The 72,089-nt window shown below is 42.9% G+C and overlaps 1 pseudogene; it reads right to left on the reverse strand.

Moving 5' to 3' along the window:
• Positions 1–38,565: 38,565 nt before the first annotated feature.
• On the reverse strand, positions 38,566–42,904 carry LOC147460723 (uncharacterized; annotated as a pseudogene).
• Between the last annotated feature and the right edge of the window lie 29,185 nt (positions 42,905–72,089).

Below are 72,089 nucleotides of genomic sequence, written 5' to 3' on the forward strand. Positions count from 1 at the left end.
CAATCAAGAAGATCAATTGGACCTCTTGTCTCTTTCATAGCAAAGCCCCTTATTGCCATAACCCTTCCTATGTACCATGTACCTTTTGTCACACCCCCATTGTTGTGCCGTTTTGGAAGAATGATGAGAAAAATAGAAATTGGATGTCAATTTTGCAATTGATTTGATTCCAAGATCGAGACAAATTTTATCGAACTCTAATGGTGTCAAGGAAGGTGTTCAATGTGGCCAAAATAGCTCAACTTATAGGGATTTTATGGTTTTGGGGATACTTGAATTTGTGCCAGATTGGTGAGATGGCTGGAGTTTTTTTGTTGTCTTGCAATCCAAAACAAAACTTTGGAATGAATACATAAGGTTTGGGGACTCGGGTTTTCAACCCCTTCCTTAGAGTCACGTGGTACCATATAGAACTATATAGTGAATCTTTGAGGATATGCAAAGTTAGAGTTGAGTATGTCTTTGCAATCTTTTTTTCATTTGTTTTAATAGGAATTTGTGGAGATGCTGGTATGCCTTAAGAGGAAGAAAAATGGTGCATATGGCACGTTGGTGCAGCCAAATCTTGTCGGCCCATGGACAAGCACCAAGCACATGCATAAATGCTAGTAGGGTCATGGCACAATGCTTGGGCAGGTACTAGATGCAAAGAACCGCATATCAATGTGTGCGGCTCCTGATGCTTCTGGTAGCATGTTTTTTATACCTCTACATTTGAAACAATCGGGGACAAGGCTATTATACCAGAGATCAAAAGCGACCTGTTGCAGATGGGCGACCTTGATGTAATCACAGACGTGCTTCATTATTGCGGAGTTTTTTATGAGTTGCGCTCGAGGTGGATATCGATGCAAGGGGCTTCAAAGGAAGCGAAGCAGATGGTTTTAAATAAAGTGGAGAATTTTGGGAGTTGAAGAGTGTGCAGGCAGTGTGGTCAAAGGGAAGAAAAAATGTTTTTCCGAACTTTGGCAAGCAAGGGTGGTGGGAAAGCGGCCCAAGTCAAAGTTTGTGCTAAAAAAAGAAATACTGTAAGTTGGTGGGTATGCAAAGGAGCAGCGCCATCTGCATGGGGAAGGGCGCCACTTGCTGCTCCATGAGGGATTGCCAGAAAGGGCTGAAGGAGGGCAGCCAGGTGATGGTGAGAGGAAGAGAAAGGGATAATGAGGGCTGCAGGTTGGAGGGGTTACAGAGGCCGGCTCCAGAAAGGTTGAGGCTGCGGCAAGAGGAGGAGGGCCGCCAATCAAATACAGAGGAGGGGTTGGGTCTGCAGGAGAGGGCTGTGAGCAGGGATAGGTCTCGAAGAAGGCCACCAAGGCACGGCAAGGGGTTGCCAGTGAGGTGGCGGGGGCTGTAGGCCAGCAAGGGCCTGTGTATGGTCAGCTGGTTGCACAGGGGGAGAAGCGCTGCAGAGCAGGGCAGGCCAGTGGAAGAAAACAGGGGGCTAGTGACCCTCGAGCATAGGGGAACGGAGCCGCAAGGCCGGCTACAAGGAGCGGAGGACCGCCATATCGTAGGAGGAGAGAGGTCGTCGAGGTCAGCTACACAGAGAGAGAGAGAGAGAGAGAGAGAGAGAGAGAGAGACGAGGAAAGAAGACTGAGCTATCAAAGCAAGTGCATGAGATGTGGTCATCGAGGGGGGCATCACGAGAAATCCTGAGAGCAAGAGATGCGAGAAGGAATAGGCCGCCAATGAGAAAACACTGGCTGCAAGCCAAGGCAAGGGAAAGCTTGGAGTTAGCTGGAACCGGCTGAGGAACGCCATAGCAAAGCAAAGCAGGGCTACAAGCAGAAGGAGGAAGAGGCGTGAGCTGAGGAGCCACCTGCACTAATTAAAGGGAGAAAATCAAGATGATGTAGTTCGCCAAGGAACCAAGGATCGGACGCTATTGCAGAGAGACAAGACACTATGGGTAATTGAAGTAGTCAGGAGCCGCCAAGGATTGGCCTTGGAGTAGAGTGACCACCTGCAGATCATAAGGAGAAGTGTAGTAGAAGAAGCCGCCAGGTGGGAACAGGGAAGAAAGGTTGGAGGCTGGTCGTGTTCGTAGAGGATCATCGAGGAGAAGGAAAGCAATTATGCTCCGAAACACTTGTATTATGGACTCCATCATTGCCCAAATTTTGGACGGGATACTGCCGTCCATTCCACTCGCAAACCATGATTTTTTTCGCTCGTCCTCATGTCTCGTTATGTATGAACCCTATGTGCTTTTTCAGGGTGTGTCGAGTGCATGAGTTTACTTTATGGGGAAACATAATTATAGGCCGCCAAGCAGGTTCTTTTTTTGCATAGGAATTTGAGAATGTAAAAAGTTTTATAAGTGATGAAGTGTGTGAAATCAGGGTGTCGATGTTGTGTTACTTGGTATAAGGTGCTTTGGAAGAGGTAGAAGCTTGAGCTAAGATTGCTTGCGTTGTGGTGGGTATTAGGGATGGTTGGGAACAGGTCTGGAAAATAGTCATTTGCAGATTGGGAGCCTGGGTATGTGATTTCTAGGGGATAGGGGTGCTGTGAAGTCACTGGGCTATATAGGCATTCATATTGTGTGCTGGTGGTTTTTTCATTTCTCCCTTTCCATCTTGTGGTGCCCCCACGGAGGATCCAGTGATTGCTTCCTAACAAAGTGGTCGTGAGTCAAGATGAAGCAAGATTTGGTACTCCAATGTTCAAAGGAGATGATGCTGATGATTGGATTGCCGATTTTCAGTTATTTATGCTGACAGTATTGTGGATGCCAGGTGATGAAGCAAAGCTCCAGACTCTACCTTTGGTGCTGCGAGGTAAAGCAAAAGTTTGGTTCGATGGCTTAGAAGATCTACACAAGTAGACCTGGATCAGATTTCGAGAGCACTTTCTACAAAGGTATCGAAAGGTGGTATCGGCTTCGGAAGCAGCTGCAAAGATCAAAGGCTTCCAGCAGGATGTAAGTACAAATTTTGATTCTTTTGTTGATAAATTTGAAGCTTATTGGGGGGATTTTGCGGCTGCTACCGAAGCAACCCATGTGGGATACTTTAAGCACCAAGCAGATGCATAAAAGCTAGTAGGGTCAAAAGCTAGTAGGGTCATGGCACAATGCTTGGGCAGGTACTAGATGCAAAGAACAAAGGATGTTTTTAATAAATGTATGCCGAATGTGTTTTTAGCAGGTCAAGCATGGTTTTTTTTTACTCAGCTACTCGGTGCCCAAAGGGCATCGCCTATCAATGTGTGCGGCTCCTGATGCTTTTTGTAGCATGTTTTTTATACCTCTACATTTGAAACAATCGGGGACAAGGCTATTATACCAAAGAGAAGCAACCTGTTGTTGCAGATGCTTCTCTCTGTTGTTGCAGATGGACGACCTTGATGTAATCACAGACATGCTTCATTATTGCGGAGTTTTTTACGAGTTGCACTCGAGGTGGATATCGATGCAAGGGGCTTCAAAAGAAGCGAAGTAGATGTTTTTTAAAAAAGTGGAGAATCTTGGGAGTTGAAGGGTGTGCAGGCAATGTGGTCAAAGGGAAGAAAAAATGTTTTTCCGAACTTCGGCAAGTAAGGGTGGTGGGAAAGCAGCCCAAGTCAAAGTTTGTGCTAAAAAAAGAAATAATGTAAGGTGGTGTAAGGTTAAAGGTGGTGTAAGGTGGTGGGTATGCAAAGGAGCAGCGCCATTTGCATGGCGAAAGGGCGCCACTTGCTGCTGCATGAGGGATTGCCAGAAAGGGGTGAAGGAGGGCAGCCACGTGATGGCGAGAGGAAGAGAAAGGGACAATGAGGGACGCCAGTGGTGATGGGGGACCTCAGGGGAGCGTTGGAGGTTGGAGGGGTTACAGAGGCCGGCTCCAGAGAGGTTGAGGTTGCGGCAAAAGGAGGAGGGCCGCCAATCAAATACACAGGAGGGGTTGGGTGTGCAAGAGAGGGTTGTGAGCAGGGATAGGTCGCGAAGAAGGCCGCCAAGGCATGGCCAAGGGTTGCCAGTGAGGTTGCGGGGGCTGTAGGCCAGCAAGGGCCTGTGTATGGGCAGTTGGTTGCATAGGAGGAGAAGAGCTGCACAGCAGGGCATGCCAGTGGAAGAAAACAGGGGGCTGGTGATCCTGGGGCATAGGGGAACAGAGCCGCGAGGTCCGCTACAAGGAGCGGAGGAACGCCATATCGTAGGAGGAGAGAGGTCGTCTAGGTCAGCTACAGAGACAGAGACGAGGAAAGAAGGCTGAGCTATCAAAGCAAGTGCATGAGTTGTGTGTGAAGAAAACAGGAACTGATGCTAGTCGATAAACAACAACTAATCAAGCCAAAGTAAACAATGAGAGAGAGAGACACTGCAGTGTAGCAAGGAAGTGAAGCTAACTTGTATTGATAAGATGAAATGAGAACTTTCACGCTTTTGAACACAACAGAGGTGCCTTTATATACATTAGGCAAGGGGAGCCTTATCAGGTAAGTGCTAGGATGAAGGGACGTTACCTAAATTAGGGGGAGTTGATTTAGGGGGTGGGTGAGATGATTGAGGCAGTGAGTGAGCACTGTTATAGTGGTATGATATTTCACATCCCCCCGTAACGGTGAACACCTCATTACATGGGAGAATACCCCCCTTAAGGAGGTGTGCAAGCAGTAGGCACAAAGTAACAAATTTCGACATGCTGTAGTTTGGGTGGTAGCAGGTACTGAGTTGGTGAGGAAATCTGCCCAATTGTGTGCAGTGGGCACATATTGCAACTTTAAAAAACCATTGGGGACCAATTCCTTGATGAAGTGATAACTGATTTTGATGTGCTTTAGTTTGTTGGAGAAACTTGGGGAAGCAGCCAGAGCAATTGCAGATTGGTTGTCGTAATAGAGGGTTTTGGATTCTTCCGAGATAGGGTATGGAAGTTGAAATTTGTGAATGAGCTCAAAAATCCAGAGATCTTCCCTGGAAGCAAGAGCGGAAGCAACATATTCGGCTTCAATCGATGAAGAGGAAATTGAAGATTGCCGCTTTGTTTGCCAAGATATTGGTGCACCTGAAAGAGAGAATATATAGCCACCTGTGGAGAAGCAGCGGGGATCATCCCCTGCCCAATTGGCGGTGGCATAGCCACTGAGAGAGATAGGTGTAGTGGGATCATAAGCATAAGTGAGAGCATAGTGCTTAGTGGTTAGAAGATAGCGAAGTGTGTGTTTTGCAGCTTGCTTGTGTGCTTTGCATGGCTGTGACATAGTGCGAGATAAGATATGTCCGGTGTAGCAGAGATCAAAGCGAGTGCAGGATATTAGATAACGAAGCTGACCACAAAACTTGGGATAATGAAGAGAAGGCCAATAGAGCTCATCAGCGGGAGAGTAGGCATGAAATTCAGGTGCTAAGTTGTGTTTGAGAGGAAGGGGGCTGAATTCAGGAGAACAAGTACTCATGCCATAATAAGTGAGAAGCTCTTCAATGTATTTTACCTGGGTGAGTTTGATCCACTTGCCATAGGGGTCGTGAAGCACTTGAATGCCGAGAAAATACGTCATTGGTCCCTTGTCATTGACAGGGAATTCTTGTTGGAGACAGTCGATGGCGCGCAATACCATGATTTCGGTGGTGCTGATGAGTGGGATATCATACACAAATAATCCTAGAATGGTGAGGCCATCATTTGTACGCCAGATGAAGATATTGAAGTCGACAGTGAGTCGCTCCCAACCACATGCAATGAGATAATTGTGCATGCATGTATACCATTCACGTGCAGACTGTTTGAGGCCGTATATAGGCTTATTTAGCTTGCAAACATAGTCAGGATAATATGGATTTGCAAAGTGCGGGGGTTGGGTCATGTAAAAAAGCTCGTAGAGCAAGCCGTGCAAAAATACTATTTTAATGTCAAGGTGATGTAGGGACAAATTATACTTTGCAGCTATAGCGACTAAAAGTCTAAATGCAGTTAGGCCTAGAATAGGGGAGTATGTATCAAAATAGTCTACACCATACCTCTGTCTATAGCCGCGAGCGACAAGTCTGGCTTTGTAACGCTCAATTCTGCCATCCGGAAAGTATTTCAATAGCCATTTGCATGTGACTATATTGTGATGCTCTGGTGGTGGAACAAGATCCCAAGTATGGGCTTCTTCGAGTGCCTAAAGCTCAACTTGAATTGCTTCGTGCCATAAATCTCCCTCACTGGAGGAGAGGGCATCGACGACCGAGATTGGCAGAATATCTTCGACTGGAGCAGGTGGGGTGTTCGATTGAAGTTCTTCTTGAAGAACAACCGAGAAGCTTGTAGCAGCGTAAATATCTACTAATGACCATGTGCGGACGCGACTGCTAGAAGCTGACTGATCAAGATGTTGTGCTGATGGTGATGAATCTGACGAGGTGCATGTGGCAAGAGATGTCGCCAAGGTTGACGTAAGTGGTTCAACCTCGTCGATCCCCGATGGAATAGGTTGAGTTGAGAGGGTGGCATGAGAATCCTCCACTGGCGAGGGAACCGATGTCGAGGTGGTAGGTGTGTGATAGGAGGAGGCAAAGCGAGATGGGTCTCAGGTATGGGCTGCCAGCAAGGAGGGAGCAGGGAGTGGCATTAAACTCTTGTGGGTGGTTTGGTAGGTCCGAACCATAATGGGTGAGGATGGGGTTTGCAAGGCGGGTGGCCGATGGTAGGAAACGCTGCCAAGGGTGGTATTTTTTACCTTGTGGCGAGGTGGAAAATTAATGGAAAATGGCACAACAGGGGCGGGATAATGCCGTGTGTAGCGGGGAGGGGATGGGGAAAGTTGATAGGTCCCCAAGGGACGCTTGTGGTGGAGCATTCCACGCTGTGGCGAGCTGCTACTATTGGGGGTGGCGAGGAGGCCTGGCGAGGGTGCAGCCGGATGTGGCGCAGGTGGGAGGTACGGAGATATCAGAAGAAAGAAAACCTCAGTCATTGAAAACTTTACCTTCATTAATTTATTGGCAACCATGAAACCAGATCATCGGTAAAGAAAGTACCATCTCAATGGAAGGCTAATCCTAAGATCATGGATACCAAAACTCTTCATGAGCTGATATCATCTCCAATTCATTGTACGCTAACTCTATTAGATTTATTGCATATAAGACCTCATCTTTGGATAGAGGTGGGAAAAAATTTAAAGAAAATAGGACTGGTAATTCCGCCACCAAATGCTTTTCCAAAAACACTGAATACCCAAACCTTAACACTAGAATGGTAACCTAACAGGACATAAAAGTGTCCTTTCAGGGTTTTGGGAAAAAATTCCAAAACCATAGTAGATCCACTCATTTTGAAAAATCCTTTCATGAGATAATAGTTCAATAACTACTACATATGGAAAAAATGAGAAACTTGTAATTTTTCTCATCCCTTGGTCACTACAAGCCTCCAAAGTTGATGGACCAGTGCATTTTGCCCAAAACAGCAATTTCTTACGGTTGATTGCATATAAATAAGAGTGGGGATTTTTGTAGGATATGAGATAAAATGCCCCGTTAACTTCAATGGGTTGGTGACCAAAACATATGGTTGCTTTTACCTCACTAATGTTTTTTTGGGCAAAAAAAACAGGTACAAAAAAGTGGTATTTTTGCCATTCTACGGATCTATCATCAAAGTTTCTATAGTCACGCTCAATACAGATACTATATACATGTTTTCTTAGTTTCCTTTGGGCCTTTGGATTCGAAAGGAGCCATGGATCATGTCAAAAGGATAATGGATCTCTTACAATTGGAACCTTGGGGGCAATGATAAAGTGCTAAATACAGCAAACATGAAAAAACTGGGTTTAGCATTATGACCTCTAGAAACCCATAGAAACTACTCAATATCTAGCCAAGTTTGTAGTCTATGATTAGATATGGTTACTACCTACAAAATACACACAATTGGCCTAAGAAACTAGCAATATTGAGAAAGTTTTACTTGCTACTCTAAAATGTATCGTATTCTTCAGCAATCAAAAAACTCAACCATCATCATATACTATGCTATATAGCATATTAGGTCTTCCAAAACTCAAAGAAGAATAGCTTTATGTTATACATTACACTTACACAATCAAAATTGAATTTGGATATCAAGAAAGCCACCCAAAAAAACAGGATTATGCAATTCTTGTAAATTGGTTATAACTTTCAATTTTAACACTTAGCTCTCCCTACAAGCATTAAAACATGTTGATAACTATGAAGGCCTAACCTCTAGCCATCTAAACGTCACAAACATGAAGTTTAGAGTGGTATAGTTGCCAAAATTTGAAAAAAAGCCAAAAACAGGACCCGTTTTTTCACACAGTTTAGGTTCAAAAATGTTGTGCAAGAGTAAGGTTAATGGTGAGATCAATACTCCAAAAACAATGCTAAGTTTTTTTCAGCTCATAAGGCAACTTTGTGGATATATAGCACCTAGAAAATCATTTTCATACTCTTCAAATAATTCAAGAAAAATGGTCACTTAACAGGACACAAAAGTGTCCAAGGACATAAAAGTGTCTTGCTACCATTCTAGTGTTAAAACAGGCTAAACATGAGCCCATATGAGTGAACAAGGTGGATGATTATTGTGAAGGGAAAGAAGGAAATACTACCCTGCCTATGGAGTACAAAGATGTAAAGTCAATAGCAACATTGGATAATGGAGCCGAAATAGCCATAGCCACCAAAGCAACGTGGGAAATATTGTGAAAACCTGCTTTCCGGAAAACTTAAATGAAACTTCAATTATCAAGAGAGACCTAATGGCATTTTGGAGTAAATTGTAGTAACCTCCTGCGGGGCTGCATATAAACACATGTTTGCCACTATGAATTTCAATGAGAGCAAAAATTTCGATATCATATTGGGCAGACCATTTATGCGTCCGCTCAAATGGTACAAGATTGGGGTTATGACTACATCTACCTAAGGAACAAGGATGTCACTACAAAGATCAGTGTCACATACCATAGCTATAGAGATGTGGAACGAGCCCCAGGAGAGGAACTAAACTCCACAACTGACCAAGAAGGAGAAATACCGACTTGGCTACAAAATAAAGCTCACAATTGGAGAGGTGAAGCTTCTGAAGGTGGTAGTTGAAAAAAAGAGGATTGCATTCATAATAGGTCAACACAAGATGAGGCATATGTACCAGAGCCATTTCCAGAAGAGATGTTCAAAACTTTTGGATGGCAGCAAATACTAGCCACTCTTGATGTATGCATGAATTAGATGACCCTCATCAAATTATGTGATGAGGAAGGATTTGATATCATTCCATTCCAGATGATGAGTGTTAGCCTAAATTTAAAATCAGAATTGGAAATCCCTGACAGGGAAGAATTTGTAGATTGTCGACACATAGTGGATAAGATCTCAGTAAGGGACCTTGACCAAACGAATGAAGAAGCATTCTAGGACCCCACGGATAAGCTGTTAGAGGACAACACAAACAACGAGTTTTCTAGTAGCTCAGATCAGAACATCAAACGGAAGGATCAACAAGTGATCTACTATGATTTTTCAAATCAAAATCCTCGAAGACAACGTAGATATCGAAATAAACGCATGAACAAACAAAACAAGATGAGAGAATATTCAGTACCTCTGTTAACCGACAAAACATAGTACTTAAGGTTGGTTGAAGCAACCAATTGCCTTAAAGGTGGGATATCCAAGAGGTAAATGAAACCAGACTCAAACAAAACAAAAATTAAAAAGAAGAACAAACAAAAACCACTAGCAGAGAGTATTCTCGAAAAAACAACGAAGTTGTCCAAAACCGACCACAAAAACAAGTACAATGAATTGAAACGATCTTTAAAGGAAGTTTGGACAACAAAATTGGAAATCAATGAGGAACCGAACGATGATAAATTTGATGCACCTTTCCACTTCAAGAAGTACACTATTCAAGATAGAAAAATTGTGGTGCAGAAACCCAAACAAGACCCAAAAGAGCGTGGAACTTCATATGATGGGCCTGAAAAATCCAAATTCATAAACTTAGAAGAACCAAGCGAGGAACTAAACTGGCATACATTGCCACGGACCTTATTGAAGAAGAAGAGCGACTTCTGGTAGCTCAGATAGTATAAAGATGTGTCTGAAAATTAAGGAAGAGATAGAAAAACTGAAGGATGTGCAGTTTATCTACGAGATTGAACACACCAATTGGGTATCTCTGATTATGGTAGTGCCCAAAAAGAATGGCAAATTGTGTGTGTGTGTAAACCTCAAATAGGTAAATGCTACCACCATCAAGGACAAGTATCCACTACCAATAATGGATCATGTTATTGAGAGAGTAGCGGGGAAAGAGGCCTATAGTTTGTTAGATAGCTTCTCCGGCTACAATTAGCTAACCATCGAAGTAAAAAATCAGTATAAGACAGCTTTTGAAACATAGTGGAATATATTTGTATACAGGGTAATGCCTTTTGGCCTAATCAATGCACTCCCACTTTTTCAGAGACTAATGAGTCATGCATTCAAGGAATATCTCATACAATTTTAAGAGATAGACATGTATGATCTTTGTGATCATTTTCACCGGAGGAGTGATCACATAACGCATCTAGGGAAAGTCTTCAAAAAGTGTAGAACTTATTGTATTTTCTCAAACCCTGAAAAATGTGTCTTCATGGTAAGACAAGGTAAATTTTGGGCCACATTGTGTCCAAAAATGGAATTTCCACTGATCAAGAAAAGATACAAATAATTGTTACACTACCGAGACTAACAGGAATGAAAGAAGTGCAGGCATTTATGGGACATTGGTGGTACTACAGGTGCTTCATATACATGTATGTTGTAATAGCTAAGCTATTGTATGCCCTCATTGCTAAGTTTGAATGGACAGAAGAATGCGAGCAGGCTTTTCACAAATTGAAGCAGTAACCAATTTTTGCTCCAATTTTGCAAGCCCTTGACTGGAGCAAGATCTTTCACATTCATGTTGATGCATCAGCCTATGCCATAGGATGCATAGTAGCCCAGCCAGAAGAGAACAAAATTTATTTTCCCATTTGTTACTCTAGTCGACAGCTGAACAACGCGGAGAAAAATTATACCACTACGGAAAGAGAAGGTCTAGGAATGATATGTGTTGTAAAATAATTTAGACATTACCTTCTTGCAAACAAGTTCGTTTTCTTCATAGATCACCAAGCACTGTTATATCTGGAAAACAAACCTTGCAACACTGGAAGGATTGTTTGCTGGTTTATACTATTGCTTGAGTTTGATTGTGACAGTAGTCATAAAAAAGGAGACTACACACACACACACGAGTAGATCATCTTTCGAGATTGTTCCATGGGGAAGCACCTGAAGGTATTGATGATGATCTTCAAAATTTGTATGTGTTTAACATTGAAATGGTTCCAAGGTGGAGGGAAGAGGTCATCCCTCTACTCAAAGTCGAATCATTACAGGTGAAAAGACAACCATCAATAATACATCGAACAAGAAATCTCCAGCTTTTAGCAAGACGACTATACAAGCATAATAAGCATGGGATTTTGAGACTATGTGTATAGCCAAAAGAATACGAATACTACCTCAAAGAGGCTCATATACAACATACGGGGTTTCAGAATGAGAAAATGCAAACATACCAAAGGCTAAAGAGACTAGCAGTCTACTGGAAAAACATGGAACACCGCGTCCATACTTATGTAAAATCATGTGATAGTTGTACAAAACAACCTCCAGTGGAACATGCCACCCTGTTTCAAGTAGCACAAGCACCCAAATGGAGTAATCACATAACTGAGTACTTAAGAAACAAGACCTTCCCAAAGGGATGGGACAAGGCAAGAATGAGAACTGTATAAGAAGAAACAAAACATTATCTGCTAATTGAAAACCAACTGTATAGGCAGGGAAAGGACGAACAAATACGATTGTGTGCTACGAGAAGAAAATATTGTGTGCTATGGTTGTGAGCTATGAGAAGCAAATATTACGTTATCCTAGAACAAGCACACTCGGGCCAGCCAGGGGGACATTTCTCTGCTGATAAAATGGCAAAGCTAGTACTTCACTCAGGCATATGGTGGCCAACTTTGTTTAGGGATGCAGAGACCTATGTCAAACGCTGTGATGAATGTCAATGCATAAAACTACCCCTACAAAAAGATGAAATGCCCTTACGGCCTATGATGGGTGCGCTTTTGCCAAATGGGGCACCAACTTTATTGGCCCCATCATACCTCCTGCATATAGGTCGCACACACAATACATCATAGTAGCAATAGATTACATGTCGAAATAAATAAAAGCAAAGGCAACATAGAAAAACAATGCACGGACTATGGCTCAGTTCCACCACCCTACGGAAAGATGAAATGCCATTATGGCCAATGATGGGTGCGCTTTTGCCAAATGGGGCATCGACTTTATTGGCCCCATCATACCTCCTGCATATAGGTCACACGCACAATACATCATAGTAGCAACAAATTACATGACTAAATAAATGGAAGAAAAGGCAACACAGGAAAACGATGCATGGACTACGGTTCAGTCCCGTTTTGAACATATCTTTACCATATATGGTCTACCCATTGAAATAGTGAGCGATAGGGGAACACACTTTCCGAAAAATGTCATTGAAATCTTACTTGAGGAGTTCATGGTGATCCATCACAAACTAGCACCCTACCACCCACAAGCTAACGGACAAGCCGAGAGCACCGACAAAATCTTATGCACGGTGCTCACCAAAATAGTTAGTGATTCAAGAAATGACTGGGACCAAAAGCTATACACTGTATTATGGGCTTACAAAGTAGCTTTTAAAACTTCCATCGGGACGACTCCTTTCAGGCAAGATGACCAATTTTTCACCACACCCTTTGTACCAACATACTATGTATGGGAACCTCTCCAATCAACATCTGGTCCAATCAAGCGATGTTCTCCAATGGTGGTCAACAAAATGTGGGTTAAAATATCCATTATGAAAACCAATCCAAATAAATTATGGATACCCAAAAGACATGGCAATACAAGCCCACCCACGGTGCATCAACAGAAACCCAACCTCAACAAACCGCCCAAGGTGTTTGTTAAGCAACCTAGGCCAATCCAATCTCAACATGGACAACCAAACGAAGTCAAGTGGGTATGGAGACTAAAATTGCCTCGCTCATAGGATGCCTCGATCATGAAGACCACATCCAAGAAAATTTAGTGGCGACGAAAATAGATCCCTCAATCACAAGACAAGGCATGGACACAACTTCTAGAGGCCACTGTCAAACAATCGTCTTCTACAAGTACTTCTATTCGGACCATGCAGTTTCAACATAACCTCACCATCGAAAACCATTGAACTTATTGTTCAGAACCCATATCTTGCACAGCATTTTGTTACCACGTGCATATCCTCGATTCGCATCATACAGCCACAATATACGTCTATGCATATCCTCGTCCCATGCACTCTGGCACATGTTTGTTTAGGACAAATTACTCTAGAAGGGGGGGAAATGCAGCAAGATCATCATTTGATCATCATTTTGTATATATAATCATCATTTCTTTCTCTTTTCTTTTCTTTTTCTTTAACAGTTTTTTAGAGCCTTATAACTCTTAACATGCATAATCATGAGCCATATTGACACCATCCAAATGTCAGGTTAAGAATATGTATGTATGAGAGATTAAACTAATTTTGGAAAAATTTTGGCCAACTAATAATAATTATAATGAATTTTTCTTTACTAAAAAGCTAAAAACAACAAATAATCAACAAAATTTGATAAGTCGAGCAAGGAAAGTCAAAATTGACTTTTGAAAGAAAACGCCAAAACTTTAAAGAGAGGGCTTCAAACATGGAAAATATGGAAAGATTTAGAGCCAACTTCTAAAGGATCAAAACTGCAGATTGAAGGCCATTTGTCAATCGCAGGTGATATGAACAACAAGATAGGATCAATGGAGGTAAGTATGAATGGGGCATCCTGGGTAGATTGGAAACATATAGCCTCGTCCCATGCACTCTGACACATGTTTGTTTGGGACAAATTACTATAGAAGGGGGGGAAATGCAGCAAGATCATCATTTGATCATCATTTTGTATATATAATCATCATTTATTTCTCTTTTCTTTTCTTTTTCTTTAACAGTTTTTCAGAGCCTTATAACTCTTAACATGCATAATCATGAGCCATATTGACACCATCCAAATGTCAGGTTAATAATATGTATGTATGAGAGATTAAACTAATTTTGGAAAAATTTTGGCCAACTAATAATAATTATAATGAATTTTTCTTTACTAAAAAGCTAAAAACGACAAATAATCAACAAAATTTGATAAGTCGAGCAAGGAAAGTCAAAATTGACTTTTGAAAGAAAACGCCGAAACTTTAAAGCGAGGGCTTCAAACATGGAAAATATGGAAAGATTTACAGCCAACTTCTAAAGGATCAAAACTACAGATTGAAGGCCATTTGTCAATCGCACGTGATATGAACAACAAGATAGGATCAATGGAGGTAAGTATGAATGGGGCATCCTGGGTAGATTGGAAACATATAGCCAAATGGGGAAACATACGCTCATTTGCATTCAGAGCGAGAGAGAGAGAGAGAGAGAGAGAGAGAGAGAGAGAGAGAGAGAGAGAGAGAGAGAGAGAGAGAGAGAGAGAAGAATAGGGTTTTCCGCTTTGTTTCTGCCCACTGCGACTACCTCGGTAGTAGCTCTTAATACACCGGATTTGACAGGTATGATCATTAACCCTACAAGAACATGTATGTTGTCAAGGCCCATGGGGCACTCCAAAACTCACCGAAAACCAAAAAGTTTTCATCAGCAGAACCCTGGTAACTAGCAGAATCAGGCAGTGAAAAATCAATTGCAAAAGGTGGTGGAACATGGATCACGATCCATGTTCCCCAAACCCTAAAATAAGAAAAATTTACACAGTAGCATCCCCATATGCACAGGAACAACTTCCACTAGCTGAAATTTCAAAATCCCTCCCAACATGGATCGCATCCATGTACCTTTTTGCTAAAATCAAGCCAGGAGTGGTTCACTAGCTGGGGGATGCAAAAGTATGACTAACCATACAAAAATAGTCACAAAAAGGGCTTTTAAAATCATCAAATCCTCATGGTTTGTTATCTTCAGTCTGCAAATGGTCTTTTGGCAGTAATCAAGGGAAAAATGGCATGTTTCCAGCAAAAAACTCATGGAGTAGGGTAAGGAGAAGAGTATGAAGCTTCTCCACTGGCTAGAGCAGCAATTGAAACTTCTTAGGAATTTATTCCAAAGACAACTAAAACAAAAGGGAGTCCGGAAGAAATTGAAAGACAATCATGAAGGAGATGTAACTTAAAGGTGTAATTAGGGTTGAAGCAAACCAAAAGGGTACCTGCAAAGTTGTTCAAATTGCAAGATCAATTTTCCCCTTCAAATGAATTCAAAATCTGGTGGAAGCTGGTGGGGAGCTAGGCAAAGCTGTGATTTTTAGACACAAATCATCTAGAATCAAGGCAATAACAGATATCAGTCAAAGGATGTGCCCAAAAGTGGTTCCAAAAAACCAATATGGTCAAGACAAAGAAAACATGGCCATAAACTAGGAAATTGAGTAAACACAGGAAAAACAATCCATATTTAAAAATATTTCACCAGTGTGCTAGGAAGACCTATAGGAACATGTGTGCAAGAGGCTGTGTCAAAATCCTTCCCAACATGGATTGCGCTCCATGGACCTTTTTGCCCAACCAGAGAAAAATTCATACCATCTGATCCAGTATATTCAACAAAGCCAAGCCATGAAGTTTCAAGTCATTTGGATTCCAAATCCACATCAAAATGCCAAATTTCTCTAAGTCTGAGGATGATTTCCAAAAATTGACCTAAGTACCAAACCAATGATCCAAATCCCAAGAAATTTGGACCAAGGCACCATCTTGATGAACCTTACCAGGTGGTATCATTACACCTTCATTATGCTACCCAGCATGGATCGCGATCCATGTTCCCCAAATCCTAAAACCAGAGAAAATTGTATAGTAGCAGTCCCATATGCCCAGGAACAACCTCCCCTAGTTGGAATTGCAAAATGCTTTCCAACATGGATCGTGATCCATGTACCTTTTTGCCAAAATTATCTGTTACCCTATGCCTTTGTGCCTATAGTAATCCTAGATACACTGGTAAAATTTGGTCAAAGTTGGGGTAGTTTTGACAAAGTTATGCTCATTTTTCATTTTATGGTAAAAAAATTGTGTTTTCTTCAACTTTTTGACAGTTTTTGATCAATAGCCAAATCTTATTTCCAATCTGAAACTGATCTCAGGATGCCTCGAAGGAAAACACAAAGGGAGTGGGAGGCAGCCCTATATGAGATCACAGATATATCCTCAAATGAGAAGGCCCCTATCACAAAACAAGTGCTCGAAGCAATAATGGCCAATATATTCATCGGAAGATTTCAAGCAGCGGACGGAGAGATAGCGAAGACGACCATCTTTCCAGGGGAATTATGGACAGTACACCAGAAGTCCAAAGTGCAAGCAGGGGCCAGGTGCCTTCAATCGGACAGCTTTCTACGACTACTGCCATGGGGAACGGATTTCAAAAGGGTTGATGAACTCATAAGCTCTATTCAATACAATGGGGAAGCCATCCTGACGGACAAAGATGGAGCGACAGTCAAAGTTAAAATCACCACAGAAATAATCAATGAAAATTTTCATATGTAGTAAGGGACACACAATCTATTGCAAAATACAAAAGCAATAGATAATGACAAAGCCTTTTTGAAGCAAAGAGGACACAAGCTAACATATCAAGATTTGATCTACTTTGCAGTTGCACCTCATATTGCAACATTTCAAAGTACAAAAGCCACCAAGATACATTGTTTTACACGGTAGTAGTAATGGCAATGGGCTTAGCAGAAAGAAGAGTGGTCAGCTGTGACTTTGGAACTACCTCCTCGACAACATAGTAGAAGCAAATCTTAAGGGGAGCCAAAAGAGCAAGACCTACATGAACGTTGGACTAGTGCTGACTCACATCGCCTACCAAGAATTGGGAATGATTGTTGATCTATCACTTATATAAGCACAGATAGATGTGATCCACAAATCTAGGAGATTAATAAAATTGAAGAGGAAGAAGAAGACGTCCCTTTACTACGCAGACAAACAACAGCTCTTGAACGGATCAAACAACATGAAAGGGGAAGCGGAGGAGAATCTGAATACTGGCAGCGACACGCGGCAACGGATTCAGAATGAGCTCAAACAAAAGATGGAACAAAGACAAAGAGAAGAGGAAAAACGGCCACGCATCGATGATATCAAATCTTCCGACGAATCTATGAAGGCCAAGGAAGAAGATGATAACCAAGAAGAGAATGGAGAGAAAGACACGCTAGACGAGCAAGGTTATGACTTTGAATCTCCAAAAGACAAAGAGAAACCTTCACAGGATGGAATAGAAAAAACAAAAGAAGTTGTAGAACTTCCAAAACAAGGGGCAGATAAGGTGCTGTCATCACAAGAGAAGGTGGATCAAGAAAAAGAGACGGCACCGCCAGAAACTACTACAGTTCCAGCTACTGTTGAAGTACTGAAAACAAAGGAAAGAACGACAAAAGAGGCTGGAACATTGAAACAGGGCCAAAGGAGCCAACAAAAACCATGATCGCCTCGTTCGCAAGCTGTAGTAGAGGAGGGAGTAGAAATGACCAGGTCCATTCAACATTGTTTCCTATTTAGAGCATATCAAGCTCCAATTCCAATGCCAAAGATCTCTCTACAACTTGCGTGAGCTAGAGCTGGAAGACACAAAGAAGGAGGCATCTAAAGTAGCTAAAAACACTCTGCAGCTACAAGACAAAATCGTGGAGTTGCAAAAAGTTCAACTACAACTCCAATCAGAGTTGCAAAGAGAACAAGAAAATGCGGCCTATTATTACAAGGAGGTCCAACAATTTAATGAGGCCAACACTACTCTGCAAGTTGAGCAGCAATGACTAGAGGAGGAGCTACCCAGAGAAAGAGAGCAGAGTGAAAAGCTGCAAGAGTCCTACACGGTGGTTAGCAAGATTCTAGCCAAGCTTTTTGCCCTGCAAGAGATGTCGAGCCCCTCAATCTTGACAGCTAGATCAATCTCACTGAACAAATAGGTCCAATATCTAAAGGAGGCCCTTGCTAAGAAAAATATGACAGAAAAATCATGACAACATGGCATAGACCACTACAAAAATCCAAAGATGAGGAGATTGAAGATTGGAGAAAGCAGTTGGCAGAGGCCCGTGGAGATTTGGAGGCTCTAAGAACAACAGAAGCAAAGTCTGAACAAACAGCCCCAGTGGACTTTGAGCAAACAGGAGGACTGTGCCTTCCACTTTTGAAGCTCACCAAACAGATGTGCCAAGTACAAGCACATAAAAAATAATGCAGGAATCTGAAGATCCAGCCATGACATCCATCTCGGTTTTGGCCAAGGAAGAAATCTAGCGCTAAATCTCAAAAGTCAAAGACCCCTCACACAAAGAATATCTGCAATATGAACTGAAAGTGTTGGAATCGACTACCCTACTCATGATCACTCCAGATGAAGTAGTGAAAAACCTTGGGTATGAGATGATCCCCCTGTCACACTGATACGACAGGAGGCCAGATTATGGAAACAAAAAATGGTACTTTTCCTTGAGCCAAACAGCAGAGGGGATTACAAAGATGTTCCTATCAAAGTGATACAAACTCAGACTATCATTCACAATCAACCCCTTTGGCGAAAGAAATGGTTTGAGCAGCGACCAACAGATGAAACATACTATAGGAATGCTCCGCAGCATCTGACGATCGACACAATTTACCGTCGCATCAAGAGACGGCGATCTTGGAACAGCTTTTACTCTTGGCAAAGAAAAAGACCGCCAGTATTGAACTACCCCGTCATAACAAAGCCAAGCAATAACAACCCCCTGTCAGATAAGTATATGGTTCAAACGCTCACAGGGGTCATCAACATGATGAAGGAGATCCCACATCTTGCATGCCAAATGCTCGTGAAAATTGCGAAGATGCTAATCACCTGCATAATAGCATTCAATGATATAGAGGTAGCGGAGCATCCCTGGCAGGCACAAGAGGGATCTGCTGGAATATGGAGACGGAAATCCCAAGCAAAAATGTCATAATTGGATTCTATGCAAGAGTCATGTTCTTGCCTTCCCACTACATGTAGACTTTTGAGGAGGCGTTCATGACGGGATTCTTTGAGGTAGACTCCTCCATATTTAATCCCATGAACAAAGATCTCTCAGCCCAACATATAGCCTATCATATCACTCTCAACAATAATCCTTTCAGACAGCTGGCGACAAAAGTGGAGATCGAGGCAAGGATGCAAAAGTTTAGGCACCTCACTGCTACACTAGAGAAAAGACCGATCAACTACTAGAAGACACTCAAAGACAGATTGCACGAGGACGTGCAATAAATAGGAAGGGGGTAATGTTTGGAGGACACAACGGACTGACACATTGGAGAGGGGGAACGAGGTACATACTCGACACCCAACACAAAGCCTCCCTATAACTCAGGGTATCCATAGCACCCCTAACCTCTCAAATAACACCTTCAAATTGGCTAATTTGCACTAGCAGACCCGCCTTTGTAGAGAGAACAACAATCTCCTACCCTGCAGAAACACCACTCAACACAAATGCACCTATGTTGAGATGTCGAGCTCTACACCTTGAGCTGGCATCCACTACGGGTCTTGGCCGCTTACTGCATTTACTCACTGGCGCGTTAGGTGACCGACACGGAGGATCTCTGCCAATGATTCTACAGCTGGACTACACTTATAGTGCCAGCCTAGTACGCTTCTAGCGAGTTCACCCTTAGTGACCGCATGTACATATGTGCTACTTTTCAGCTTTAGCACTTAGTCATTTTGTACTCTCTTTTCTGTGAAGAAGAAGAAGAAGCTTTCCATCTCTGTGTGCTTTGTGCTTGCCTTGTGTAGCTCTCTTGCATCCTCATTCTTTACATGGTATCAGAGCCTAGGTAAGAGAGGCTAAGAGAGCAAGAGCATCACAATCCCTTCGTATACAAAGTGCAGTATACAGAGATTTACTGTACAAGTACAGTGGTTGTGAAACACTTGATTGTGGACACTCATTGAGTGTAGAAAGCGTTACAGGAACCACGATAGCAGGTTCAACAGATTTGCAGGTTTTTGCAGATTGCAGCTATTTTGTCTTAGTGCTTCAAGATGTCTGACGGTTTCAGTCAGATTGTTACTGAGAAGCTTGAGAAAAATAACTACCCTGCATGGAAGTTCAAAATAACAAATTTCCTAAAAGGAAAAGGTTATTGGGACTATGTAGAAGGAGACAATGAAAAGGAACCAGAGATTCCCGAGGCAAATGCTACAGCAGAACAAAGGAAAGCTTTGAGGGACTGGCAACAAGGCCAGAGCAAAGTGATGTATTGGCTGTCTATGAGCATCACAGATGGCATGATGGGCTATCTACAGGATGCTGAAACCCCCGCCATTGCATGGAGAAACTTAGGCAGAGTGTTCGAGGTGAACACCAAGGCCAGGAAGCTTCAACTAAAGTCGGAGCTAAATCAGGTTAAGAGGAACAACCTCTCAATCAATGATTATGCCTTGAAGATCAAGAGTATCATTGAGGCTCTTGGATCTATTAAAGTGTCAGTGGAAGACGATGACATTGTCCGTGCATGCTTGGATGGTCTAGGAGATGAGTATGTACATTTTAGGTCTTCCATGAATACAAGAGACGACATCCCCGTGTTCCAAGATTTGATTTCTATGCTTATTCTTGAGGAGAAGAACCTTGACACATCTTCTTCTCATGGCAGAAATAATTCTGAACAGGCCTTCTATTCTAACTCCAACAGAGGTAGAGGTAGAGGTCGTGGTCGAGGCCCAAGGGGTTGCAGGGGCCAATTTCTGGAAGGTCAATCAAATCAAAACAATACAGGTGGCAGGGGAAACCAGTCTCAAGGCAGGGGGAGTCAAAGAGGTCGTGGTGCAGGATCAAGCAGGCAACAACATACTCCAGATAGTAGAGAATGTTGGACTTGTGGTGAAAGAGGTCACATGTCACGTGACTGTCCAAAGGGAAAAGCAAGTAGAAAGAGAGAACAGGGCAACTATGCATCTACTAGCAGAGATGCAAATGACAGCAAAAACGAGCGCATGTTTGTTATGCAGCATGTAATGAATACAATGACTGCAGAGAATTCCACCCAAGATGATGTTTGGTATGTGGATTCAGGTGCCTCTAATCACATGACGTCTCGTGGAGAGTGGTTTAGAGATATGCGCAAACTAGATGTGTCAGGCTATGTGCAGACAGGAGATGATACAGCTCACCCCATTGCTCATGTAAGGGACATACCTCTAAATACGAAGAGTGGGAAATCAAAGTACTTAGCAGATGTACTTCATGTCCCAAACATTACAAAGAATCTTGTTTCTGTTGGACAAATGGTTGAGCAGGGTTTGCAGGTTCGCTTCAATCCAAATGGTTGTTACGTAGAAGATTTCCAGAATGGCTGTAAGCTGATCACAGAGGGCAAATGTGTGGGCAGAATGTTTACGCTGAATGTAGACATGCCTGAGGTAAAAGCTGCATTATTTGCACAGGGCACAAGTGTTGTGGCTGATGTTGACATTTGGCACAAACGCATTGGCCATGTCAATGAGCAGAGATTGCGCAGCATGCAATCAAAACAGATTGTAAAAGGTTTGCCCAAATTCAAGGTGGATGGTATGCATAAAGTGTGTGCAGCATGCCATTTTGGAAAACAGTCAAAGGGCTCATTTCCACATGAGCGCAATGTATGTAAAAAGCCACTTGAGGTGGTGCACACAGATGTTTGGGGTCCAACCGATACTGCAAGTATACATGGTTGCAGGTATTATGTCTCTTTCATTGATGACCATACAAGGAAAGTATGGGTCTACTTCATGCGTAGCAAAAGTGAAGTGTTTGGTCACTTTCAAGACTTCAAAGTCATGATTGAGAAGGAGACAGATATGCAAATCAAGACATTGAGGTCAGATGGAGGGGGAGAGTACTTCTCCAATGATTTTTCAGATTTTCTGCGAATGCATGGTATACACAGGCAGTTTACATGCAGATATACTCCACAGCAGAATGGGGTCGCAGAAAGGAAAAACAGGCACATTGCAGAGGTTGCACGTGCATTGATAAATGAGAAGAACATGCCTCATCATTTCTGGGTTGAAGCTGTAAATACAGTTGTGTACATTATGAACAGGACACCTACAGCTGCGGTGCATGATGTAACACCTGAGGAAAAGTTTACAGGTACAAAGCCTGATTTGGAACACTTGAAAGTGTTTGGCTGCATAGCTCACGTGCATGTACCAGTTGAGTTGCGTAGGAAATTGGATCCTAAAGCAGAGAAATGTATTCTTGTGGGATATTCCCTTGAACAAAAGGGGTACAGGTGCTACAATCCTACTACATGAGAATTACGAGTGAGCAGAGATGTAGTCTTTGATGAGATGAGCAGCTGGTACAGTAATGCACATGGCACTATTGGGGCTGATGTAAAAGATGATGTGGTTGTACAAAATGTGAGGCCACAGTCACAGGTTTTGAGTGGACCACAAGAGTCCTCTTCTCGTGGCTCTGTTGAGAAACCATGGAATGGTAGACTACGTACGCAGGTTACTCCACCAACAGGTACAGGGAATGTATCACGAAAAGGAAAGGAAAAGGTTGATGAACCTCCCTTTATGGTTGATGCATCATCAGGTTTTTCACATGTAGACATGGATTCAGATGGTTCTGAACAAAGTCTTGATGAGGAATTTGGAATTCCGGCTGTCAGGACACCTGGTGTAAGGAAAGTACAAGAAGATGCTAGAGGGCAAAGGAGTGACCAAGGACCGCGCAGATCTAATAGAGTCAAAAATCCAGTTCAGAAATTGACTTATGATGGGTATCTAGCGCATCACCAAGCCTACATGGCTAAGGTGATACAGGATGTGGAGCCCACATGTTTTGATGATGCAGTTGGAAATGTACATTGGGATGATGCAATGAATGAAGAGATGGCTGCATTGGAAGCAAATGACACATGGGAGTTGGTGCCATTGCCAAGTGGCAAGAAAGCTATTGGCTGTAAATGGGTGTATAAAACCAAGCATAAGGCTGATGGTAACATTGAGCGTCAGAAGGCAAAGCTGGTCGCAAAGGGTTATGCACAGACGTATGGCATAGACTATGAGGAGACCTTTGCTCCAGTGGCAAAGATGACGACTGTGAGAGTTGTCATAGCAGTGGCTGCATCTAGAGGATGGATTATGCATCAAATGGATGTAAAGAATGCCTTCTTGAATGGTGAGTTGCAAGAGGAAGTGTATATGGATCAGCCACCTGGTTATGTCGATCCAGGTTACCCAGATTATGTATGCAGACTTCTCAAAGCTTTGTATGGTTTGAAGCAAGGCTCTAGAGCATGGTATGACAGGATTGCCAAGTATCTTGTCAGTATTGGTTTTAGGAGAGCTCATACTGATCATTCACTCTATGTACGTGAGAGTGATGTGGGGATTGTGGTCATTACCATATATGTAGATGACCTTATTATTGTTGGTGACAATGCTATGGAGATTGACCATGTGAAGGGTCTTCTCAAACAGGAGTTTGAAATGAAAGATTTGGGTGAGTTGCGCTACTTTCTTGGCATTGAGGTGATCAGGACTCCAGAGGGTGTATGGCTGTCACAGAGACAATATGCTTTGGACATGTTGTCAAAGTATGGTATGGTTGATTGTAAGCCGATTTCCATTCCCTTGGATGTGAATGCAAAGCTGAGTGCAGAGAAGGGTGATGTTGTTGAGGATGTCAATATGTACAGGAAGATGGTGGGTAGTCTAATCTACTTGACTATCACAAGGCCAGACTTGAGCTACACAGTAGGCTTGGAGAGTCAGTTCATGCAGCTTCCGAGGAAGCCACATTTGGATGGAGTACGACGCACACTTAGGTACGTGCAAGGGACTCTTGACTACGCATTGTTCTATGCAGCAGATGCACCATTAGCATTGTATGGGTATACAGATGCAGATTGGGCAGGTAGCATTGTTGATAGGAGATCTACGAGTGGCTTCATGTTCTCTTTTGGGAGTGCTGCTGTTACTTGGAGCAGCAAAAAGCAGCCTACGGTTGCTTTATCGAGCACAGAGGCTGAGTACAGAGGTGCAGCAGTTGCGGCGTGCGAGGTAGCTTGGCTACGCACATTACTTGAGGACTTGGGAGTGCAGGTGGACCAGCAGATTGTCATTCATTGTGACAACCTCAGCAGCATGCAGTTGGCTAGGCACCCAGTGTTCCATGCTAGGACCAAACACATAGAGGTCCATTACCACTACGTTCGAGAGCGAGTGTTGGCAAGCGACATCGACTTGGTCTACGTCAACACAGAGGAGCAGATAGCGGATATCTTTACCAAGGCCCTCGGAGCTGAGAAGCTTCGACGTTTCCGGACTATGCTTGGACTCTGCGACATGCAGAGCTCGAGGGGGAGTGTTGAGATGTCGAGCTCTACACCTTGAGCTGGCATCCACTACGGGTCTTGGCCGCTTACTGCATTTACTCACTGGCGCGTTAGGTGACCGACACGGAGGATCTCTGCCAGTGATTCTACAGCTGGACTACACTTATAGTGCCAGCCTAGTACGCTTCTAGCGATTTCACCCTTAGTGACCGCATGTACATATGTGCTACTTTTCAGCTTTAGCACTTAGTCATTTTGTACTCTCTTTTCTGTGAAGAAGAAGAAGAAGCTTTCCATCTCTGTGTGCTTTGTGCTTTCCTTGTGTAGCTCTCTTGCATCCTCATTCTTTACAACCTACACTGCTCAACTCACCCTTTCTGGATCACAAAACACCTCGATTTTTCCCTCTTTGTAACACGCTTCACAGTGCCTGCTCTGCAGGCATACCCTTCTGCAAGGATTGACAAGCACACAAAGAGCAAGAGAAAAGGAGGGGAATGGGGAGAAGCAACCTGAGAAAGAGGAGAAAAGTCTTAGTTGTATTGCATATGGAGAGAATACAACCAAGTCTGCAGCTCCAATGGAAAGCTTCCAATACACAGGCTTGCAGGTCTTCAAAAAACCTCCCTGGCAAAAAAGCCCTTAAAAATTCACTTCTATTCCCTTTTATAGGACTTCACTAAGGCTAAAAAAGGAAAAAAGGGATCTATCTAGCTCATGCAATCAATTGAAGCCCATATTAGTATTTTATTGCATTGTTAGCACTTGCTACACTTCATTTTTGGCAACTATTGCATGGTGCTTCTCTTGGTCCTTTCTCCGCCCGGCTCGACCGCCCAGCTTGCACTTGTCTTTTTGGGCCTCTTTGAGCTCTCTCTCTCTCTCTCTCTCTCTCTCTCTCTCTCTCTCTCTCTCTCTCTCTCTCTCTCTCTCTCTCTCTCTCTCTCTCCTTTGCTACCCTTTGTGACGAGAGGGACTGCCCTTTGAATTGGACCTTTAGGCCTCATATGTGCCCACTCCCTTGACTTTGAGTTCCCTCGAACCCTTTTCCTCTCTCACTGCTGCTGACTTGCCAGTCGCCTCGCAGGATCCTCCGCTACTCGAGCACTAGTGATATCGCTAGTAGGGGGGGGGGGGGGGGGGGGGGGGGGGGGGCAACGAGTGCGGGAATCGGCCCCCACATCACTTTAGCACACCGATAGCCGGTGAACTTAATTTATGGTAGCAACATAAACATGGTACTTAGTTAACTTGGCATGGACAATACTTTTGCAAGAGAGAGAGTTTAGAGAACATGACAATAGTTGAGGACCGGATTCATATGGAGCCGGTCCCCCCTCCAATCGGCATTTGTATTATAGTTTCTCCCATCAAGAGATACTTGGTACAATACAGTCTTTGTGTTCCTTGTGACCTAGGTGATGCAATAAAGATGGAAAGCTCCATGCATCACAAACATAACATAAACTTTGTAGAAAGCATTAACTGTCCCAAGCCTCAGTACCAAGGCCTCAAACACCTTCGAAGGTGAAGACTTATTGGACCCTGAAGAGAAAGAAGCATTATCTAGTCTAGATTTTCATTCTTCTGACTTACCTCCTTCTAAAAACATCTCTGTAGCCTTCTCTAGTTTAGTTCCTTTACTTCCTCCTAGACAAGTCAAATTGGACTCTATTCAACTTGATCACAAGCTATGGAATTTTGAGCTCATCAATCATAGGGCTCATTTCTCACTAGAATCCTTAGCCCTTATTTGTAGCATCTCCCCTAATCTTGTAGAGAATTGTAAAGCCATTTCTATCCAAGCAAAGCACTTACTATCTTCTGATTTCTTTTTTAAGCTTAGCCAATCAAGCTTTTTGATATAGATTCTTCTAAATGCTCTAATTTGGCACTTATAGCACGAACAAAAGGGCCCATTAACCAAGACAAATCCAAGAATCCAAAAAAAATCCTTAAGAATTTTTGGAATACCTACCCTAACTCATCTTACACAGCCTCTATCCTTTGGCTAGAGAATCTTTTATGGTTTGTTTCCAAAAATTTACCCAAATTTTTCTCATTCTCTTCTGGACCAGCACAAGTCTATGCATTCATTGGGTGGGTAGCAACTATTCCCATTGAGGTGAGATCTTCTTTTATTGTATACTTTTGGTTTCATGAGTCTATGCTAGAGGCAGCTCGTGGCCTAGTCCTCTATAGTCCCAATAATCCGTTAGTCCCAAAGCTAGTAAATACTCCTATTGCAAACACCACTGAGTCTATTCTTAAGCCTTCTAAAAACAAAGACTCGTTCAAAAGGCTTCCTTATACCCTGGAAGTATGAAATCCGCTATCAAAAAGTGAAGACAATTTCGTGGATCACAGGAATTCGGAGAAACTTTGAAAGCTTTGGATTTCAAAGATGATGATGAACAAGTTCGCTTCTTAACTAGAAAAGCTAATCATCTCTTCTCTTAAGAAACATAGTAAGAGATTTGTTCATGTCCTATTTGTTAATAATTTCTTTGCTTTCTTATCTCTTGAAATTGTGTTTTAAAGAGGTTTTGAAAGAATTTAATATTAGCAAAACATTTAAGGAATTAAACATTGGGTTTGCATGGAAATACACTAAAAATTTATCCACCTTACTATACAAACCCTTAGAAACTTTTTGCAACTTCTCTTTCCCAATAGTAGAATGTATTTGTTCCACTTCAAAAAGATTCTTGAAAACCATTTCTCAAAACTTTTGATAACTATGGTTGCCATGTAGCAACTACAAACTAGGAGATATGTAGATATCCATTGCTCAAAGAAGTGCTTAGTAAAGGCTTAAATCATATTCCATATGAACCACTGAATCCCAAAGCAATCACTAATGAATTATGTGTTTGTCTGTCTGTTGTTGGAAAAGATTGGATTTGTGCACTCTCTCTTCTCTCTCTCTCTCTCTCTCTCTCTCTCTCTCTCTCTCACACACACACACACACACACACACACACACACACACACACACACACACACATACACACATGCACGCACGCACCCACAGAGACATGTTGTCAACCCCATGATCATGACTATTGCAGGTCATTGGGAAAGAATGGAGTTGTGTATAATTTGAACCACTTCTTGCAATTTTTGAAGGCTCTTTAATGTGTCCACAGAAAGGAGGATGACCTAGTAGGGACTCACAAACACAATATTAACATTGAAACAACATGCCATGTAATTCAACCAAAAGGCAATGCTTGGAGGCCCTCTCCTTTCTCTAATTTTTCAAGCTCCATTATAATGGACTATTGAATAATAGAGAAAAATATTGTGTATTGGAGTGTAGATAATGGTGTCGTGGATGCATGAGAGTTAGTCGCTTCCTGCATCATCACCTACATCATTGCTAGAAGGCTCTAGAAGAATCTAGAAGGATTTGGAAGATTCTAAAAGGATCTGGAAGATTCTAGAAGTTCTAAAAGTATCAAGGAGATTCTAGAAGTTTCTAGAAGCATGGAGAAGATTCCGGAAGAATCTAGAAGTTTCTAGAAAGCTCTAGAAAGTTGAAGAAGGATCTAGAAGGTTCTGGAAGAATCTATAAGTTTCTGGAAAGCTCTAGAAAGTTGAAGAAGGATCCAGCCTGGTTCTAGAACAACTAGAAGGATCAAGAAGGTTCTAGAAGAATCTAACCTCATCAAGGAGAATCTAGAAATTCCTAACCTCCTCAAGCACTAGTATAAATAGAGGTCTTGGGCCACAAGCCCTTCAGTCTTGCCAACACCAGTTGTGAGGCTCCTATGAGGAAATCCCTCTCGTAGTTCTTGTTTTATGTTCAAGTCTTGTCCTTGAAATCAAGCCTTGTCTTGTACTAGAGTCATGTAATCCCAGTCTTGTATCTAGCTCTCTTAATAAAGTATTAAGTCTTCTAATCAATATTAAACTTATCATCAAGTCCCAAGTGCTTGCACATTGTGAGCGCCTCCTCTTGTTCTCTTCTAGCTCATTACACGCTCATAACTGTTTGGCAAGACTACCATCTCTTAATCTTCTCAAGCCATGATGGAGCCCACGATGGAAGGTGTCATCAACGCATTGCAAAGCATCCAAGCTCAGTTACAAGAACTTCGCGAGAGTAACGCTCAGCTTTAAGCAGGGCAACCCCTAATCTTGGGACCGATGTTGCAAAATCTTCAACATGAAATTCAAGAGCTTCAAGAGACAAGCACACATCAAGCACAAGATGCAAGATCTAGCTATTCTCAACAACATAAGAAGGAGCCGAAAGTCAACATGCCGGAAAATTTTGATGGGACTAGATCAAAGTTTAGAGGTTTTCTCCAACAATTGTGTCTCTTCATTTGAATGCAACGAGAGCATTATCCAGATGATTCCTCTCAAGTAGGCCTTATTGGGACCCTCCTCTCGGGTACGGCTCTCTCTTGGTTTGCTCCCTTACTTGAAAAAGAATCTCCTCTTCTTCATGACTTTGAAACTTTTGTGTGCGAGTTCTCTGCAACCTTTGGGGATACTGATAGAGCAAGGGTTTTTGAAACCAAACTTAGAAATCTCTGCCAAGGGTCAAGACTTGCATCGGTCTATGCATCCAAATTTCAACAGCTCACTTGTGATTTGACTTGGCATGAAGAATATTTCATTAGCCAATTTCAGTGGGGATTAAAGGATGACGTAAAAGAACTTTTATTGACTATGTCAAAGGTTCACAGACTAAGCGAATTCATCTCTCAAGCAATAGAATGTGATAATCGAATATTTGAGAGGAGACAAGACAGGCATCTTGGGGCACCATTGCGACCCCAAATAGAAGTGACACATAATGGCTACACACCTCAACAGGGCCATGAATCAAGCATTGAGCCCATGAAAATTAATTCAGCACGGTTTCAACCTCTCTCAGCCCAGGAGAAGCAAAGGCGACGCATTAATGCATTATGTATGTATTGTGGAGAGCAGGGGCACATAGCTCAACAATGTCCAAGGAAGAGAAGGATGAAGGTTCATGGTGCAATGGCCTCAACATGTTCTTAAAACATTGACATCCAACCCCAATAGAGACCGACCGATTCAAGCAAAAAAAGGTCTCTTTCTTCCCACTGACTCCACTTCAAGTTTTATGTTACCAGTCAAGATCCATATGCCGGGTAGGCACATGGATTGTGAAGCATTACTAGATTCAGGCGCAATGGCATGCTTCATGGACAAAGAATTTGCAAAACAACAAGGCATACCACTGGTGGAGAAGTCTAATCCAGCAACTGTAGAGGTCATTGATGGTCTTCCCCTGGCTTCAGGGGATGTAAGGTATAAAACTCGCCCCATAGAAGTAGCATTGCAGGAGCATGTTTCAAGAATAGAGTTCAATATTATACAGATCCCAAGCAGCCCAATTGTTATTGGGCTACCGTGGCTTGAATTACATAATCCTAACATCGATTGGAGGGCTCAAAGAATTGAACCACAAAAAGTCCAAAAGAAGAAGGGAAGGAATAATAGGCCTCTATATCTTGGAGCCATAGGTCTTCATGCGTGCAGCCAAAAAGTATCCAACTTTCCTGATATTTGCAACTCCAACCGACACGTCGACAACAAAAATCATGGAGGCATTGCCACGTCAATATCAATATTACAATGATGTTTTTGAGAAGAAGAATGCAAACCTCTTACAGGAGCATCGACCCTATGGTTGTGCTATAGAGCTTCAGGAGGGAACCCAACCCCCTTTTGGCCCAATATACAAGCTATCTCAAGATGAATTGGTAGAATTAGGAAAAAATATTGATGAGAATCCTGCTAAGGGGTTCATACGACATTCAAAGTCCCGAGCAAGAGCTCCAATACTCTTTGTAAAAAGAAGGACGTAACTCTCTGGATGTGCGTGGATTATAGGGGCCTAAACAAGATCACCATCAAGAATTGCTATCCCCTTCCCTTGATCCCAGAGCTTCTTGAGCGCCTTGGCAAGGCAAGAATATTTAAAAAAATAGATCTTCGTGGTGCTTACAACCTAATCAGAATCAAAGAAGGTGATGAATGGAAGACAGCCTTTCGGACAAGGTATGGCCACTTTGAATATACCGTCATGCCATTTGGTCTCACAAATGCCCAAGCTGTTTTTCAACATTTAATGAACGATATCTTTTGGGAGTATTTGGATTATTTTGTGATAATATATTTGGATGATATCTTGATATTTTCCAAGGATCAAGAAGAGCATGAGCACCATGTACGATTAGTGCTTGAAAAGCTTCGTGCATAAGGGTTTTATGCAAAGTTGGAGAAGTGCTCTTTTCATCAATCTACGGTGGAATTTATTGGTTATGTATTTTATGAAAAGGGAATCTCCATGGATCCAAAGAAGGTTGAAACCATCCTTGATTGGGAGACCCCCACCTCGGTAAGAGATGTTCAATGTTTCCTCGGATTTGCAAATTTTTATCGTATCTTTATACAGGTATACTCCAAGGTGGTTACAACACTCACAAGGTTGGCAGGCCATAATAAGTTTGTCTGGGAGTCAGAGGCCGCGAAAGCATTTCAGACTCTCAAGCAAGATTTCACGACCGCACCCATTCTAATTCACGCAGATCCTACAAAGCCTTTCATCCTAGAAACAGACGCTCCAGATTTTGTCCTTGGCGCTATTCTATCCCAAGTAGGAGAGGATGGTCCAGTACATCCAGTGGCTTTTCATTCCCGCAAGTTCTCAACTGCAGAAATCAATTATGAAATCCATCAAAAAGAGCTCTTAGCAATCATCAACTCCATCGACACTTGGCGTCACCTACTTGAAGGAGATCCTCATAAGATCACTGTCTGTATAGATCACAAGAATTTGGAATACTTCATGACATCCTACGTCTTGAATCATCGCCAAGCCAGGTGGAGTTGTATCCTATCAAGGTTTGACTTTCTTATCTCTTATAGACCTAGCCGTCAATAAGCTAAGCCAGATGCCTTATCAAGAAGATCCTACCTGCACCTAGAGAAGGCGACGCAGCATTTGATCAATAAGAGTTAGTAATTTTGAAACCTGAGTAGCTTAAGCTAAACGCTACCATGAGCCAAGCTCCTGAAGATTATACTTTTCTTTCTAAGGTGAAGATGCAAATTGCCAAAGACCCACTTGCTCAGAATATTAGACAACAACTACAAGGAAAAGAGGTTAATGAGGACTTTCAAGAAATTGATGGACTAATTTACTATAAGGGTCTTCTCTATATTCCCCCAGAACCAACACGCTTGGAGGTACTTCAACAACGGCATGATCTTCCATCAGCAGCGGTAGGGCATTTTGGGGTCAATAATAGATCAAAGGCCCCTCGTCATCGTCCTCATGGGTTACTCCATCCCTTGCCCATTCCAACCAAACCATGGTCATCCATCTCCATGGATTTCATTGTAGAGCTACCCTGGTCACAATGATTTGACTCCATTTTAGTAGTCGTGGATCGGTTTACAAAACTGGCACACTTCATTCCAACCACTAAAACCATCACCAGCGAAGGTACGGCCAAACTCTTTCTACAACATATCTATCATTATCACGGATTACCGAATGACGTAGTTTCTGATCGCGGCCCACAATTCATCTCTAGATTTTGGAAAAGCTTATTCAAGCTACTCGGAGTACAAATAAACCTCTCCTCATCCAATCACCCACAAAGTGATGGACAAACAAAGATAGTAAATCGTTTTGGAACAGTATCTCCGTTGTACTAGCAATTATCACCGGGATAGTTGGGTCGAGCTCCTATCGCTAGCAGAATTCTCCTATAATAACAGTTTTCATGCCTCCACTCATCACACTCCATTCTTTGCTAATTATGGTCAACATCCCAAACAGGATATCCACAGACACTATCAAGTCAAGAATCCAGCTGCTATTCATCTTACAAAACAGTTATCCGCAATTCACAAAGAACTTACAATTCATATCAAAGAAGCTCAATCCAAGTATATGGAAAGTGCAGATCTCCATCGCATGCAGCATCCAAAATACAAAGAAGTGGATAAATTGTGGCTCCTCGGACATGATCTGTGTTCATCTCGTCCCTGTCAAAAGCTTAATTATTGAAGGCTTGGCCCGTTTAAAATTATCCGTCAAGTCAATCCAGTCACCTATCGACTCCAATTGCCCTCAACCATGAAAATCCATCCAGTATTTCATGTCTCAGTCCTAGAACCTTGTCACACATCTAAGATCCCAGGAAGAGCACTACAACCACCTCCTCCAGTTGAGATTCAAGTACATGACGAATATGAGGTCGAGAAATTCCTAGATTATCGAGTTTCGCGTGCCAGGTTACAGTACATGGTACATTGGAAAGGCTATGATGTTAGTGAATGAACGTGGGAACCATCACACAATCTATAGCATGGATCTCTCAAAGTCCAAGAGTTCCATCAACAACATCCATGGAAGCCCAACTCAAGGAACACCACTGCTCCTTGTGGAGCTCGTCGCTAGAGGAGGGGGTAATGTCATGGATGCTTGAGAGTCAGTCGCTTCCTGCATCATCACCTACATCATTGCTAGAAGGCTCTAGAAGAATCTAGAAGGATCTGGAAGATTCTAGAAGTTCTAAAATTATCAAGTAGATTCTAGAAGTTTCTAGAAGCATGGAGAAGATTTTGGAAGAATCTAGAAGTTTTTGGAAAGCTCTAGAAAGTTGAAGAAGGATCTAGCAAGTTCTAGAAGAACTAGAAGGATCAAGAAGTTTCTAGAAGCTTGGAGAAGGTTTTGGACGAATCTATAAGTTTTTGGAAAGCTCTAGAAAGTTGAAGAAGGATCAAGAAGGTTCTAGAAGAACTAGAAGGATCAAGAAGGTTCTAGAAGAGTCTAACCTCCTCAAGAAGAAACTAGAAAGTCCTACCCTCCTCAAGTAACCTCCTCAAGCACTAGTATAAATAGGGGTCTTGGGCCACAAGCCCCTCAGTCTTGCCAACACCAGTTGTGACGCTCCTATGAGGAAAGCCCTCTTGTAGTTCTTGTTTTATGTTCAAGTCTTGTCCTTGCAATCAAGCCTTGTCTTGTACTCGAGTCATGTAATCCAAGTCTTGTATCTAGCTCTCTTAATAAAGTATTAAGTCTTCTAATCAAGATTAAACTTATCATAAAGTCCCAAGTTCTTGCACATTGTGAGTGCCTCCTCTTGCTCTCTTCTAGCTCAATATGCGCTCATAACAGATGGATTATTGAAATAATAATGAGTACAGATAATGGACTATTGAATAATAGAGAAAAACCATTGTGTATCAAATTCTCAGAAAAACCTAGATTTAGTGTAATCCCACCTACAATTTTTTGCAAATATATCTAATGCACCTTAGAGACCCCTACCATGTGACATAAGGAAAGGGCTTGGACGGGGGGGGGATCAAACAAAGGTAAAGAAAGACAGAGAGTGGATTAGGTGCCAAGAAAAGGATTCCCCCCCCCCCCCCCCCCTCCCCTCCCCTCCCCTCCCCTCTCTCTCTCTCTCTCTCTCTCTCTCTCTCTCTCTCTCTCTCTCTCTCTCTCTCTCTCTCTCTCTCTCTCTCTCTCTCTCTCTCTCGTCCATAGGACGGGCCACATTCTTGTAAGATTTTAATTTGAAGGTTAGGAAACGCATAACAATGGGAGGAAAAAACCTAGGTTTAGTATAATTCCACACATCAATTTTGAGATTTAACCCTATTTTTTTAGAAAAAATATTTTTACCAGCACTCACTTCATAAAGTGAACATCCCCATGCTCCAAAAGAGACATGGATGCAAAAAGAATAAAAACATTTTTGTTTCAATTGTACAAATCCCATGCAAGTCAAAGCAAACGTCCTTATGAGTACATAGGGTCGCCTGACTTCACTCAAGCCCATGACCCGCACCACGGAGGTCGAGCACTCAACTTTAAATTTAAAATTGAAGGTGAGAATACCTCCAAATTTCAAATAAATCACAAAGTTCACAGATAAAATTTAGAGAACCTACAGAGTGCAGAGAAGTTTAGTGTAAAAACCTTCAAATATAGTGAATGTCCCTCTAATTAACGTGCAAGGACTAGGTGGGCCCCAGTTTCTTTGTCAGCGGGGCCGACTGCATCAGGAGCTTCAACGCTCCCTTGTGGGATGAGAGATTGATCTCCTTATGCTTCAGGAGCACCATCTATGTGAGAGCCGCATTAGACATTGTGGTTAGCTCTTGCGTGGACGATATGAAACTTTTTGGTCAGCTGCTTTTGGACCTGGAGGCATCCAAGGTGGGTATGTATGACTATTGAGGACTCTGTGCAACAGGCCATTGTGGGTAGAGGGATTATTGTGCCAGGCAGGGCTCAATGGATTACTATGCAAGTTCAGGGTTACCTAGTGGGCTTCCTGAACATCTATGCGCCCAATGTGGCGAGTGCTCGAGCAAAGTTTTGGTCCCAAATAGTTGAGTCTCTGCCACAGGTAGAACACTAGTGCATAGGAGGGGACTTCCACATGTTGGAGGACCCTTCTTGCAGGATTGGTTGTAGCCACGCTACTGTGCATGGAGTTGAGTTGGCAGCTTGGGAGAGGTTTTGTATGACTCTGAGGGTCTCGGATGTTTGGCAGCACTCTGGTTTTGTGAGGCCCCCAGACAGCCTTGCCTTCTCTCGTTCGGACCGCAGAGTGGGAGGAGTGAATCTATCGCAGATAGATCGCTTCTACACTAGTGACCATTTCAGTGACTTGGGAGGGATAGTGGGAATTCTGACATGGACTTCCTTCTCGGACCATGCACCAATGATCCTCACAGTGGCAGATAGACGGAGGAATGGGAGCATGATGCTTCGCATCCCAGAGAGGGTCTTGTTGGACTCAGCACTCAGAGAGTGGGTAGAGGCTCTCTGGACAGAGAGCTTGGATAGGTAGGATTCTCCTGCTGACAGAGTGGCCTCGGGCCTAGCTCAGATTAGCCATTTTTTTTCCAAAGAGTCTCTGGCTTGCCGGGCTACAGCGAGAGAGGAGGAGGAGCGTCTCAGATGGGGCATTGCTTCGTGACAGAGGATGCAGGAGCAGCATCCGGACAATCCTTGGTTGGAGGAGAAGCTACAACAGGCTTGTCAGGAGCTTGTTATAGCACAGAGGAGAGGTGACATGAGTTTTCTTTCCACCGACACGCAGCTCAGTGGACCCAAGGGTAGAGGTGATCGCTTCATGCTCACACGTTCGGTCATACACGGCTCTCCTCTTGCCTCGTTCCTCTTTCTCTTCTATGCGGAGGCGATGAGCAGGTTTTTGGTGTCGCAGGAGGTAGGTCTAAAGGGCTTAGCACTCCCTATTCGGGGAGATGAGCTTCTGGACGTTGAATTTGCCGATGACTCAGCCTTGTACTTAGATGGCCAAGAGGCCAACCTTCATAGGTGGGAGCAGGCTCTCGATACCTTCTGTTGTGCATTGGGCTCACTGATCAACTAGAGAAAGACAGTGGCTTTCTCGGTTGGTAGTACTCTTGTACCCGATTGGATGCCAGGAGAGGGTTTTAGGTGGATTACCTCAGGGACTGTAGTTCGGTACTTGGGCTGTTAGGTTGGTTTGGACTTGTCTCCCAAGCAGCAGATTGATCCCCTTCTCCTGTTGATCAGGAGAAAGCTGTTACGTTGGAGCTCAGCACGACTTTATTTGGCTGGCAGAGTAGTAGTGGCCAACCAGGTGTTGTTGGCAACTATGTGGTACATCACGTCTTGTTGGATCTCCTCGAGTTCTTGTATCATCCAGATAGAGAGGCTGATCAGGAACTTCCTTTGGTCAGGACATGACACTCAGATAACCCGAGCCAAAGTGGCTTGGGAGGTCATCACTTTTCCTTGTTCATAGGGAGAGCTTGGGATCATTGACCCAGCACAGCAAAGTAGAGCCCTTCTTGGGAAGTTCATCATCAGAGGACTTCTTCCAGATGAGGAGACCTGGAAGGAGTTCGTGCTACAACGACTTCATGCTAGGGTGCCTTAGGTAGGAGGCCCCTGGCAACCTTCGACCAGATGGATCTTCACAGAGATGCATAGAGTTGGTTTGAGCAGGAGACTGGAGGATCGCTTCGCTGTGAGTCTGCTTCGATCTTGGGATCTCTTGCGGCGAGGCCTGGAGCAGAGACAACCTACTTGCACGGAGGAGCGCTTATGGAAGCCCCTTGTCTGGAACCCCATGGTTAGTACTCAGAGAGGCCACTTGGTTGGTAGTCGGCCTCATGTTTCCTGGGATCCCATGGCAGCGGGTCCAGCACGCTCTTTAGGTGATTGGTAATTAGAGTTCACAGGCTTGTTAGAGGAGGTGCGGGGTTTCTAGCTACAGGGCATGAGAGGGATGCAAAGCATGTGCTACGACATCTCAGAGGTAGTTCAAGCTGAGTCGCTCATGCCTCTCGAGCCATTAGTACCCAGGTGGATGGGAGCCTTCACGCGACTAGATGTTCTCATCTCCGTCGGGGCCTGCTCAGAGATTGTTTCATCCCTTTTCTTTGATCTTTAGGGAGGGTGATTCCTACAGCGAGTTGCAATAGAGGCCCCACAGGTGGCAGAGTGCTTTTTTCAGAGGATACGAGTAGTGGGCATCTGTGGGAGGACGTGTGTCATAGATCCTAACCCAGCAGCTCTTGAGACAGGACTGGAGGCTGTGGGCTTGGGAGTGTTGTCCATTGGTACAAGTTCAGTGGGATCTTGGTGAGTGGATTTGGAGGGACCCCTTCTCTTCTGCAGATCACCTAGGAGTCCCTTTCTTTCAATACACTATTCGATTGGGACGTCATATACTAGCAGCATAGAGAGAGGACCGCCCCGTTGTAGCACATCATTGGTAGGAGGAGGGTCTCACAATTGAGTTCTTGGCAGCCTTCTGGGAGAGGTTGTGGGACTCCAAACAACCGAGGGGAGTCACCTTTTTTCAGTGGCTGGTCGCACACAGAGCTACAACAGTTGGGAGCTGGCTAGTGCACACTACAGTGGTCTCTCAGTCGCATGTGCAACTTGTTACCATCTTGTGGAGAGTCAGTGTCACTATCTTTGGGACTGTCCCTCGGCCCAGCAGGTGTGGCTACGAGTTCTTTGGCTGATCCCTGCTCTCTCCAGGGCTCGATAAGACACTTGGGGAGCAGCAGCTTGGTCCACCCTCATGAGCCTCGCACTTCAGTTTGAGCTATCATCCACCACCATGATGATAGTGATGTAGGAGGGGCGACCTACACTCCATCCTACTATAGAGCTTACTCCACAGGAGTGGTGCAATGAGAGAGAGGAGTGTTGGGAGCTCATCAGTGGCCCGGCACTCTGGTTCATCTGGCAGGCCCGTTACTTCTGCATCTTTGAGGCTCGCCATGTGCCACCAATAGAGACTGTTCACGATTTTTGGCTAGATCTGATCCATACTCTTAGACGACATCTTGAGGGACGACAGGGGAGTTCCGACCGCCTGCCGGAGCGCAGAGAGGCTTTCCTTCGTCTATGGCGTCGTGGGCTGTTTACACCATGGTCCAGGGAGTACTCCAATGGCATTACCGACCACCTGTGTGTCTTTTCCCTCCTCCCATTTCTTGATTTAGCCCCATTGTACATATGCTAGTTTTTTCATTGGGAGAGTCTCCCATCATGCTTGTTTAGCCCTCTCTTGAAGAGGTGGTTGTAGCCCTATGGGCAGTTCAGTAACTAATAGAAGGATCTTTTTCTCGAAAATTTTTAATTTTTTTTTGCTAAAAAGTGAAGTATAGCCGAATGCTCCAAAAATCATAGGTTTAGTGTAATCCCTCCTCTAGATTTTGAAATTTATGTCTAAATTTAAAGTTTGAAGGTGAGGAAACCTACAAAGTATAGAGAAATTGAGTGTAAACACTGGAAAGGGGGAAGGGGGAAAACTCCCAGCACACAAAATAATTGCCTCTCTATAGCCCAGTGAATATCCGACACCCCTAACCACACAAAAATACTTCTCTGTAAATCTCTACTACCAGGCTCGCCTTTGGGGATCACCAGCCGAACATATCCAACTATAACCATCTTAGCACAACAGACCCATCAATACAACCATACCCAATGATGCATAAACTTTCCCCAAATTTGTAAACACACCCACACCGGGAAGCTATACCCGCCTCGATCGTACACACCTGTGATTTGCAAAACACAAGCGCTCTCCCTCTCTCTCTCTGCACTCACACACAACCTATCTGGAGCCAACGCTACCACAGACTCACTGTCCGAGATTAGATGGAAAAGACGATTGAATACAAGGCTCTCGCGACAACTACAAGCACATTATGCATCACAAAAAAACATATAGAGACAATGATGGCATCAATCAGGTGCCTGCTCTGATGCAACCCTTGGCATCCACCTATTCTCATTCAAAGCTAGCTCCTAGGCAGCCCTCTTACTCTTCAGGCTTGGCCGCTCATCCGATCGGCGGCTCCCTTCCTTCCCTTCCTCTTCTACCATGCACTCACTGTGCACTTCCCACTGGTCCTGCTCTCGAACTTTCTCATAAACTGGCTGCCGTGCAACCCTTTCTGACCCTCCTTGTTCACAGCCGGCCTTGGAGCTTGCTTTCGATGGCATAAACGCCATCCAAAACTCCTCGTACTCCTACTCTCCTGTAGTAGCGCTCCTTCAAAACCCCGGGTTGCTCCTCCTTCTCAAAAATCATGCTTCTCCCAGTTGCTCACCTTGGCAGCCTCCCCCTGTATTTTTTCCAGTCCTCCTCTCTCGCCATCCCCACTGGCCATCCGTCCCCTTCATGTCTTCAGAGCTCCCTCGTTTTTTTTGCAATTAGAGGCACTGCTTCTTTTCTTGCATGTCGACCTCTAGCCCTGTAGTCCCTCTGCCGACCTTAGTCATCACGGGCCTACTTTCTCATGCAGACTGACTCTCATCTCTCCTTTGCCACCCACCTCAGCATCTTCTCCAGTATAGTGCCCCCATAGCTCAATCGATTACCTTTGTTTTAGCTGCAAGCTAATTTTGCATTCACTTTATAAGAGCTTTAATTTGGTCCTCTTTCCCATCCGTCGATTGACTATTGACCCTCGTTGGTCGTTGAAGAAACCTCCTTCGACTCCTTCTCCTGCACACCCTTTCGACTCTTGAGCTCTTTTTCCTTATAAAAAATGTTCTTAGCTTCCCGTCGTCATGCCTCCTTGCCATAGATTCAATGAGCTTCAATGCCCTCCAGATGGATAGTACTTTGGGGAAGAATCAACCAAAAGCTTCAAGTACTTTGGCACGAATATCATAATTAGCATACATATAAAAAAAGAGCACTGTCAAGTTGAATACCCTGTCAAGTAGCGTGTCCTACAGATATCTCAATCAAAATCCCATATCATAAATCTCATAACACCTATATCAGCCTTGTCTCATTCTCAATCTTGTGATATCAACATTTGCTCCTGTCACCTGTGAATAGCAAAAAACACTTGCAGCTTCTACTAGCGAGTGCTCCATCTCGGTGTACCTGTCTCCTCGCTGCATCAAATACTTGCTCAATGTCCCTATCATTTGCCTGCAAACTACCATGCCTGGGCTTCTTGCACTTCCATAGGCTGACCATCTTCAGTTGTGCCATCATTGCCCAACCCCCTGTTGAGCATTCATGCTCAACCACTGTATTATTTAGATAAGATATGATTGCATATTAGAAAACTAAAAATTAGTATGTACATAAGCTATAAATAGATAGAGAGAGATTTTATCAGCTGTAGAATCCCCCCTAATCAAATGGAAAGCCATAGGCTCTCCCAACTGTGATGCAAACTCCACCAGGATCAAATACATGGCATTGAGCATAGCCATCCGTCTATAGTACATGCATAATCAACCATTTTTGTGCACCTGTAAACCTAAAAACAAGCCTCTCGTGCAGATTTTCATAGCATTGATCTTCAACAACCTATATCACTTAGTCGGTTTCATACACAAAACAAGCCTATAAACCAACCTGTGAAGCACATGTACCATACCGTCATTATCCTCTCACCTGCTAGAGAGCTCTCCATAGCAGACCCCTAATCAAGAGAGCTTTGCAAACCGTACAAAACTACCTGTAAAGCAACTTTCAAAAGCATGTCCATCAATATCATAACACCCATCTTTGGAACCTATCTTCCACCACCACTGCTTGTTGCATAGCCAAACCTACCTGTGTTCCAATCATACCCTCTGTTGTAGGTCCTTCAAATGGCATACACGCCATACCTGACTCACCATGCCAATCTTCGTCCACCATAGCCTTTGATGCTACATCTTCAACCACTTCCATGCGAGAGCAAATTGGATTGCTCGACCACCGTTGCTTGAACAATAACATGCTCTTCAAGGACTTCTTCTATGACCATATCATCTGCTTAGAGAGAAAAAAAGCCATCTATTACCTCATTTTTTGGTAGGTTGACATCGCCAACACCTTCTGGAATACATTGCTACTCTTCAACACAATCGGTAGGGCAAGGTTGCCCAACCCCCTGGCTAGCTTCTTCTTGCACAGCTTCGACCATCGCTTTGCCAACATCTTGAAACTTGTTCTGTGAGCTCTGATCCATATCTTCATTTGCTTCTTCATGCAAACACACTTCGGCTAGGATCACATCCTTGCTAGCCGGGCTAACAAACTCTTGTACAACAATACACCAAATTGGAACAAATGACCAGAATGACTTACCAATGGCAAAATAGCTACCTCTTTGACACTTGAACTTTCTTTTGGCATATGATGAAGCTCCGTTGCCGAGATATACCCATAAATTACAGGCTTCAACAAGCCCATCTCCAGCCATATCTTTGCTTTCCTGCTCTTTACCTTCGCCAAGAAAACCATTTGCGCATAGTCCTTTGCACCACCACACTCGACCTTCTCCTTGATATGCGGATGCAAGCAGGCTAGAAACTGCTCTCGCTTGAATGATCTCCATTTTGCACACATGTAACAGTAGCTAGTCTCTCCCAAATAGACTCAAATTTATAAAAAAACAATGCAAAATCTTCACTTACATCCTGCTTCATCTTGCTCAATTGTTCACCCAAGTCCGATGGAGAAACCTACTTTTGAAAAGCTTCGACAAACCGCTTGCGAATCTCGCTCAACAACTGCTGATCTGCAACCTCCAATCCTTCATACCAGGCTTTGGCTTGTCCTTGTAGAACCAATGGTAGTGCCTTCAATTTAGCTTCATCTCGATAAATTCTCATATGCAATAGGTATAGCTCCAGGTCAGAAAACCAATGTGCAGTCTCTTCTTCTCCAACAATCACCAAGTCAATATCGGGCATCATCTTCAGGTTTTAAATCTTCACCGAGGAGCAATCAATAGATCCTCAGTGGGGGCACCATTGATGGAAAGGGGGAAGGGAAAAACACCCAGCACACAAAATAACTACCTCTCTATAGCCCAGTGAATATCCGACACCCCTAACCACACAAAAATTCACACACACACACTTCTCTATAAATCTCTACTACCAAGCTCGCCTTGGGGATCACCAGCTGAACATATCCAACCATAACCATCTCATCACAACAGAACCATGAATACAACCATACCCAATGATGCATAAACTTTCCCCAAATCTGTAAACACACCCACACCGGGAGGCTATACACGCCTCGACCGTACACACCTGTGATTTGCAAACACAACCGCTCTCCCTCTCTCTCTCTGCACTCACACACAACCTGTCTCGAAGCAACGCTACCACGGACTCACTGTGCGAGATTAGATTGAAAAGACGATTGAATTCAAGCCTCTCGAGACAACTACAAGCACATTATGCATCACAAAACAACATATAGAGACAATGATGGCATCAATCAGGTGCCTGCTGTGATGCAACCCTTGGCGTCCACCTATTCTCATTCAAAGGTAGCTCCTAGGCAGCCCTCTTCCTCTTCAAGCTTGGCCGCTCATCTGATTGGCCAAGCTTGGCCGCTCATTCAAAGGTAGCTCCTAGGCAGCCCTCTTCCTCTTCAAGCTTGGCCGCTCATCTGATCGGCGGCTCCCTTCCTTCCCTTCCTCTTCTACCATGCAGTCACTGTGCACTTCCAACTGGTCCTCCCCTCGAACTTTCTCATAAAGTGGCCACCGTGCAACCCTTTCTGACCCTCCTTGTTCGCAGCCGGCCTTGGAGCTTGCTTTCGATGGCATAAACCACCCACCTCTGTTAACTGCTCACAACCATCCAAAACTGCTCGTACTCCTACTCTCCTGTAGTAGCCCTCCTTCAAAACCCCGGGTTGCTCCTCCTTCTCAAAACTCACGCTTCTCCCAGCTGGCTCACCTTGGCAGCCTCCTTACTGGCCATCCGTCCCCTTCATGTCTTCAGAGCTCCCTCGTTTTTTTTGCAATTAGAGGCGCTGCTTCTTTTCCTGCATGTCGACCTCCAGCCCTGTACTCTCTCTGCCGACCTTACTCATTACAAGCCTATTATTCCATGTAGAGTGACGCTCATCTCTCCTTTGCCACCCACCTCAGCATCTTCTCCACTTGACAACTATAGAGCCCCCATAGCTCATTCGATTCCCTTTTTTTTTAGTTGCAAGATAATTTTGCATTCACTTTATAAGATATTTAATTTGGTTCTCTTTCCCACACCGTCGATCGACTATTGACCCTCGTTGGTCGTTGAGTAAACCTCCTTTGACTTCTCCTCCTGCACACCCTTTCTACTCCTTTTCCTCATTTTCTCATGTCACCCGTGGTAGCAAAATACACTTGCAGCTTCTACTAGCAAGTGCTCCATCCCGGTGGTGTACCTGTCTCCTGGCTGCATCAAACACCTGCTCAATGTCCCTGTCATTTGCATGCAAACTATCATGCCTAGGCTTCTTGCACTTCCATAGACTGACCATCTTCAACTATACCAACACCTTCAAATATAATAAAGTTGCCCTTAGAGTTTCTTTTATGTAAGTTTTCTAAGTTTTTCAATTTAGTATAACTCCCCTTACAAAATTTTGAGTGTTGTCTCAATTCTAATTTTCCTTTAGGCGCTTAAAAATTCTAAGTTTACCACAATACCACTATGAATTTTGAGATTCACTTTTAAATTCCAAGATAATTTGAAGGCGAGAGCACCCAAAAATCTTAAATGAATCTAGTTTCTACACCTTTAAAAACACCCGAGAGTTGTCGAAGTTGCCTCCCATCGTCTGCCTGTGCTGTGTGTTGAAGTCTGCTCCTGCCTTGGGCTTGCATAATCTGCCTTGGATTCATCGGATCGAACTTCTTTGATTCTTGATTCCCCTGATTCTCAATTTTGTAGATATCGATGTCAATTGTCGATTCCTGATTCTCGATTGAGGCTTTCATTGATCATCACACACACACACACTCTTAGCAGGTCATCGCGATAGACGTCAAAAAACTAGATTCCTAGATCATTAAGGATCCTTTTACTTTACCATTCACATATATGATGCTGGACAAGATTGCGGGCCACGAAATGTATAGCTTTATGCATGGGTATAGTGGCTACAATCAGCGCACTTGAAGATAGGGCCAAGACTACATTCATCACTGAATGTGGAGCATTCATGTATTTGGTGATGCCATTTGGGCTCTGTTATGCTCCAACAAATTTTCAAAGGTGTATGATGGAAATTTTCAGTGAATTATTGCATAAGTTTTTGGCCATCTTCATCGATGATTTGATAGTTTTCTCCATTGAAGAAATGGACTTATGATATTTGGAAATGGTGTTCAAAAGATGCAAAGAGAAAAGGATATATATAAACCCCTTCAAGTCAGTATTCATGGTCTTGAAGGGACAACTTCTGGGACATATAGTGTCGAGGAATGGGATTGAAATGGAAAATGGTAAGATCAAGTGCATTCAATAGGCTAGAGCGCCAACCACGGTGTCTGAGTTGAGTTCATTTTTGAGATGCATAAACTACTATAGGAGGTTTGTTCATATGTTTGCAGCCAAGGCATTACCTTTATATAAACTAATCAAGAAAGGGAATAAATTCATATGGACTCATTATGAAAAATATAAACCCTCTAGGGTCCCTTTGAGATTAAGGTTAATTAGAGGCCTTAATTAGAGGATGGCCAATGAGAAGAGGGTGGTAGACACAAAAGTAGGGGGACAAAGTAGTAGTACACTTCTTAATGGCCTCTTACCTAGTGAGAAGGAGGGCGGAGGGGGGGGGGACCTGGAACCTCCAAGTTTCCCTCCTTTTTGATCCATTTTTGAAAAAATCCCAAAATTTAAAAAAATCAAATCTTATCTTCTTACCCCTCTAAACTTATTTTATAGTCAAAAAAGCATCTTTTGACCTGCAAAAGTCAAAACATGCACTAGAAAACCCTAAAATTCAATTTTTCTCAAAAACTCTTGAAACATCCCTTTTTAACTATCCAAAGGTCCCCAAAAACTATTCCTTAATCAAAAAGTGATTTTATCTCTCTAGAACCCCTTTTCCAACCCCTCTTTGGTTGCAACCATCACACTCACCCTCTACTCCAACACTCTCCCTCTACACCATCTCCATTAGTGCAGCAAGGAAGCTCCTCTCTCCTCCCCTCCCATTGCCACACGAAGCAAGCATCATTCACCTTTTCCTATCTCCATTTCCACCACACTCCTCCCCCCTTCTGTCTACCACCTCCCATTGGCACACCAAGCAAAGTCATTCACTTTCTCCAACCTATATTGTAGAAACAAGCAAGGTCCTCCTTCTCCTCCTAATTTTCTTTGTTCACTCATGGCCATCAGCTCTACTTCGCAAAGGCGGCCAAAGGATGAGGTCACAATAGTTGCATGCCACAACAGAAGAGGTATAGATGGTGAGTGGGTGCCACAAGAGTTCACCAAAGGTGCTTGGGTATACATGTAGTCATCTGCTATTGGCCCTCATAGTGCGCAAAATTGTGCAAATTTGGATCATCATTGGAAAGGAAAGATTCTTGGCTTCAAGAATGGCAAAGACATGGGGACCGTAGCCCTTGTGCAACATGTTTTCTCAATGTCATGTACGCAATTAGAACAACCAACTTGATTTCTAGCACATTGTAAGTACACGTTTTGAGAATACAAAGCGGGTATGAAATCACGGTGGAATGCTCTTATGGATTTATAATTATGATTTGCTATGCATTTATAGTCATATTTCCATCCACATTGGTGGAGGAGCAACCACTACATAGCCTCTCTAGCACATTCAATGATATACATGTGGATATTGGAGCAACAATTTTTGAACATCTTTGCCCAACCAAACTGATTTAAAGAAGGATTTTCTTCTATTCTCACTCTTATATTGTGCTTGCTTCTACAAAAGAGTATGGAAAGCTTGAACCCATCCAAGTATCTTCCTTATTAAGTATGGAGTGGCCACATCCAAATTTGTGGTCGGTAGCATCTTTCAAGCAAAAGATGATAATTTAGGAGAAAGTTGGACTCACTTTTGGGCCCTGTAAGAAGTGCCACGTCGGTTTAGAGAGAGAAAATGAAAATGTTAACTTGTGCATTTTATGTGATAGTTTTCTGCGCAACAAAAAGCCAAACTGACATTCTTTGGTAGGTAGCTGCCGTCTTTATCATTCTTATCCTTTGTTCTCTTGTCAGGAATCCAACTAACCTTATGACTAATGATTTGAAATGCCAACTTACAAGCGTTCCCTCCCGAAACATAAGCCATACGAACTCTATCAACTCTAAACTTGAGAATATGGCTTTCCCTCCCAAAACCTGAGATATTTCTCCGTCTTCTTCTCTATCAACTCTAGGAATGGAGAACGTATCTTTTCCTAATGAAAACACTAATTTGAACTTACAATCCTCGGCCCCTTCATCTTTAACACTTACCCAAAGAAAGAACACACATCATCTTCATGTTGATGTATTGCAAGAGTACGCACCGTTGCAGAAACGTAGGAGGGAGTCTTTCTTATCTCAACGGGAGAAAGAACTTAGAAGGACAAACAAGGAACATCATTTTCATTTGTGGACCGATGGGTCTATTTATCCAAAGGATCCTATAACAAATGCGCCACCTCCCTTTGCTAATATCACTAACCTCTTACATTTCACAGGCGATGGTAAGGATGGGCTATTGGGATACACCGAACATTTGGAAATGAGAGGATTGAATGCGGAAAGGCAAAGAAACTTCCTGGCAATGGAGAACATGCAACTGAAGAAACTTAATGAAGCATGCTCTCAAAAAATTTCATCAAACAAAGAGACAATCCAAGGCCTTGAGAAGAAGATCACAAGTTTGCGAGAGAAAGACACCGTGCTTGGTAGTCGGAAAAGAAAACGAGATCTGTGCAACCTTGATAACATGAAGGTTGGTAGTGGTGGCCTGAAAAAATGAATACGAGCTTTACGGTAACTCGAAGTTTGTTTCTTCAATGTGCTTCATTCAGAAGTGGATACACTTACTTTCCTATACATGATAATAACGCATTGTGCTTTTTTGGCAGGTCTTTACCGCATCCAAACTCGAACGGTGCAGGCTTCAATGCCGAAGTGCATTACAGCCGTCTAGTTCCAAAAGAAGTAGTTGAAGAGATGATAACTCAGAAAAAATTTCGTAAGTTGAAAGGAAGGCTACTTACCCCCTTCATGAACGAGAATTAGCTGGAACCAATGGAAGTGCCAGCAATACTTGATGAGAGTGGCATCTCGCAGATGGGATACAGGGCACTCTTCAAAGCATTAGCTAAAAAATCTCAAAATAAAGTACAGAGAGGATCATTGCTGCCAAAGCCATCACATGTAAAGGCTGCTCGCTGGCACGTAAACGATGAGGTGTTTGAGAAACTTGGGTCACCATTCCATATTGAAGCAATGTTCTTAGGCAAGGGCGGTAGAGAGGTACAATTTAACGAGCACAACAACCTCTTTGTTGATCTTGAAGCATTGCAAAGGTATGCAGTTCACTTCTTTGACATCAGTCGAGACGAGTGCGTTGGGGTTCTCAAGTTTGTTTTGAAGCTCGACGAGTGCGAGGTCCTGAAGAACAAGAAGTTGGAGAGAGTCACCATTACCCTCATGAACAGAGCTCTGGATCCATCAATAACGAAAGAGGATCCACGATACTTCAACGTGCAATCAGAAAACAACATTCTATCTCTAGGATCATTTCAGGTATACTTCGGTCAATCTCTGATAACAAAAATATTTATTATTTGGTTGTTGATTTTGTGCTTTCATTTTTCACTGCAGGTTGATAAGGAAAATTTTGAAATCCTCGATTGGGTTTTTAGTCAAACCCAAATTCCTTCTATCATCAGTGAGCAAAGAAACAGAACCGTTCTTTCAATGGAAGGATTTGGCGACTACACAGTGGAATGGCACATGGCAGGTGACTTAAAGACTCTTAAGTATATGTACAACATAACACACGGAGCAGCTGTGGCAAATCCATGCTTATATTGCATGACTGATGCACAATCACTTGAGAGTGTGCAATGGATTAGAGCTCCAAATAGACATCTTCAAGATAAAACTTTTAAACCAGTGCTTGATATTCCTCTCAGTAGATTTCACGTCTGTACACTTCATGCACTCTGTCGAATAATTGAAAAGGTGGTTCATAATTGTACATTTGTTTTGCATGGACATTAAAGCCAGAGAGTGAGTCGAAAAGAGTGATCAAAGCATTAGAGGGAGTGCTCTCAGACATTGGTTTGCATGGAGGCAATGTCAAAATTGAAGAGGACCCTAAGATGTCTCAAAGGCGATACAAGGTACCAAGGAAAGCATCGATAGACAGAGTGAAGGAAAGAAGGTTTCTTGGGTTTAGCCTCAAAGATTCAGATAGAGAAGAAAGGAGAATCTTGTTCAACAAATGGAAACAGTTACATAAAGTGGTTAAAGACAATGTTGGTGGTGGGGCAATCCATAATCACAAGGCGAACGTGTGAAAATCACTAGATAAAATTTTCCACTACCTTGAGCAACATTCTTGGGACCAAAGTAAGCTCACATCATTTCAAGCAGCCTTGCTGGATTGGAAAAAGGCTTACCTTACAGGGTGGGGTGGGCAACATATCACACACTACATGGTAGGTTGGCATTCTACGTATAAAAAACAAAATTTTAAATTGTACTCAACTGACCATTTTGTTTTATTTCAATGCAGCACATACTATTCAGCCATGGTCCATATTTTGCCAAGACATACGGCTCACTATCAATATGGTCCACACAAGGCATGGAAAAAACCCACTACATGGCAAGAACAGGTTATTTTAAGCACACTCGGCATGGGGGAGGAAAAGAAAAGGCCAATAGCCTATTAGAGTTACACCAATGGACTTATAGACGACTAATTCATAGAGCAAGGCAGAAGGAACTTCTTAAGAGTTCAGAAATTACACGGTCTTTACAACACATCCGCAAAGAGAAGAAACAGATGGCTTGGGGAGCTTCAAATGCGGCCGAGCGCCATGCGAGGTGGCACCGGTCACGAGTCAGGAGCGGGAGAAGATGGACCTGAGGCCGTCGTTTTTATGCTCTTCGATGCACCTCCTTCCTCCTCACTTTGTACCTGTTCGATGTGCAAGCTCTGTAGACGAGCTCGTTCCTCTGTTGATGGCAGCATCCCTACGGGCATCATGCGTCTTCTTTCCCTCAGAAACAGCCGCTTATTGTATGGATATAAGCTTTCCGGGTCTTCAACCCCTACAGCCAGAGCCTGAGCTGTGTAGGACATGAAATATGGGGCTCTGAGTGCCTGGCACCCATACCCAATGCCAAATACACGTAGAGCAAACTGTTTTTCAATCAGAATTACTCTTTCTACGTTTCGTGGGAGGGGGTGCCCACCACACAATCTTGTAATAGCTTTCATTGCAAACAGAGGGAACTTTGCATTGTCATCGGAATATTCCTTGTGGTATATTATGATATACATAATAATTGCAATCAATTTATTAGCCGTAAGTGAGATGAGTACAATTGTCAAGTACTTGAATTGTTTCTACAATCCTTTTTGTGGTTGAAACGCCGGATGTAGTGAGACAACGCTGCATCCTTGCCTTGGACGTCAGTGACAAGCCCTTGGCGTGAGCCTCCCGCTCTTCTAAGGAAACTATCGTCATACACTAGCACCTGGCAGCAAAAAAAAATGTTCATGATATTTTATCACTCGGCCATCTCTAATACTATATGAATGCTCGACAAAAGTTACCATCTGATTCTCGTCCATTTCCAACATCGACCTCCCCCATAAGTGAATAGACTGACTATTCATTATATGATCTTCTGGTGCCACGTGTCTACCCATGTTTTCCAAGCCGAGTTGTTTTGTTGTCAATTCAAACTGCTCATCTGTTGGCAAATCGGCCTCTCCGGACTTTTCCTCATTGAACGTATCTTTAATCAGTTGCGACCCTGAAGTGAATTGTGAGTCACGGACAGCTGTGTTAGCAATAAGATAACTGTCCACTACATCATCGTCCACAAACACCATGTCTGCCTCACAAAAATTTGCAATTGCCGCTAGGCAGTAGTCCTCCCGTATATTGAGCTCATGCATGATATCTGTGAGAAGAATATAGTGGGTGTCGCCCGCCATAGCAAAGCTGGGAGCAGAATTGAGAGGCAAAGTCACTTCCATACTTGGGCTTTCTTGCCTGCACCCTATTGTTGCATCCACAAGAGAAACAAGAGTTAAGCCCGCATCAAAGGTTTTCTTTAGTACCTCTTTCCGCTCTTCTTCTGGATTTAGTTGAGCCTCCACATCCTCTACCTCTTCCTCCGGCGCCAATGGACAACTACCGAAAGTTGTTGACTGCGAAGTCTCTGACTCGCCATCCGTCTGCAAGTATAAGTAACAGACAAACCCATGGTAGAATTCCAATAAGCGACATTTTTTTAAGTGCTTCATACACCTGTCTTGTACAAGCAATGCATTGGAGGGACACTTTTCAAGACAGCGATTCATTCTCCTTGAAGCACTCTTGTCAGGGTCAAGGTCAGCAGGGTGCACATATCTCATGCCATCAACTGTCATGGAATTGTCACAATTGACTGCCTCATACTGTTGCAAATGGTTTTGTAGGTACTCAAAGGAGCAATCTATAATCCTCTGTATAGAAAACTCTGCATTGAACATTCCTGATAGTTCTGGTGCACGGTGATGAGCTCGGGCGTTATATAAGAATGTGAATAGTTTTTCTTCACATGTATCCTCACTCACGTCTGTCTCCAGGACTATGATCCCCATGACTGAAAGAAAAAGCAAGCCAAAACTATTTGGTGTCATAACAAAGCGAATGTTGGGCCTCGAGTACCCCTCAATGTCCTATTTTGCCTGGTTCGACCCCGTGCGCTCATGTCATAAGAGGTGACATTAATTAGTTGAGTTAGAACCAAGCGAGTAGGGTCCCCAGGAATTTTCGAAGGACCCTCTTCGTTTGGTTCTGTCCCGTGTGCTAAAGTCATAAGAGTTGACGTTAGTTGAGTTAGAACCAAGCGAGTAGGGCTCCCAAGAATTTCTGAAGAACTCTATTCGCTTGGTTATGTCCCGTGCGCTAATGTCATATCGACAGGTTATGTCCCGTGCGTTAATGTCATAAGTGGTGACATTAGTTGATTCAGAACCAAGCGAGTAGGGCTCCCAAGAATTTCCGAAGAACTCTATTCGCTTGGTTATGTCCCGTGCGCTAATGTCATATCGACGGGTTATGTCCCGTGCGTTAATGTCATAAGTGGTGACGTTAGTTGAGTCAGTACCAAGCGAGTAGGTCCCCCAAGAATCTTTGAAGGGTCCTATTCGCTTGGTTCTGTCCTGTGGCATCCGGAACAGGTGGATAACAACATAGCATATTATGTTTTTTTTTTTACCATAAGCGCGAGTGAATAGATTAGAAGAGCAAAAAATAATTTACAAGAGGGGCAGCTACACACGACTGCTGCATGACAGTGATAGATTTATAGTTCAAACAAGGAGTAATTTTTCCAACCATGAATGCGATACGGTCACCACATAAGGAGTAATTATTCTAACCATGCATGCGTTTTTACCCTAACGCAGTGGCTTCGGTGCGCACACAGTTAACAACACACAGGAAGAGGAGAGGCAGGGAGAAAGAACCTGTCTCTGCAATATCCAATGGCGCCGAGTTGGATGGTGATGTCGCAGGCCACCGACAGCAAGAACCAGTAGGGGGGCGATGGCGATGGCAACGCGGAAGCAAAGGACTCGACCCATTGGAGGTCACTCAACGCAGGATCACGAGAGCTGGGCAAGGGGAAGAGCGCAAAAAATTCAAAGGTGATGGCGAATGCAAGGGCAATCGGCGTCTGACTCTAAACACAGGATCACGAGAGCTGGCAAAGGGGAAAGGCGTAGAAAAGGCAAAGGCAATGGCGAATTCAAGGGCGATCGGCGTCTGACTCTAAACGCAGGATCACGAGAGCTGGCCAAGGGGAAGGGCGTAGAAAAGCAAAGGCACGAGAGCTGGCCAGGTAGAAGGTGCGAGATGGAGATGGAGATGGCGACTGCAAGGGCGATTGGCGTCAGTCTGACCCTTAACGGTCACTCAAAAAGGCACATGGGCTGCGCTCTCAAGGACAACCAGTATTAAATGGTCTCAGATTCCCATGCAGTACGATTTACCAACCGCAATCTCGTGCATAAGTGAAGTTGTCACCCTCCCCGAGGTAAGCATTCTAAGTTGAGGCATTACCCCCGCCAAACATCTCAATTTTCAACTATTCTGCCTCTTTTCGCGTCCTCTACTGCGCATCATTCTAATTAACTCTACCCCCATCGACGCTACGCGGTAAGCAAACTCCATCACCTCTTACTCTCGCGCATCCTCCTTCTCTTACTCTTGTTCTGCAGTGCTTCAACGACGCGGAACTCTACACACAGTGAAGAGGTATGCTACTTACTACCCTTCTGCGCACTTGTATTTTGTGTAGTTGGTCAGTACCAAGCGAATAAGGTAAGGTCACTTAGTCCGAAGAGCCCTATTCGCTTGGTACTGACCAAAAGAAAATTTAAGTGATGTCTGCTAGTACAGAGGTCAATACTAAGCAAATAAGGGAAAGGTAACCCCTGCTTGTTGCGGATTTAGGGTTTTCCTTGCCAAATACGCCTTTTGATTTCGGTCCCGTGCGCTTTAATTTGCTATAGTTGGTCACAGTACTAAGCGAATAAGGTAAGGTCACTTAGTCCGAAGTGCCCTATTCGCTTGGTCCTGACCAAAAGAAAAGTTAATAAGTGATGTCTGCTAGTACAGAGGTCAATACTAAGTAAATAAGGAGAAGGTAACCCCTGCTCGTTGCGGATTTAGGGTTTTCCTTGCCAAATACGCCTTTTGATTTAGGTCCCGTGCCCTTTAATTTGCTGTAGTTGGTCAGTACCAAGCGAATAAGGTAAGGTCACCTGGTCCGAAGTGCCCTATTCGCTTGGTACTGACCAAAAGAAAAGTTAAGTGATGTCTGCTAGTACAGAGGTCAATACTAAGCAAATAAGGGAAGGTAACCCCTACTTGTTGAGGATTTAGGGCTTTCTTTTGCAAAATACGCCTTTTGATTTTATAAGAAAGAAACAAAATTACAATTGAACACCGGGTTTGAGTTAGAAAACACTTCAGACTTTACAAAGAGTGGCCTATTAATTTCCGGGGGGTTTAGGGTTTAGGGGTTTAGGGGTTTAGGGTTCACAGCCAGCTTATCTCTTCGCAAAGCATGTTTGCAAAGTTAATGGCCTCCTCATATTTACTGGATAGCTCAAGCACTTCATCCTTCATTTCCTGAAGCTAATTAATGATTGCCTCTATAGAGCCATTCTCAGCGAGCAATCGCTGCATGTCTTCAGGCCTTCTTGCTTCCAGAGAGTTTTTAAGGATTGAGACCCTCTGCCTGACAATCAGCATTTGTTGCAGCTTCAGGCTAGCATCCTGCACAGAGCATTTAGCAAGTAAGCTCTTCAAACTAGGAGCTTGGAAATTGGGAGTAGAAAGCAAAGAACTACAAGCAACTTACCTCGAGAATAGACTCCCGTGTTGACAATAGCCACTCTCGAGCTGTGTCGATCGAGAACACTAAAGGTAACATCAGGGGAGGGCCAAGGGGGGACCTCATGAGGAGGGCCCGGATGCGGTGTTGCTGGCGTTGCGGGAGTATACCTTGGAAAGGCATTGCCACTATCCTAAGCTTCTTTTAGTTGTTCTACGAAACCCTGAGGGAGGTTCTGAAACAACTGCTTCTTAAATAGACTTTTAGACAAGCCTAATAAGCAGATCCTGGGCATGAGGTTTTATGAGAGGGTGGTACTGCCATGAGGTTTCATGAGAGATGGACGTGGGAGAGAGAATCAATTTTATCATCCCCCCGATATTAGGGGAGGTGATCGGAGGGAACGACATGACAGTTAGAACCGCATCGATTTAAGATATCCTTCACATTGCTATTTTGTATAAGCGGATGCAAACCTGTTCGCTTGCTTGTACACTTTTCTGAGGTCACCACCCAACGAATAAGGTATTTTTTTGCAGGGGCTGCAAACCTGTTCGCCTGGTAGTGACCAGAAAATGTAAGTGATATCTGCTATTACTATTTTTGAAGTCACTACCGAGCGAATAAGGCAAGGAAAACTCTTTCCTATGCACCTATTCGCTTGGTAGTGACCTCAGAACATATAAGTCATGTCTACCATTACTATTTTCTGAGGTCACTACCGAGCGAATAAGGCAAGTCAACTCTTTTCTATCCATCTTTTCGCTTCGTACTGACCTTTCCTTAAATATGAAGTCCCTTGTGCTGACAAATGAATTGTCTTTTGGTGTTATTGTATTGGTAGAGGTGCCTCGTGTTAAGGCCTGCGCTAGGAGGGAAACAGGTAAATCTTTGAATGCTCAAGCAAGAAGACGCCGATATGAGGCGCATAGAGGTGTACTGCAAGAGCTGCGCAGGATAGAACGACACGTTCAACCTGCTATTCCATGTCTCCCTTTCCAGCGAGTAGTGCGGGAGATTTGCGAGCAGTGGAGAGTTGGCATGCGATGGGCCAGCAGTGCACTCCTCTGCCTTCAAGAAATTGCTGAGGACTACCTCGTGGAATTCTTCAGCGATGGATATATCTTGGCTGCCCATGCACACAGGGTCACTATCATGCCACGGGATTTTGATATTCTTCGTAGGCTTCATTTCCACTACGAAGGGTTGCTTCAGCCAGTACCAATCTAGGATAGTAGAACCATGGATATTCTCAACATCCCCCCTCTCCATCCTCGTGCATGACAGACAGAGCTGTCTAGGGCTGAAACAAACAGCAGAAGGACACGATCATGGGTCGAGACAAACGACACAGATGGGCAGGCTAAGATAGCCGTAGAGGGCCAAGAGCAAGCAAGAGTGGACCCCGAGGCAGTCATGGAAGAAACAGAGACAATTATCAAGGATCCAGCTAGACACCAAAATGAGCAAGTCATGGAGGATCCGCAGCCCACCGTGGATGATGAGGTACAAGAGCAGGTCAAGGTGGAGCCTGAGGCATCTATGGAGCAACCAATATTGAAGGAAAATGATTCGGAGCCTGAGGTAGCCAGGGAGACAGCTCAAGAAAGGGAAGCGCAAGGCTCTCCATCAGAAGGGCCATCCAACGTATCAGATGAGTCAATTATTTTAGAGCAAATCAACGAGGAGAATGAAGAGGAGTTAAGAATTTTTTTGAGCTCAGAGCCTCTGCATGCGCATATACAGCTTCCTGCAAGGTCAGAGGAGGCCTCCATTACCAACCTCGATAGAGTAGACTTCATGTGCATGAGCAATTTCATCGACTCGCTCGCAACAAATGAGGTCGTCAATGTTGCTTTGTGGTAATTCTCATTCTCTTTAATTCTTATGCTCATTAAATGGGTCTCTACCGAGACATGGGTCAATACCAAGCGAGACAATGGGTAATGAAATTGAATTTTGGTACTACTCGCTCGGTATTGACCCATGTCTCTATGGCCGGTGCCAAGTTTTTCTTTATAATGGTTCACTACTTTAAAGACATGGGTCAATACCAAGCGGGTCAGTTGTTTATGGAATTGGAATTCGCCGCTGACTCGCTCGGTATTGAACCTTGTCTTTAAGGTTGTCACCAAGTTCTTCATTTCAGCCAAGACAATGGTCAATACCAAGTGAATCAGTGGCGTATGGAATTCGATAGCTGCCCCACTCGCTCGGTATTGACTCACTTGGTGTTCAAGTCTAATTTTTGCCTTTTGTTCATGTTAGCCACGCTGTCTCGCTTCTGCCCCCTGAGGTTCAAGAGAAAGTATACATAATAGATCCGCTGATATCCCCTTATCTGCAGAACAACTCAGTTTCCTTTTTGAGTCTGATGAACTAGTTTAGCAGAGTCAACTTTGATCTAGCGTGATTTCTAGTCACTGCGTACAATCAATCGTGAGTATTTTCTTGCCTTGTAAAAAACATCTTGCATTGCGAATCTCTCCTCATCTTTGATGGTGTCTTTGTAGTGATCATTGGAGTCTGATGTTATTTGACATGGAAGCTAAGATTGTTTACTACGCAAACTCTGGGCAAAGCAGGGTGTTTCACGATCGTGTAAAAACGTAAGGTCCATTTGGGTACATTTGGAAAGCAGTGTAGTGTCTCTTTGGAATGTGTTGCTGACTCAAGTGGTTATGTATGTAGTACCGCGAAAAAACTTGTATGTTGTGTAGAGCATCTTTTGTTAGAACATGATCTAGGAAATGTAGTCAAGCCCGAACAGGTAACCGTGCCCACGCAGACTGATGATTATAGCTGTGGCTGGAGAACCTATTTAAATGCCGTAGTGCTCATCAGTCAAATTATGGATATACCGAACATAAGTAATCTGTTGGTTTATTGTTTGCTGCAACGTATGTATGAAGCAATAGATGTCTGTATCACGCTTCTACAGGAACTTCGATTACATAACTATACCAACAATGATGTGCGACATTTTTCTGTAATGGCCATCTAGCATATTATAATCTCGGTAAACAGACGAACAAGAGAGGAAGCGGCGAGAGCTGATGAGTTCGAAGAGGCTCGCATTAACGAAATGACCCAACGCCACAATCAGACTCAAGAAGAAGTTCAAAATATGCAAGAAGCAATACACCAATATTATGCGGACGCCGCAGAATTAGAGGAATGGGTTGCACGTTGACGGCAAGAGCAAGAACAACGGGAAGCTTCACAGGTGCAAGAAGCATGGGAAGCCATGGAAGAGGCCCATGATTTCGAGCGATGTGAAAGGATGCCTAAGACCAGCTTCCCCAGAGGCAGAGGTAGCAGCAACCGGATCAGAGGGCAAGGGACGAGTGGCACAAACCAGAGGAGAGGACAGGGGACGAGTGGCACAAACCGGGGGAGAGGACAGTAGCTGGGAAAGGGAGCAAATTACTCTTGACAGATACAACACAATATGTAAAGTTTTGAAACATTGTTTGACCGCCAAAAAATATCTCTGCATTAGTCATTTTGAAGAGTACATCATGGTTTGCATGGCATCAAAGCTCTTTGCGTGCACAAGGTATGTGACCTAGCTTTCGGTGGAAGCAATTAAGTGAAGTGTATTTGTTATGAACTCTTTGCACAATGTTGTTTTCTCCTTGCACCTTGGAATCTGAAAAGAAGCAAAAGTTAGATTCAGTCATAGTGTATTAAAGACAATCAAAATTTATCGATTTAGTAAGCACCTTTCTATTGTTGAGACTGAATGCATACAATTCTGGCAAAAGTGGAAGTTCTTCACATGTAAGATCTATCCTGAGCTGTGCCAGAGTTGTGTTTGACATTGTCTCCATCACAGTAAGTAGGCTGTCTTGAAAGTAGAGCTCCATTAATAAAGGTTTGTTCTCGAGGCTGTTCTCTGTATCTTGGTCGAGTGGAATAAGCTGCCCGGCCACTAAGAAGATGATATCTAATATAGTAAAACGATACTAAGAAATTTTGAGAGCTTATAATGAACTTGCAAATTATGGACTTCTTTTGCAAAATACAGATTTTGTTCTGTGATTGTTTCCTATCCCAGTTATCATCTAAAAATTCCAAACAGCTCTCAAACTTGGAAATGAGCATTGTTGCGGTAGTTCTTATTTGCTCATTGAAGAAAAAATCTGCAAACACTTCAAGAGGCATAAATAGTGCGAGCCGAACTATTTTTGTGGCAATTGAATACTTGAGGGACTTTTTTATATCCTGAAACAACTTATTCCTGAAGCTTTCACTAGTTTGCGAAGTAGGCAGGGACCAATCATTGCTGTCAAAGGATGGAAGTGACAAAGGAGCTACACGACCCCAACCAATGGAAGTTCTCGGTTCCACATATGACATATCATAAAAGAAAATTCCATTATCTGCAAGTTCCTTGTGTTGTCTTCCTCAGTACATTTGCTCACCAATAAATGCATGGAAAGCGTCAAAAATCCCAACTATACTCTCAACTGGTTGCTAATCTGTCCTATTCGATGGATAAATATCTGAAACATACCAAAGATGATATCCACCACTTAATATTTGAATATAATCATGCACTAAGCGAGATGCTGAAATAACTTACAGTTGGGTCGATGCCTTGGAAAACTTGGAGGAGATGTTTGCAACCTTAAGTCTGCATCTTGGAAAGCATGTTGTATGAGGACCTCTTTCACCCGCTTGCTTTGTGCACACACTTTAAACTCTTTAACTTGACCCTTGAAAGCCTCCACGAAATCATTGCGTTGCCTCCTCTTCCTCCTCCTCGTTTACAGTAGAACCCAACTTCCAATAGTTATACGAGATGGAATCCATGCTTGATCGTCTGTAGTATAACTGTTAAAAATGCTAACAGAGTCAATGGTAGTGCTAGGCCTTTGAGAAGTAGACATGGTTTGCAGTAGAATGAATACACAGAAAGGCTAGCGCAAATATAAAAAAGGGAAGAAGTTTTGAGAGGGAAGTAGAGCTACTCAAAGTCATATTTGGGCGGGAACAAAGTACTAGATAGAGTCTTCAATGAAATTTCTGAAATTCCTCGGTACATAGTTAGTACGACTTACGGCATTTATGCCTTGAAAGTGTGAAATTGTGCAATTTGATGAACCAAAATAAAATTTCCTCCCTTTTTTTTAAAAGTGCTTGACTCCAAAATGTCGATTTTCAACGTAACGTTAGCCTCTTCCTCATTGGTCGAGCGCCACTCTCTCTCTAGAACTGAAAGGCCCAAAAGTAAGTCCAACTTTCTCCTAATATGATGTCCAAAACTCCTTGACATATTCTAAATCTTCTAGGTCTGTGGGCTTGAGTTGGTGTTTGTCTATTCATTGTTTTGTGCATATCTTCAAAGACTTTGGATTTGTGGAGACTACCACAATGCTTCTATGTAAAGATGTGCATTATGAGGATTTAGGGAGGCTTTTAGAAGAGGACGTACTGGGGTTTTGTGGAGGGAGTGCACAAGGGGGATAGGTACTCGTGTAAGTTTGGAGCATCAGGTATTGGGATGCGCTATTTAAAATCCCGCACCTCCTTGTACATATGATTTCACTATGATCATTGGATGTGAAAGCTTGGAGTGTGGACTCCCTTACATAGTGTAGGTGATGCTACAACAAGCTTTGACTCTCAATAATGTGCGAGAACATTTGGCTATTATGGGTTTTGAGGACCTTCAACAGGCTCAATTTTTTTTCAAGGTCACAAGGTAAGAATACTTTTACCAAATTTTCACTCCATCAAAGTTTGACGATCATTGCCTACTTATTGTAATGAATGTCTGCAGATTGGAAAGAGAATGTAGGGTTCAGGAGGATTGAGGCATGGATGGAACTATGCTATCGTTGTTATAGCTTTGTAACTCTTGCATTTTTGGAAACAATCCCCTATATAATCAATTTGCTTTGCTTCAGCAAATTTAAGACTTTGAATATAATTTTTCACTCTACAATGTCCGTCTTACAACTTGTTTCAGAACCATGATTCTTTAGTTTTTATTCAAATGTACCCGTCAAATTGAGACAAAAGTTCATTTTTGGTATAAGTGCCTTTTTTAAAGGAAAAATGCCTTCTTTAAAAAAGGGACCATTATCAAAGGGGGGCTGCATAACTCATTCAAACCTTTCACTTTTGCAACCCTTGAACTCTTCCACTCTCTGTCTACACCTCGGGCTAGATATGGATGCCTCCACAGCCTCTGCATCTGCACCCACATCCACCCCTTTGTCATGCTTCACCCTCTTCCTTGAGGACACCAACTACAAGGGGAAGTTGGATGTCCACACCTTCTTCACTCATCTCCCCGACCTTGACTCCACAGTTGTCCTTCACATGCGTCCATTTGCCAATATTTCAACGTTCATGGAGGAGCACATCATAAAATATTCCGTATCTATCTCCCTACATGCAGGGATGTGGGTGCCTTGCAAGCATTTGCATGAAGATCTTGGTGAAATTTTCCAAGACTTATTGAAATGATTGGCATTGTTCTTCTGTTGTGCTGGTAACGCCGCTTCACCATTTTATCAAAAGTTGCCCAAACTTGCTTGCGCTTTTTTGCAAGCTTTCCATTTAAATCATTATTAGTGGTAGCTTTGCATAATTCCTTCTAGAGTTTCCAAAGGTTACCTGCCTTGTGGTTGGAGCTGTCTTGAGAATATATCAACCTGGCTTTCCTTGGGTTACTTTCTTCAAAAAGTGTCTGGATTTTTGTCCACTCAGTGACACTTGTTGGGCAATTTCATGGGCCTCCCCTGTGTTCTTTGAATCAACAATTGACATATTTCCACCATGACTGCTACAACGGGAGCGCGGAGAGCCCTGCAAAATACCCAAGATAGCACAATATCTAGCATAAACCGACAAATCTGCATACCTGGCAATTCCTATAGCACAGAAACCATGACGTACGCGAACAGAGTGAGACAACGCGCGAGAGAGAAGAAGAGAACATACACAGGCGCACCTCCTAGAGTGGAGTGCTACGCCTGGCACGGTGAGAGAGAGGAGAAGAGAGGAGAGTAGAATACACAGACACTGGGTGCAATCTCCCCCCGTGCAAGAGTGACCATTTCCCTCTTGCACGTATTTCATTTATAGATTTCTTAAATGGTCAAATTGGTTACAAACTGGCCGGTCGGACATAGTTGACCAAAGCTCATAAAGAGCACTTGAATAATAAAATGTACATAAAATATGATATCCTTTTGCAATAGCTTAGCTCGGTCAAGCCTTTTCCACCTGTCACAGCTGCAATAAATAATAAGATATCAATTTCATAACATACCTCTCCGTTGGAAAGCAACTGTCCTCAGTTGCGAAGATAAAATTTGCAAACAATACTTGTCAAAAACAGTGATTAGTATGTTGTGTCAAAAGTATCACATAATAAAAGAAAAGTTTATGAAACTAAACAACATTAGCTTATGCCTTCCGTCATCCACATACTACCTATTCTAGTGTCCCATACCACTAGAATAAGCGGTATATGTCATACCCTGATGAATCAGGATATCATTGGTCACACTCATCATTAATCTCATAATGTCAAGTCTCATCACATAAACACTGCCATAATAATCACCAGATGTCAAATCCCAATCCAATTCCAATTCCACAATATAATTCCAAATCCAAATCACTTTCATTATGTACCTGGGTAACAAAATCATACCAGTTACAGTGGTGGCCAGCCACTGCAGCATGATTTTGTGATCAGTGTTGCCGCAACCGGCGAATCTACACCAATAAGACGTGCTGCCTAGATCGGCGACTCTGCACTAATTCTGCCTATATCGGCGGATATGCATTTACCATTGTGAATTTGCAATTTGTCAGTGTGCTGCCTAAATCGGCGGATTTGCACAGATAACTGGTGTTGCCTAAATCGGTGAATCTACACGAAGGTGAGTATTTACACACTATCTCAATCGGCGGATCTGTGTGCATGTGACCAATGGACTAGACAAGACATAAAAATACAAAACATTTACTACCTGTGTGACACCACGTTGGAGTATAGTTGATTAGAAGAGTACTTACAAATTTTTGTTCACTAACTCAAAGCACCATAGCTCATATGAGTAGCTGCATAGCTTAATGTCAGATCCTCTCATGTAGTGCAAGCACAAGCCAGAACTTTAGGGATTCTTGATTTCATATGCCATAAAAAAATGCAAAGAAGTAAAAGATCTTTTTGCTTTCAAAATTGTCCAATGGTATTATCCCTATTACAAACTGCTTGACTTTGTGTCCTTAAATATATGCACAACCAAAATAAACTTCCAAACAAGTAGAGAAAGTGAGTGTTATTGTACCTGAGTATGATAAGGGATGTCAGTGCAGTATAGGCAGACAAGATATGTTGCGTAATTGATGAGATCTTAAGAAATATGATAGCCATAGATAAAGAAAAGGTAAGAATGAGTAAAGTAAATCTGATAAATGAAGAAAGTTGTACAAATTTGTGAGTATCACCGTACGAATGCGTTTTGTAACATTTTATAGTATTAACTTATGAAGGAGTGTTCCAAAAATTATGTAGTGTAAGTCAACATTAATATGCAGTCATGATGAGTGTGTGTCCAACTAGCAAGCCCTTCAAATGCTTTAATTGCAATATTTTACCTAGTTATTCAATCCAATGGCTAAAAGTCATCTTCTAGGGAGCTTCTATACTTTTCTTTGTAATGCATGGTCTCAGTCTCACACTGGCCTAAATCAAAAGAGCCTAAAAAATTGACTAGTGGTGGTCCTTCGCGATAGTTATTGAAAAGGTCTAAAGTAGTACCCTTGCTCGAATTGATGAATGAGAAAGTTCCATAAAAAAGATTATTGAGAAAAATAAAAAAATAAAAAAATATCGGGCTCTTGTAAATCCCATAAATTCCTTAGGTTAATGAACTTGAACGAGTGGTAAAGTCCAAATTAAGAACTTTTCAAGGAGGTAAGGTTTCCATATTCAAAAGCATATAGTTTAAACACCATGCCAAAGATCTTCTTCATAGTGTTACGATGTTGTAAGGCTTTTGCGTAGTTGGTGTAGTAGCTTGTTACGTGGCCAAAGGTGGGTACCTTACCGAATATGTGTTGCTACTAATCTAGAAGGCTATGCATAGTGATGAGTCGTACAGTCCAATACCTAGTGAGTATGTCATTCCCTAAGGAGGATTTAGATTGCATTATTCGAGACACTTTGTAAAGTGTACTATGAAGATTTTGTAAAGTGGAAGAGAGAGATGATATCCTTGTGCCGCTTATTACCATCACTGCTATGGTTCGCATGTTGTGTGGTGATCTTTGACAGGGCTAGAAAAATACATTCTGTGCTAATCACTTGAAAATAAGTGTAGACTTGAAATTCGTGCGGTATTAGGTCAAATATTCTAAAGCTGTCGTTGATAATTTGACTAAACTTGTGGAAATTTGTGACTGTTCATCAAAGCAATCAAAAGAGGTAATGGGAAATTTATAAGTTCAAGAAATGAAAATACACTAAAGGACATCAAGTCTGGGTACAAAACAAAATCATCATCGTCGTCGTCAATGCTAGCGTTATTGTAGGAAGTATTGCATCAAGAGCGAAGAAACTATATTACTCGTCTTTAAGAAGCCATGGGGTCAAACTCGTATAATCCTCATGGATCGAATACAATATCGAGTACAAAATAAGATGAAGTGTAGTGAAAAATCAAATTAAAAGACTTGAAGTAATATCGCGTGAATGAAATCATCATCATCATGATCATCTCAATGCTCGGGATGGTCGGCAACAGGCACTGTTGTCGCAGGAAGCTGGTCACTGAGGAGCTTTGTCACTGTCCCAATATGCTTTGCAGTCCGGTGATGTCCGAAAAGCTAGTGCATGCTTATTGAAGAGCTTCGTCTATGTTCATTCTTGATTTTGTTAAGCTGAGATCATCATCATCGATGTCGTCATCATCGTCATTGCCAGAGGATGCCCGACAGTGGGTGTATGTCATTGAAGAGCTTTGTCATAAAATCTAATATCTAACTAACCCAAATGATTTTCTCATATTAAATTCATCACTTAATGTGGGAGAATAAACGGGAACAAGTGTTAAGATATAGGTATGTGCTTTTAGATCTATCTCAACACGGGGCCAATGTAAAGGGGCCCAAAAGGGAGATGGTCTATCAAAGAGCAAGGCTAACCAATGGAGCATAAGACCTTAGGGTTAGCTTCATTTAAGACCTCCAATAAATGTGTGTAAAAGTCCTTTTGACCTTAAGTAAGCTAGGGCTGAGCTTGAGGTGGGAACCCGGCCCAAGCTCGAGGTGCTTGTCCTGCTTGAGGTGCTTGTCATGCTTGAGGTGTTTTTCATGCTTGAGGTGCTTGTCATGCTTGAGGTGTTTTTCATGCTTGAGGTGCTTGATTAAGATGCTTGAGGTGCTTGACTGGCTCCATGCTTGAGGTGCTTGACTTGCTGCATGATTAAAGTACTTGAGGTGCCTTGAGAAGCTTGCCTGAGATGCTTGTGGGAACCCCCCTAGTTCAAGTGCTTTGTCATGCTTGGTGAGTAGGGTGCTTGATCACCTAAAAGTCAAAAGCATTCCTACAAGAGGGGGGGCGAGCCCTTTTCCTAGGGCCTAGAGAGAGAACACCCACTCACACACACAAGGGAAGCCCATCTTGAAGAGGCAGCAAGGACACATGTCAGGCCCCTACCCATGTTACCTTCATGTGTTGCTTGAAGCCTATTGGCTAGGCTTCAAAGGGGTCCAATGATAAATTACATGAATTATCTAATTGTTTTAGCATTTATCAAGTCCTCTCTCTCAAAGGGGAAAGGGGGACACTTGTCCCAAGGCTACCCATGTTGCTTGTAATGGCTCCTGCTTGTGATTGGCTAGGCCTGGAGGGGTCCAATGAGCTTCAGGCATGAGCTACAAGGGGGGGTCGACCCAAGCAAGCTAGGGGGGTGCCTAGGGGGTATACTCACCCACACACACTCACAAGCACTCTCATTGTGTGATATGCAAAGTGCAAGATCTCCCTCTCCAAGCAAGTAGAGGTTGAGAGCCTACACCAACACTCTTGGCTATGGAGTGCAAATCCAACCAAGAGCCATGCTTCAATGCTTAAGCTTGCCATCTCCTTCTTCTTCATTACTATGCTATTATGTATGCTAGCAACAAGAGTATGATAAGTGAGGAACTAATTCTTTCTCCTACGAAATGTTTCTTCTTCCTCTTCCCTACCCTCATTCCCTGCTAGCTCTCTCCACCTTCGAAGGTGTTTGAGGTCTTGGGACTGAGGCTTGGGATAGTTAAAGCTTTCTTCAAGTTTATGTTATGTTTGTGGTGCATGAAGCTTTCCATCTTCATGGCATCACCTAGGTCACAAGGAACACAAAGACTGTATTGTAACAAGTCTCTCTTTATGGGAGAAATCATAATACAAATGCCTATTGGAGGGGGGACCGGCTCCACATAAATCCGGTCCTCAATTGTTGTCATGTTCTCTAAACTCTCTCTCTTGCAAAAGTATTGTCTATGCCAAGTTAACTAATTGCTATCATTATGTTGCTATCTTCAATTATGTCTACCCGCTATGCTCACAAAATCATTTCTTGAAAGTACTCTCATTAAATTCCGCTATTCTCAAATTGAATAGGCAAATTCCATTACAAGCTTCATCAAGGGCTGCCTCTACAAGAGCTTCATCAAGGTGCGCCGAACGTTGTAGAGATTTGTCAATGTCCACTTTGGTAGGTAATTGTACAAGAACAGAGTGAAGAAGAAGAATAATAACGAGTTGGTGCGGGAAACGATCCCGGAGATTGTGTGAGGGAAAAGTATCGTTGTGCAGATGCAGCGCCACTAGGAGGAGAAGTGGTTTTTCTGGGTGAGGTGAGTTGTGACTGCTAGGGTGGCTATTGAGCCAAGCCCGCATACACCAGTTGTGAGACATGTGAGTGTTCCGCAGTCTAAGGGTGAGAGAAAACAAATTGACGGCTGGGGAATGACGCCAGTTTGGGTTGTTGCATGGCGGCTGGTGTCCTCTGAGGATGAGGACGTCCGAAGTAGAGTCGTCTGGTTATGGTTGGTGGATCTCATGTATTCCAAGTGGTTGGGCTGCAGTTCGATGAGAGAGGGAGAGAAAAAGAGAGATCGTGCAGCTGGAAACTTCAAGAGAACTTCATGGCGGCTAGAGTGAGTGGAAGGATTACGGCAGTAGCCAATGCATGCGTTCATGCTGGGAAAGGGGGTGGGCCGGAGTGTGAAGCCAATTTTGCGCCAGTTCCCGCTCTTCCTTTAAGCGCCCGAGTGGAGATTCATGTTGTCTCTGCATGCATGGCTTGAGAACGAGGTCAGAGAAAGTGGTGAACTGCGACAGGGGAGGAAGAGGGTGGGTTGGTAGGTAGGAAGGGAGAGATAAACTATGTATCTGTGCTCGTCATTGAGAGAGAGTTAGAGTACTCAGGTCGATTCACAGAAATATGTGAGAGAGAGTGGTAGTGGAAGTGCAGAGAGACGACCGCTTCTGTGATTGTGTGGGTTGGCAAACCATAGTAGCTACAGTCACTTGTTCAGTGAGATCAAAATGGGAGAGTGAGAGGTGCTCCTTCAGCCTGTGGTCATAGGCGGCTGAAGAGAGAGAGAGAGAGAGAGAGAGAGAGAGAGAGAGAGAGAGAGAGAGAGAGAGAGAGAGAGAGAGAGAGAAAGAAAGAAATGAGCACCGCATGGCAATCCGGTGGCGGTCAATGGATGGTGATTGAAGTGGAGAGAGAGAACGGCAGTCTTGAGAGAGATAGAGAGAGATAGAAAGAAAACCGGATGGATGGTGGCTGATGACGTAACGACACCATCAGTTGATTGTTTGCCGGATGGTGGGTGCTGCCACTGTCGCATGTAGGGGTGGAAGAGGGTGGATGGTTGTTGGTGGTTGCTACTGCCCTACGTGTAGACCCTCATAGCCACCCTGCGTGCTCTTCACGACATGCTAGCACTAGCTACGATGCTTGTAGCAATGATGAAAGCGATGCAGTTTGCTAGTTTGCGCCACCTTCTGTGGAATTTGGAGGTTACTGCTCCCTCTATTGTTATTTTAATTCAAATAAAATGTTATTATGGCTTAATAGTGATTCTTGCAAAAGTTGCATAAGGGTCATTCCCACTAAACTCAATTGAGTTCCTTGTCAACAGCAGATCACATGTGATTCTCCCAATCATTCTCACAAGAAAGTTCAAACACTCCCAAGGTCTCTTGCATTTATTCCTACAACAGTGTCTTAAATTCTTTTTCTAATTCTCCTTTTCTATGGGACGTTAACTAGGTCTTAATGATCTTGGACATGATGCACTCGTCTTCTCTTCGCACTGTCAAAGATTTACCCCTATTGTAGCAAACTAAAGCCTCAAATTAATTTATCATGCCATTACAATAGATCCTTCTGTATAATATATCAATTTCATTAGGGATGATACTTAATTACCTTGAGATTTTAAACATTTACAAGAATCATGCTCATCAAGTATTAATGAAACAATAAAATGAGATGAAGCAAAATAAAAGTGCATAATTGTACTTAGCTTTTGATTATAGAAATCTTCAGCTGTTTGAGCGTAGCCCATGCTCTGATACCACTACTACAACGGGAGCGCGGAGAACCCTACAAAATACCCAAGATAACACAATATCTAGCATAAACCGACAAATCTGCATACCTGGCAATTCCCATAGCACAGAAACCATGACGTACGCGAACAGAGTGAGACAACGCGCGAGAGAGAAGAAGAGAACATACACAGGCGCACCTCCTAGAGTGGAGTGCTACGCCTGGCACGACAAGAGAGAGGAGAAGAGAGGAGAGAAGAATACACAGACACTGGGTGCAATCTCCCCCCGTGCAAGAGTGACCATTTCCCTCTTGCACGTATTTCATTTATAGATTTCTTAAATGGTCAAATTGGTTACAAACTGGCCGGCCAGACATAGTTGACCAAAGCTCATAAAGAGCACTTGAATAATAAAATGTACATAAAATATGATATCCTTTTGCAATAGCTTAGCTCGGTCAAGCCTTTTCCACCTGTCACAGCTGCAATAAATAATAAGATATCAATTCCATAACAATGACAGCCAATGGAATTCAAGAGTGCCTCCACCCTTTTGATCGCTTACTGGGACTTTTCCAATGGCTTCTCCGAAGGTCTTATGGAGTGTTTCCTACCTTTTTCCCTTGCCTTTGGTGTGCATGAAGCATAAAGCAAAGATGACATTGTGTCCTCAATGTCTAGGTATGCCCCAATCCCGGGGAGGTCACCTAATAAAAATGTAACCTATCACGTGGGTTCAACAGAAGGGTATTTAAAGTTCTTGAAACTTACAGAACTATATATACAGAAGGGCATTATTTTTTCAAAATTGAAAAAAACTTACAGATTTTAAAAGAAAAGGGTACATCATATTCTTAACAAAATTCACAGATAAGGGGTTTTACAAACATGTCTTGAACGCACGTGATATGGTATTTTTACACATAGTGAACCCCCCGGGGCCACAATGCGGGAGAATACATCTTTGTTTGTGGCATTATTTGCTAGCTTGACCTTGTACGAAATGGAAAATAAGTTTTCCGCAATGCCACGCTCTTTGAGGGTATCCTTTAGGAGTTGAAAAATAGCATGGTAGGCTTTGGTGTTGATCCTAGCCTCATCACAAGCTTGTTTCACGTCATCTTCACTAACCACTAATCTCAATTTGTGCATACGGTCCTTGGTGACTTCATCCCTAATGTTCTTCCCCTAGGTGATTGTAAGATAGAAATCACATCATGGGTATAGAGACAAGTAGTGAGAAGGTTGACTCGATCATCTTGGCTTGTTCCACCACATGGCTCCTAGATGAAGTTTCTAACAACCAATAAGATAAATATTAGCAAATAGTGTGAAATAAAAATGTATCTTGCAAGTGAAGAGCAAATCACCTTGTGCCTGTCACTCATCATTTGCGTGCTCCACCCGAATATGCAAGGGTTTCAATAGATGAAAACGTGCACTTGCACCAAGGGGTGTTTCTTTCAAATATGTGATGGTGTTGGTAGCCTTCATAATATGGGCATCATTTTCTTGCATTTATTGTTGGAGAGTTTCAATCTCCCTCTCCGAAGAGGCAATACTTTCTTATAATGCCATTGTCTTGACCTGAAGAGCTTGACATTCATGCATCCACGAGTGCCAAGAAGCACATGCACCCATACACAACCGCCTGCAATAGACTAACAAGCCTGCTTCTCCCCTCCCAAGATATTGAAGAAACGTCGAAAGGATATTAAAGGATGGATGGAAGTGGCTGATAGGATTGTAAGGGTACAAATGGCCATCCATCCAAATGTCAACATTCGTCTCACCAACAGTGCGACGTTCCTGTGATGATCTTTAATCACCCTCACATGGGGCCTTCGTTGCAAACACCGTGGGCAAGTGAATATGTACACTTTGGTGTACGGAGTACGTGATGGTGGAGGCACACTGTTTGTGATGTCCGTGAGCACCATGGCAACTGCTGCGCAAGGAAGGAAAGGATAAAAAGAAAGAGAGGGAGAGGGAAATGGGAGGAGAGAGGGGAACAAGGGGAGAAAGGGAGGAGGTGGATAGAAGGGGGCAAGAGGGAGAGGAAAGAGAGAAAAGAGGAAGGAGGAGGAGAGAACAAAGGTTTTTTTTCTGGGAGAAAGTTTTTGAAAAAGTGGACTTTCAGTGCTTGTAGGTTTAAAAAAAGATCAAAATTTATTTTTTTGATATGTATATATGTTGGGGGAGTTTTAAAACAAAAATAAAATAAAAAAGACTTTTTTGAAAAAAAAAGTCAAATTTTGATCCTTAGTGACCCACGTTTTTGCTAATGTGGCCACACCCCTTTACTCCCTTCACTTTCAAAAAGCTAAAGAGAGAAAGTGAACTCCTATGTCCACATCCTACATGTGTTTAAAAAGAAGGCTAAGAAAGCCTACTCAAAATCGGCTCCTTCAATTAGGAGAAACTTGGACTCAATTTTGAGCCATGTAAGAAACGCCAACTCAGCATAGAGAGAGGTAATTCTGAAAAATACAAAAGTAGGTTTTTGAAATTGTATTTCTCATAGTACATACTAAAAGTTTGCTCGATCACTTAAATGCATGCTTGTACAATTTATTGCTTTTTGAGAGCCCGACTTAAATGTACACAAAAATCATGCATGTGAATCTTAATGACTGATGTGATGTGCGATGAGAGAAAACACATAAGAGATGTTTTTAAAATACAAAAAAAATATCATGGACACATCTGGAACGTCTAAAAACTTTAGAATAGCACTTTAAAACGCTGAAATCTGACGTCTCTAGCTCAAGAGCTAGAGATGTCGGATTTTAGCACTATCTTGAGGTTTTTAGACGTTGCAAATGCATCCGCGGGCTTAAAAATGCTATATCTTAAGCATAGGGCTTCATGAGATCAGAACAAAGCGAATAGAGGTACCAAAGACCCCTCAAGGACCTCTACTGTTGCTTGGTTCTGACTCCTTCATAGCCTTAAATAGTACATGTCAATCGCTATCAAGTACAATCCGTTCTAATTTGAAGTGCGAGTACTTCATAAAAGGTGATTGATGCTTGTGCGAGATGAACATGTACAAGTACTTCAGTTTATAGGATAGTAACAACGAGTCATAAAAAGATGTTTCGCGCTTGTGCAAGATGTCACTATCTAAGCGTCTTCTTTTATGATGATAGTGACAATTTCACCAAAATGGCTTTTATGGACATTTTCAAAATGAGAAAAAAGACTTTTTCTATGTAACGTTAGCCTTCTTCCTATTGGCTAAGGAGCATTCTCTCACTAGAGCTAAAAGGCCTAGAAATAAGTCCATTTCCTTCCTGATGGAATGCCCTTGTCTCCTTAACCCTATACAACATTAGCCTTAATCCCAAAAAATTAGGATTCCTTACAAGGCCCATGCTATGTCCATATTTCTCCTAATGTGAAGAATGTGAACAAAGTTTCCAGTGCTTAAAAGATATGATGAGTAGGAATCCACTACTTTGCCAGCCTAACAGGGATGTTATTTTCCATGTTCATGTAGATGGTTTTGGTATGACTCTCGGAGCCATACTGGCCCAACCTGATGGGAAGGCAAACTACCCGGTCTACTTCTCTAGTCGCAAGTTCAGTACAACTCAACAAGGATACTCGACCTAAAAGAGAGGCATTCGGGATGGTATTCAATGCTACCAAATTCAGACATTACCTATTGAGCAAGCTATTTTGCTTCTAAGTTGATCATCAATCTTTATTGTTTCTGATCAACAAAGCTACAATACAAGAAAGGTTAAGCAGATGGATGATGTTTCTTATGGAGTTTGAGTTTAAGATTTCCACAAACCTCGGAAGACACACTGTGGGACAAACTTTCTTTCCAAAAGTATAGAGGGACATTCGAAAACATCATTGAGAGATGAATTAGTAGATGCTGAATTATTCCAAAATACAACTGAAGAAGAATCAAACCCACAATGGCGGGATGTTTATGATGTTCTTTAGCTAGGGAATTTTGTAGATGATTGGTCCCAAAACAAGAGGAAAGCACTTATCATAAAAAGTGTGAAATTCACTATCACTGTCGGAGCACTATACACACCAGGCATTGATGGTGTGCTTCGCAGATGTGTGCCAATGAGAGGACGAATGCAAGCGATCATTGAAGCTCACAGTGGAGATACTGGAGGACACTTTTCAACTAATATCACGTATAAGAAGATCCTCCACGTAGGATTATGGTGGAAAACCATGATGGATGATGTCAAAGCCTCTTGCAAAACATATGACATTTTTGAGAGAATGGGAAGGCCAGCGATAGCTGATATGACACCATTGACTCCAATATATCAATTGGTAATTTTCATGAAATGGGGTTTAGATTTTAAGGTGCAATTCAAGAAACTTATGGCCACATGTTATGTCAGCAAATGGGTCGAGGCTAAGGCTTTGCGAGATAATACTGCTAAATCAACAACAACATTTTCAGATGAAAATATTATACGTAGATATGGATGCCTAGTGGAAATAGTTTCATATCGGGGAACGTACTTCATTAATGAAACTATCCAAATTTTGATTGAAATGTTTTCAGTAAAGCACCTAAAATCTACAATATATATATTATCCCAAGTGTAATGGCCAGGCGGGGGTAAGGCAGAGAGTAGTAATAAAACCATTAAGACTATCCTGACTAAGATAGTTCAGAAGGAACCACAAGTGGGACACTAAAATGGGCGTATAGACCTACCGACAAGGTTACTACTGGCATGACACCTTTCAAATTGGCATATGGAACAAAGATAGTAGTACCAATGTAATTTTATATTCACACTCTTAAAATGGTAGTTGATTAGGGAATGGACTTTAATAACAATATGAAGCAGAGACTGGACAAGATTTTACAGTTGGATAAGTGGTTCAATAAATAAGGAAACACTGGCATGAGAGTAGGGTAAAGGCATGAGAATTTCAGATGGGTGATCTGGTACTCTTATATCAATCTACACTGGGACCTAAGAAGCCAAATTTGAAGATATCTTGGTTAGGATACTATGAAGTAGATTTGGTGTTCTCCAAAGGAACAATAAGACTGAGAGACTTGTCGAGTTTACTGTTGCATGGAATCTACAATGGGAACAAAATCAAGTTATATT

This window comes from Adiantum capillus-veneris, chromosome 3 (genome assembly GCF_014529385.1).
Source record: "Adiantum capillus-veneris isolate H3 chromosome 3, ASM1452938v2, whole genome shotgun sequence".
Taxonomy (NCBI): Eukaryota; Viridiplantae; Streptophyta; class Polypodiopsida; order Polypodiales; family Pteridaceae; genus Adiantum; species Adiantum capillus-veneris.